We start from the raw sequence: 72089 nt of genomic DNA on the forward strand, positions 1-72089 counted from the left end.
AAAGGAGAGGGTTTGTAAACGAGGGAACCGACATGTGAAAACAGACAAAAAGACGAATAAAAGAAATCTATTGATATTAAGAGTGTAAAAAGTCTTCTTTCTTTACTTTCCTTTTTACATTTTCCCTTTTTCTTTGCTTCCTTGCTTCTGAGAAAGACTGATCAATATTTTGGTTGGATGAGAAATACGTGTATTTAAGACAGAAAAGACAAAATAACGTGTTATATGGGGCAATGGTGTGGATTTTGCCACATCGACACTGGTCTCTGAAATGACCAAATGCTTAATTAAAGTTTAAAACCTATAAAAAGAAAAACTATGAAAGAAAACAACGTGAAACCGGGTTATATGAGACTGTGACAGTGTATAAAATATGATCGAGGAATTTACAGATGTATTCGTTGTATGACAGGAACAGAGAGAGAGAGAGAAAGAAAGAAAAGATGTGTGGGTTAGAATCCTAGCAGAGCCCGGTCGAAATGTCATTAGGTCTTTGCCAAAGGAAAACATTAAAACAAAATAAGTAGATAAAGAGAATGTCTCCATGCAACCTGGGGCAAAGTATTGAATGGCCTGACATAGATATATAAACACGGTGAAATATAAGAGAGAAAGAGGAAGGGAGGAAACGCACGTTGTCGGGTTAAAAAGATTTTACAGCAGAGAAGGTTTTGTTTAACGAAAACAAAATCAGTTCAACTAGAAAAGATGAGGAGGAGAGAGAGAGAGAGAGAGAGAAGAAAAAAGGAGACAAATATAAGAGAATAATAATTAACGGAGAAACCGCTTTTGATTAATGAATAAAGAATATATATATATATGTATGTTATATATATATAATACATACATATATATATATATATATATATATATATTACATACATAAATACATACATATATACATACATACATACATACATACATACATACATACATACATACATACATACATACATACATACATACATACATACATATACACACACACACACATACACACACACATATATATATATATGCATATATGCATGTGAAGATGTAACTTTGGAGCGATAGTTGAAAAGCCGAGTGAATTGTCATTTGTAAAGTGTTCACTTACCATTTAATGTTGTAAACGAGTCAACATGATGATGATTCCGATGTCAGAACAAGTCATGTGATGAGAGAAAAGGGTGGCGGCTTTCGTGGCCATGTGACACGGCTGGGGCGGACCAGGGCGCTGAGCAGGATTTTTCAAAAAGCGACGGTGGTGACACTAGCAATTGTCATACGCACGCATACGATTACAATTAATATTACAAGCTGACAATAGACTTGCAGCTGCTTTCACAAAGCTGTCTAGAGGCTCCCTAGCTCTGCTGCTCTGACAGTCAGCAAATAACTCCCTTAACCAAAGAGATGCTTTTAAACTTTTTATTCAATTTTATTTTTTTTACATCTGCAAAGAATGGAGGGAAAAATTATTCTGTCCCCGATATGTTTATTTTCTTGCAGCAAAATTACATTTAAAATATATTGGAGTCAAAATTTAAAACGAAAGCATTTCAGTTTCACGAAACCCTCGACCATTGGCATGTTGAGAAGCCATACACGCTGACAGGGGTCTGCGGTTGTAAGCTCGTTTATACCCGGCCATCCTACCTTGCATCATCTCAGCTGTGAGGCTCTGTCGTCTCAGATATGATTGAGTGCTATATCATTTGATCGACTGTTATTTTAATATCAACTCTTGATATACTTTTTCGTTTGCTGTGCATACCATGCGGTCGCCTACAACTCATTCCTCTTACCCTCTTTAATTGATGCTATTTCTCGATGAGTTATCTCATACAACCCAAAGTAGTGTGTGTGTGTATGCATGTGTATCTATGTGTGTATATATATACATTCGTGGCACGCTGTCAGTTACGACGACGACGGCGGTTCCAGTTGATCTGATAAACGGAACAGCCTGCTCGAGAAATTAACATGTAAATGACTGAGCACTTCACAGACACGTGTACCCTTAACGTAGCTCTCGGGGAGATTCAGCGTGACACAGTTTGTGACAAGGCTGGTCCTTTTTTGAAATACAGGTACAAGGAGAAACAGGAAGAAAGAGTGAGAGAAAGTTGTGGTGAAAGAGTACAGCAGGGTTGACCATCCACCCCCACTGCCGAAGCGTCGTGGAGCTTTAGATGTTTTCGTTCAATAAACACTCACAACACCCGGTCTGGGAATCTTTATGAAATTGACCATGCATTCTTTTCTTTACCCACCTATTTTCAGTTTCATTCGCTTTCAATTTCTTGTATAGTGCTTTATCTTTGCAATCTTTCATCCTACACAAACCTGACCTTATTACTTCTAAATTATTATTATTATTATTGTTGAGTGAGAGAGCAGTGCATGCCATCAAAGTGACACTGGGGTAAAATATACGAAGCCCAGTATACCCATCATGACTACCCGTCTGATAAGGATACACTAGGCACATGCATCACAACCATATGTGCGCGATATGGTGATCTCATATCAAGATAAACAGTGCATGACCTTGCAGGTGGGGCCCAGTTAGAATTTTCTTCTGGTCGAGTAGCCCATCCCGCTCAAAAGGTCCCTGAATAAGGATTGTTTAAGGATGTTGAACGAACCACCCATGTTTCTAAAGGTGAATTATCCAAACCTCCAAGAATTCCTTTCAACACACGGCTATGATGCTCCCCCACTACTTCTGCTCGTGATCAGAGATGCACATATCATCAGCCACTAAGGGACATGCTCAACTGATTAAGGTCAAACAACTGACAAGCAAATCTGTGGTATTGAGCAGAATATTCGCTGTAGCCCATCTTTTATACCAAGACAAAACAATGTACATGATAACACTTCCAATCAGTTAAGATCAGGAGCCATGAGAGCCACTGTCTGGTACTGCATCAGGGCATTTATTATTATTATTATTATTAAAAAGTGCCCCGATTATTACTGGTATAAATGTAAATTTGTAATCTGGATATAAAGAAGCTGGAGGTTTCAAAGCAGTTGTCCATAATTATACACATCTTTTTGGAAGATAACTTTAGTTCAATATAACTACAAGGAGGACATGAGAAAGCAATCTTCAGTTGTTAGATGAAGGAAAACTGCTTCATCAGTGGCAAATGCCTTCCTTGGGTCTTCTTCATTGACCAAATCGGCTTCCTTTCACATTCAGTCCTTTACTGGCATCATGACTGTGTAAATAACTCGTTTGACTGACAGAAAGATGTTTCTTGCTGATACTTGAAACTGTTTAGTTTCAATTGATTTTATATTCGCATTGAATATGCTGTGCTTGCGAAGACCCGGCAAGCCAAATGAGACCATAACCTGTGGCCCATGCCAGGAGCGTAACCAACCCGCTTATGCGTACCTTTTCCTTCCTTGGACACTAAACTCTGCTTGTGAAGACCTGTTGAGGCAAGTGAAATCAAAATCACATTCGATGACTGGCATCCATACTAGCGGGGTGCAAAGAGAACCATAGGAGCGTAATCGTTGACAGAGCGGCTAACTGGCTTCCGTGCCAGTGGCACATAAAAGGGCACCATTCGAGTGTGATCGTTACCAGCGTCATCTTACTGGCACTTGTGCCCCGTGCTAGTAGGGTGCCAAGAGCACCATCCAAGCGTGATTGTTGCTAGAGCAGCCAACTGGCTTCTTTGCCAGTGGCACATAAAAGGGCACCATTCGGGCGTGATCGTTACCAATGTCGCCTTACTGGCACCTGTGCTGGTGGCATGCGTAAAAGGATTCGAGCGAGGTTGTTGCCAGTACCGCCTGATTGGCCCCGTGCTGGCAGCACGTAAAAAGCACCCACTACACTCTCGGAGTGGTTGGCATTAGGAAGGGCATCAAGCTGTAGAAACTCTGCCAAATCAAGATTGGAGCCTGGTGCAGCCATCTGGTTCGCCAGCCCTCAGTCAAAATCGTCCAACCCATGCTAGCATGGAAAGCAGACGTTAAACGATGATGATGATGATGATGTTTTCCTACTATTACTATTGTTTTTGTTTTTTAATATTGAGCAGATGGCTGGAGTTCTTGTTTATAAACGCTAGTTTCTTGTTCAGGTTTTGTACTACCTAAATCATTATTTGTTATATCAAAATAAATAAATAAAATCTCTCTGGTGATGTTGGTTCTAACATTCAACAAAGCTGCTTTGAATGGATCCAACCAACTCTAAACAGAAGATAAGAACCAATTCCTAAACACCCATTCAGACAATTCCTTTATCAAAGAATATCTTCCCCCAGTGACCAGCAGGATAAAAATGCCACTCGGTACCAAGTACAAGTCTTGACCTTGAGAACTTTAGGAACTTTGCCAGAGAAAAAATACTTTATTTTTGTAAAGTTGGTAAATTAAGATAAGTTCGTTTATAATTAAAAGAAGGTTTCTTTCTAATGAATTTTATTTGAAACATAACGATTGGCATTTCTCCATGTGATGTGAATTTATATGTGTGTGTGTGTGTGTGTGTGTGGTGTGTGTGTGTGTGTTTGTGTGTGTGTGTGTATGTGTGTGTGTTTGTGTGTGTGTGACAGGACACTAATCTACCCTTCTTTATTTGATTGCCATACAAACCAAAAGATGTCTTAGAATGATAAACAAACAACCAGTGATTCGAATAATTTCTACCACAAAGTACAAGAATCATAAAATCTTTATTCGTCTTAAACTTTGTTCCAGGTTGTTTCGTTTGGTTGGCTGCTTGGTTTTTGCACGGGTGGCAAAGGCAGAGCTAAAGAAATTTGACATTATTTGGCCATTTGTTTCCAAAACAAGCCTGACTTGTTTACATTCAAAATTTGCTATGTTGTGTATCTTCCTTCATCAATAGTGTTTTCCAAAAAAGTTGCAAAGCCACCTCCACTTTCGTTTTTTCTTTTTTTAAACTTTATTATGTATTTTAGGTATTGTCATACCTTAAAAAATTCGCATTCCATCAAGTAGAGTGGTTTTCAGTGAAGATTGTGAAATAAAAGATGGTGGATGATTTGCATTTTTATCTACCATTATTTTGAGTTGTTTCCTTCTTCTACTGAATTGAAGAACCTCAAGAGTTACAAGAGAGAGAAAGGAAAAATAAAATCAATAATACAACCGAAGCAGCATGCATCTTCCAATTGTTTTACTTCATTTCTGATTAACATATCACAAAACTATGTAAAGTGAAAACTAAGAATGTAAGGAGAAGACCGGGTAAGCTGCAACACATCTCACAAAATGCCTATTTTCAATAAATATTTAGACTAACAAATAAATGCGTGACATTTATGAATACAAATTATGTTTTATAGGCGGAGGAGTGGCTGTGTGGTAAGTAGCTTGCTAACCAACCACATGGTTCCGGGTTCAGTCCCACTGCGTGGCATCTTGGGCAAGTGTCTTCTGCTATAGCCCCGGGCCGACCAATGCCTTGTGAGTGGATTTGGTAGACGGAAACTGAAAGAAGCCTGTCGTATATATATATATATATATATATATATATATATATATATGTGTGTGTGTGTGTGTGTGTGTGTGTGTGTGGTGTGTGTGTGTTTGTTTGTCTGTGTTTGTCCCCCTAGCATTGCTTGACAACCGATGCTGGTGTGTTTACGTTCCCGTCACTTAGCGGTTCGGCAAAAGAGACCGATAGAATAAGTACTGGGCTTACAAAGAATAAGTCCCGGGGTCGATTTGCTTGACTAAAGGCGGTGCTCCAGCATGGCCGCAGTCAAATGACTGAAACAAGTAAAAGAGTAAAGAGTAAGAGTAAAGAGAGAGTAGAAGTGGGAAACAATCCCACCAAATATTCAGCAGAGCTTAGAAAGATGCTGAGACAATTTTTGAGACCCAAATCTAACCATTTCAACTGTTGGACAGTTCAACAGGAACTGGCAAGTCAGAAGACTGCACTGAGTTCCAGTATCTGTTCTCGCATGGTTTCTACAGCTGGATGTCCTTCCAAACACCAACCGTTTTACAGATTGTGCTTTTTGACATGGCACAGGCAAGCAGTGAAGTCACAAAGTAACTTGCATGACAAGACATCTCCCCTGGAGGTGGGGGGAGGAGTATTGAGGGAAAGTAAAGGTGCCTTGCATAAGGAGAGGAACATGGCTTCCTCAGGGAAAGAGAAAGAGAGAGGAGAAGGAGCAAAGGTGGTGGAGGGGGCTGTGTCCCCAAGTGAAAAGGCAGTGTATAAAATGAAGTGGACCAGGAATTGGAGAGGGTGGGTGGGTAAGTTCATGAGATTAGAATGAGAGACGAAGGAGGAGGGAATATAGGAGGTGGGGGTACTAGGAGAATATGTTGTGGGAGAAGAGATTCGAAAGGGACAAATGATGTGTACAAAAGTCCAATATGACTTCATTATATAAGTCGTCCCCTTAATTAGTAAGTTTATGATAGAAGGCACAAACGAGGTTCATACTGGGTGGGATTGAATAAAAGCCTCAGATTATAAATAAATGGTTGTGTAAAATATGCTCTTGTTTAATTAAAGTAATTAGCTAGAATACTTTTTGTTTCTTAGCCCTTTCATTACCAACCCGGCTCTGGCTCTGAGTACAAATGTCTTGTTTTCATAAGTTTTGAATTAAAACCTTCCACCAATCCTTTGTCACAATTTATGTTCCTAACACTTGCTTAATGATAACTAAGTTATCTTACAAAATTCTTTGTTATATCTAAAATAATTCAGAGAAACACTGAGCATCTCAAAATAAATACAGTAACGAAAGGGTTAACACCATTAAGGAGAAAGAGGACATGAAGCTAGAAAAGGCTACAGAGGATCAAATGGCTTTCTGATCATTGTTTTAATGACTTGTTCAACGTTCGATACCCTTTTACAAACAAAATTATTCAACAAAGAATTGAAGTCGGTACTGTCTTATCTATACAGTCCAGTAAATTTGTGATAATGGAATCCATGGAAAACTCCCACCATGAAAAAATGAAATAAAGAAATCAAAAGGAAATTCATTTTGACAAGGATTTTTGTTGGGAAAATAGCAGTGGCAAGGGAAAGATAAGATCAAAAGAGAAGTTCTATAGATTCTCCTTCAACTCTTCCAGAATTATTCTGGTTATTGCCATGTTAAAAAATGGTTTATATGATAATACATAGAATTTTCCAAACTGGCAACAGACTGTAGATAAATAAAAGCAAATGTTTTTGAGGGACAGAGAGGGAGATTCTCTTCTTTTAGATAATAAGTGGAAAACTTTGTGTTTGTATGTGTGTATGTGTGTGTGGTTAAGGAATTTGCTCTAGCACCACATAACTTCTGGTTCAATCCCAGAGCATGGTTCCTTGGGCAGTACGCGAGTACTGTCCAAATCTCCAACCAATCACATACAGCTAGCTGGCATTCAATTGGCGTATCAAGTTTCAGGCATTTTGATTGGGTTTTGGATAGAAAATTCACAAAAAAGTTACTTCTATTGATTTTTGAATGGCTTTGTGGGATGACTGGGGAAATGTAAAGATGTGCATGACCACCCTTGGACGATTTTGAACAACCATAGAAAGTGCGAGCCCTCTAACTGAAAAATTGTGGATTTGTATAAAGGACATGCACACACACACACACATATTTTGCCGTTTATATATAGAGAGATATGATACAAATCTCTGACCCACATAAGCAATGTTTCAATGAACAAAATCGTAAGATGTTGCAGCAAAAAAAAATATCCTAAATTTTAAGCTTGAATCCTTTTACGCTTGACTTTTATCTCTCTGGTTTCTTCTTTGGGGTTTCTCTTTGGGGTTGGCTGTGATGAATATAAATCTCAAAATTATTTGTACCAAAAAAAAACTTAAGATAATATGGCTGTATTTGTTTTGGAAGATAAGCGAAATGAAGATTGAAATCTGGGTGAAAAGATGCCAAAAGTTAATTATTACATGTTACCTAATTGTAAATTGTTTGTCTTAAGTCAAACATAATCAATTATGATCAAAACAGTTCCAGTTATGACCTTTCCATTTATTTTAGATTTTGTTGTTGTTTTATCCCAAACAGAGCTTCAGCAGCTAATGTATCCTTCTTTTTTAAAGGTGATAAGATGAGGTTTGAATGCAATTTAACTATTGTTTCATTAAGGTGATATAACCATTTGTAGGATAAGATCCAACAAAAAGTTGGTAGTTGAAAGTAGAGAAAGAAATATGAATACCAGATTCCAGTGGTTCTGCAGTTTAGACAAAGATTCCTGAGTGAAGAACCAAAAATTGAAATCTAATCAAAACGGCCATTGAGCCAGACACGTAACACTTCTTGTTCAAAATTGACCGACACAAATATGACACCTTGGCTTCCACATCTGGTTCGATGTTTATTTGCAATAACGACATTGACAAAAATAGCAGAGCAAACAGAAAAAGGATGTAAAAAGTGACAGGGGGGGGGGATGAATAGAAAACTTGTTCAACCATGCAAGAAATAAACATAAAATTAATGGTGTTGGTGATGATGGTGATGGTGATGATAGTGAGTAGGACAAGAACAATAATGATGGTGGTGATGGTGGTGGTGGTGATGGTGGCAGTGCTGGTGGTGGTGGGGGCAGTGATGGCGGTGGTGGTGTTGGTGCTGGTGTAACTGCTGGTAGCAGTGATTTGCATGGAAATCAATAAAGCATCCACTCTGTCTTCTACTTGTAAGAATTTATTTTGGAAAAGCTATTTGGTTTTCTGCTAATAAAATAGAATAAATCTGTATCCATCTGTACACGCCTTGGGTGTAGGCTTACCTACTAAAATCTTTTACACTAGGTACACAGCTAAAGGATATTCTCAGGGTATGTCTATTAAATATTTTGTTGAATTTATCAGCATGGGACAAGTGTTTATCAACTAAACTAAGGAAGATTTTTACCTACTCTGGTCCTAACATTTAAAGAGAAGGGCAGTATGAACCACAGCACTTTCAGCACTCTCTGGTGGTGATTTCGCTTGGTGGGGGTTAGGGTCTGGCATGTAACTAATGCTATCCTTGAACCCACTGGCAGCCAGGGCTTGGATGTAGTAAGGGCTGGCTGCATCAAAGATCTCTTTGCTTGAGGATATGCTGGAGATTCTCCTGTTGACACCCTTAACTATAACTTGTGGGTAGTAAAGAAATAGGTTTGAAGGATCAACGGGAGAGAATGCACAACATTTTGGGACCTTCCTTTTGATGGATTTACTGCACACCAACCCACTCATGGATGTGAGGTCCCTCCCTGTTGGATTCAATGATTTATTTGATCATAAATCCACTCTGGGATCATCATCTCCATTTGAATTGTGAAGTCAAGCAGCTCAGACTTGCCATTTAAGTAAACAGGTCCCGACCTCAAATCTATCCATCACCTGTCTAACAAGGTTTCATTGTTCCTTTCCAGCTATGTGCGATGGTTGGTTCTCTCAACTGTTGCCTGGATCTCCTTCAAGATGATGTTTGCTTGCTGATGTCTCAGTCTGGTTCCAATAAAACCCCTAAATCCATCTTCTAAAGGCAAGTGCATGGCACTCCCACCAACACCCGCACAGTCTTCCAGCAGCATCTCATAACGTTTGTCTTTCCTCACTTCAGCTGCATCTTATTTGTCTTTGAAATTAATTCAGCAAGGTGTTATCTTATATCCTTCATATCATATTGTCATACCTGGCTTCTTCCTTCTTAGTATTGGAAGGGGACATTCACACCCAGAAAGACTCCAGCGCAGTTCTCATCGTTCAAAGCTTTCTTCTTCTGTTTTGGGTGGCCATCTTGTCCTTGACAAATAAATGTGTGAAACCATTCACTGCCATCCTTCTGCAGTTCTTTGCTGTCATTGATCATTTCCATCTGCTTCTCAGTGACACTATGGAAAAATTTGAGGACCTCATTGTGTCTCCATCTAAATCCTTTCCAGCACCATTGCTTTCGTGTGCCGATTTTTCTACATCTACAAGTCATCGTCTGCTATTTTTCATTTCAGCAGATTGTAGAAGCGGGGCACAGTACCTCATGGATGACTCAAAGAAGGAAGCTCGGTTGTGATGTGCTTCACCTCCAGATCTCATTCCAACCTACTTTCCTTTCAATAACCTCTTTAACCCATTTGGCCAACTGACCTTGCTGACGGCATCAAATCAAATGCTATTTGATGACATTTGAACCCACAAACCAACAGGAGTGCCTGGCTAATCTTAAATCTGCCCTGATTGAACATATTTTTTGATCAAAGACATTCCAGTTGTGACCACCCAATCTTTTCATGAGTATCTAGGATCATATTACCAAATGTAATCTTCCTAGTTTGAAGAGTACAGACTGTAATTTGAAGGAGATTTGTTTGCTATTTCTAGCAGATCAACCAAACATGTATTGACAAACAATATAAACTGACATTTATACAGCAAATATCAGAAACAACACCAACAAACAATCAAGTCATGAACTGCTTTAGTTTTCTGCTTCAGAGTTTTGTAAGTTTATATGAGTTGAGTTCAATTTCTTATCAGACGCCATCAGAGATAAACCAGGGATGGTTTCATTCTTTTTTGCAAAGAAACACTGGTCTTTTCTTACCTTTCTTTCTTTTTAGATATTGTATGTGTGTGTGTGTGTTATAGATAGATATAGATAGATAGATAGATCGCTAAGTAGGTAGGTAGATACATAGATCGGTAGGTAGGTAGGTAGATAGATAGATAGATAGATAGATAGATAGATAGATAGATATAGATAGATAGATAGATAGACAGACAGACAGACAGATAGACAGATAGATAGATAGACAAATAGATAGATAGATAGATAGATAGATAGATAGATAGATAGATAGATAGATAGATAGATAGGATAGATAGATAGATAGCTATAGATAGATAGATAGCTATAGATAGATAGATAGATAGATAGATAGATAGATAGATAGATAGATAGATAGATAGATAGATAGATAGATAGATAGATAGACAGATAGATAGATAGATATACACACAGACACATACACTCACATGATAACAGAAAGAGAGAAAGAGGGAGTGATAGAGAGAGAGAGAGAAATAGAGAGAAAGAAACTGAACTGAATCAAAAACTTAAATATCTCTCAATTCTCTACTCCCTCTCACACACACACACACACACACACATGCAACATACACATACTTACATCTCTATTCTCACTCTCTCTCTTACACACACACACACACACATTATATTCCTCATTTAAATGCTTTCTTTTTTTCAAAACCAATTTTTCCATATTTCTATTGGCTAACATCCAATGCCATCTTTGACCTCATAAATAGTTTTAAGAGTTTAGATCACTTCATAGGAGTTGACCATTAGAGTCACAAGTAGCTCAGTCTCACCAAAGTAGTAGAAGCAATTTGAAATAAGAACAAAAATTTGCCAATTATAATCTTGCTGCAGGCCTTTATCCACCCACAAATTAAAATATCAATGATTCTTATGTTTGGTAATGAGGTTCTAAAATGAAATATAGAAATCTTACTTCTTTATTGCCTACAAGGGGATAAACACAGAGGGGACAAACAAACGGATTAAGTCGATTATATCGACCCCAGTGTGTAACTGGTACATAATTTATGTAAGGTGGCGAGTTTACATTGACCCCCAGTGCATAACTGGTACTTAATTTATATAAGGTGGCAAGCTGGCAGAAATGTTAGAATGCCGGGTGAAATGCGCAGCCATATTTCTTCTGCTGTTACAGTCTGAGTTCAAATTCTGCCGAGGTCGACTTTGCCTTTCATCCTTTCGGGTTTGATAAATTAAGTACCAGTTACGCACTGGGGTCGATGTAATCGACTTAATCCATTTGTCTGTCCTTATTTGTCCTCTCTGTGTTTAGTCCCTTGTGGGTAGTAAAGAAATAGGTACTTAATTTATCAACCCCGAAAGGATGAAAAGCAAAGTCGACCTTGAAGCTAAAAGACCCAAATTCAGATGCTACAGCAGCCTGCCAAATTGGATGTTTCTTTTTAGGTTCTTCAATTGAGAGCATTTGCTTTTTCAATTGTTTTACAATAATGGAATACAATTAAAGATTAGTAAACAAACCAAGAGACACTTCTGAAAATAGAACTTTTGTCTCAAAGATTTGCTTGAAGAATTTGCTATAAAGCCACAGATTCATTCTGAAAATATATATAAATTTTATTTGGTGATGATCAATGCAAAAATACAATTTCTGCACTTTTCAGGTTCCACGAGAAAAAAAAATCAATTCTGAGAATTACGTTGCTGAGATGTTAAATGGCCAATTCCTGTTTTGCAGGAATTGCACAGTTAAGTCTTTTGGTTTGTTTTTTTTTACCTTGCACAACTTAGCTATATCAGCAATAAACATCACCCTTAAATTGAAGCAGCAGCAGCAGCAGCAGCAGCAGCAGCAGCAGTAGTAGTAGTAGTAGTAGTAGTAGTAGTAGTAGTAGTAGTAGTGGTGGTGGTGGTGGTGGTGGTGGTGTGGTGGTGGTGGTGGTAGGTGCACACTAATATTTTCATTGGTATCACCACCACAATCATAATCATCATTATCAAGACTGCATAAAAAAAAATCAGAAAAATCAATATTGATTTTTAATCAATTTTCACACATACAAATTTCATATGTAACTTTGCTAGCAGTGGGCAGAATGTGCGAAAAATAATATTGATTGATAAACAGAGAATTTTTCTGTGTATATTCTGGGGAATTTCATGTCAGTAGATCACAGCTCAAACTGTTTGATTGGTTCCTGACAGACAAGTTGTATTTGTTTCGGTCGGGAGAAGATCAAAAGAACTCATTACAGTTTTATGGCTAAACATCTTATATAATCTCACTCTTGTTTGCCTTCAGATCTGAAAACTGCTTGAGATTTGTCTGCTATGATTTTAACCAGATTGAAATAGTTTATTAAACCAGGTCAACTTGACTCAAGGTTAGTCCAATAAGCTCAGACGATATGGAGAGAATCTCAGAAAACCACAGAGCATGAGATTCATCATCATCATCATCGTCGTTTAACGTCCGCTTTCCACGCTGGCATGGGTTGGACGATTTTGACTGAGGGCTGGCGAACCAGATGGCTGCACCAGGCTCCAATCTTGATCTGGCAGAGTTTCAACAGCTGGATGCCCTTCCTAACACCAACCACTCCAAGAGTGCAGTGGGTGCTTTTTACATGCCACCGGCACGGGGGCCAGTCAGGCGGTACTGGCAATGACCTCGCTCAAAACTTTTTACATGTGCCAGTGAAGCGACTTGGTAACAATCAAGGAAAAAACAAAGTCAGGCATTGGGATGGTCGAGTGGTTAAAGAGTTTGCTTCCTAATCAGATGGTTTTAGGTTCATTCCCATTGCATGGCACCTTGGACAAATGTCTTCTATAACCCCAGGCCAACCTTGTGAGTGGATTTGGTAGGTGGAAACTAAAAGGAGACCATAGTATGTATGTATGTGTGCATGTATGTGTGTGTGTAGGTGTTTTCTTTGTATTTCCTTATCTTGAGGCACATGGCTTAGTAGCCAGGGTTTTCAGCTCACAATCATAAGACCATGAGTTCAATTCCCAGGGGCATGTTGCATTCTTGAGCAAGACAATTTACTTCTCATTACTCCAGTCTTCCCTCAGCTGGCAAAAATGAGTTGTACCTGTAATTCACACGGGTCCATCCTCGTCACAACCTGTGTTGCACTGAATCTCCCACAGAACTACATTAAACGTACAGACATGTATGTGGAATACTCAGCCATTTACATATTCATTTCACGAGCAGGCTGTTCCATTGGTCGGAGCAGCTGGAACACTGATCGTTGCAACCAGCCGAGAGCCAGATATCTCGTTTCCTTAGCAGGGGAAATGTTTGTTTAGTTGAGGGTTGGGAACAGGAAGGGCATCTAGCCGCATAAAGGAATTCTACCCCCGACATATTCCATCTGACCCATTGCACAAATGGAAAAGGGAATGTTAAGCAATGGTGATGACGATTTCTAAGAATAAACAATTCTTTGTTACGGAGATGTACTTGCATAGCGAGTGACTTGATCTGAGATCGTGTGCTGGAACGAAAACAATTGCAGCGTGGAAGGTGTTTATAAGCCATTTAAGAAACACACAAAAGCCGTTAGATTCACTTCAATATTTAAATTTAATTTGTCAAAATATTTTCATTGCTTTGAGACCGCGACCTGTTCACTGACAAAACTCCATGCTGCATCTCACGAAGTTTTGTCAGTGAACAGGTCGTGGTCTCAAAGCGACGAAAATATTTTGACAAATTAAAATTAAATGTTGAAATGAATCTAACGGTTTTTGTGTGTTTCTTAAATGGCTTATAAACACCTTCCACGCTGCAACAATTCTTTGTGTTTGCGATGATTTCTTTAACTGTCTTCGAATGAGTTGAGAGTTCTTCACAAACTGATTCATCATTAATCAATGGAATCTAAGAGAAGTCTGGAACTTATCGTTTGTAAGAATATGCTGGACATGATCTTAGTCCATGAGAAGCTTTCCTGAAAATACATTTATCTGATTGAGAATTACAAAGGACAAAGATGATAAAATATTGGACTGATAACTAAGGGATCTTGTAACAAGCACTGCACTCCAGGTCTGCGAGAGAGATGGAAGGTTCAGCAGTTCATTGGCCTGGTCTGAGGGCTTGAGAGTCAAAGTGGAACCTATAACTACCTGCTGGGCATTTCCCTAAGAAAAAAAAAAAAAAAACTCGGTACCCTTGTGTTTTAAGAGGATCTTTAGATCTGAGATAGAAATCCTCTTAAAGCAGTTATGAAAGTAATTGCTTTTGTAAATATTGAACACCGTTCAGCTGTCTTTTAAGTACAACGGTTATCATCGTCATCATCTGAAATTTGAGTGCCTCAGCCAACAATTCTTTACCATTGGTCTTTATTTTCTGCTGTTTTAATTGTTGCATCTCTCTCTCTCTCTCTCTCTTTCTCTCTTCCACTTCTTCCCTCTCTCTTTCTCCCTCACATCTCTATCTTTCCCTCTCTCTAATCACCTTGGCCTTTATTTTTTCCGGAGTTTTCTCAGCATCCAATAATTATGGTAGGCTGTCTACTCTTTAAGAAGCGTTTCAAATATTGAAGCTTCTTGATCAATTCTTTTACAAAACCCATTCAAATTCAAATTTATCCTCTTCTCGGCCATTGTCTCTCCCTCTCTCTGACGTTGTCTCTCCCTCTCTCTGACGTTGTCTCTCCTCTCTCTCTCCTCCTCTCTCCATCATTGTCTCTCCCCCTCTCTCGGTCGTTGTCTCTCCCCCTCTCTCCGTCGTTGTCTCTCCACCTCTCTCTCCGTCGTTGTCTCTCCCCCTCTCTCCATCATTGTCTCTCCCCCTCTCTCCGTCGTTGTCTCTCCCCTCTCTCTCCGTCGTTGTCTCTCCCTCTCTCTCCGTCGTTGTCTCTCCCTCTCTCTCCGTCGTTGCCTCTCCCTCGCTCTCCGTCGTTGTCTCTCCCCTCTCTCCGTATTGTCTCTTCCCCTCTCTCCGTATTGTCTCTCCCCTCTCTCTCCGTCGTTGTCTCTCCCCCTCTCTCCATCATTGTTTCTCCCCCTCTCTTGGTCGTTGTCTCTCCCTCTCTCTCCGTCGTTGTCTCTCCCTCTCTCTCCGTCGTTCTCTCTCGGTCGTGTCTCTCCCTCTCTCTCCGTCGTTCTCTTTCGGTCGTTGTCTCTCCCTCTCTCTCCGTCGTTCTCTCTCGGTCGTTGTCTCTCCCTCTCTCTCCGTCGTTGTCTCTCCCCCTCTCTCTTTCCCACAACACCAAACTTATTGAGAACTCTTTTTTTTTTTTGTCAACTTCATTTTTAGAGCTGCTGATATTCCCACCTCTCCGTTGCCATGGCAATTATCAAATTTACCTTCTGCAATGTTTACCTCCGCCATAAACCATAATTCACTCATTCTTTTACTTGTTCACTAATTTATTCCTTCATGTATAATTCTATGTTATTTATATAGATTCTCTCTCTCTCCTTCTGTATGCATATATATATATATATATATATATATATATATATATATATATATATATATATATATATTATATATATATATATATAATTTTAATGTGTATATGATTGCTCCTAAAGTGACATCTAACACGTGGTTATCGCAACATCAAAGCGAAACCAACTCCACTCTTACGACACGCCATTATTATGCCGTGCACTTATTTACACACACACAGACACACACTCAAACACACAAAGACACTCACTCAAACACACACACACACACAAAGACACTCACTCAAACACACACACACACACTCAAACACACACACTCAAACACACGCACACACACACCCAAATACACTCAAACACACACAGACACACACACACACTCAAACACACACACACACACAGGGTTTCTATTTAAGATAATGTCTATAAAGGTGGGTATTAAATCATTAGGAATTCGAGTGTGTGTGTGTGTATGTGTGTGTATACAGGTGTGTCAGCGGGTGGACGTGTCGATTTCCGTGCAAAAAGTATTGTTATACAATACCTGCACGTTTCGAGGTTAGAGTAAATCTGGCCATTAATATTCGGTTGTGTTAGTGAGAAGGCGAAATATGTGTCTGGTGGGAGAGAGGAGATCAGAGAAAGAAACTGTGAGATCGGAGTTGTAGTAATATTTTTTGCCTTATATGGCTTTGTGATGAAGAAAGCTCCATGAGAGGTGAGCGGCGGCAAGAGAAGCAACATTGTTATACGAGGCAATAACTGTCGTAGAGAAAATCTTCTTCATCAACATATAAACTGCTGCATTACGTCATATCGAATGAACATCCGCGGTTTGTGATGTGAGGACGGATAAAAAAGCAAGAGAGAAGATATTAAACGGAGCTTTAATGTTTGTATCAAGCAGTGGTTGTCAATGGAGAGAAGCGACGACAGGAGACATCGACGACACACAAGGAGTGAAAAAGTGGGACAAGAAGAAATAAAGGACTTCCCTTCGATCTCTGAGAAAGAAACAGAAAATAAAAACCTGAAAAGCATGTTTGTTGTAATCAGCTAGAAATTTAGTTTCAATTTTTTAAAAATTGTATTATATATATATATATATTATTAATAACAATAATAATGATTTCTTTAATTAGCCACAGTGACATAGATGAGGGGGACATCACAAGGATAGTAAACAATTTGTGTGATGCTCTAATTATTACTTAATTGTCATGCCCTGACCAGGTGCCCTAATTATATTCATTTGTCTGAAGCAAAAAAAAAAAAAATTGGTCTTTTCTTTTTCGATAATTTTAAAAATTCTCCAAAGTAGCTATGTGATAGGAAATTAAATTTCTGTCTACAATAAAGGTTAACATATGGTGTAATGTGTTGGTAAATAATGACGACGACGATGATATCGAGGGGTTTGACTGCTCCCTTGTTTTATCGACCCCAGAAGGGTCCACCACCACTCAACCTCCGAATAATATTGTGTTGATCTACTTGTTATAATAAACAGTAACCTAATCTCTCTCTCTCTTTCTCTCAAAATTACACCCTACCTCAAAAAGCCTGAGACGTGTTTGACTGAAGATTAAATTAAACTGCCGTGATTGAATGACAGGCATTTTTTTTTTGCTGTTCACTCAACCGGAGCTGACCTGAACTAAATAACTATAATATTGGTTTCAAATTTTGACCCAAGGCCCCGGCAAGTTCGCAAGAGGGTTTAAGTCGATTACATCAACTCCAGTACTCAACAACTGGTACTTGTTTTATCGATTCCCAAAAGAGGTGGAAAGGCTAAGTCGGCTTCGGTTGTAATATGATACGAGAGCTTAACCTTTTCGTCACCATATTTCTGTTGAAATACACCGCCTTTCCTTGTATCAATTAATTTTGAAAATGAGGATGAATTTATTAAACAATTTTGCTACATTAAGCTGGTGTGTGGAAAAGGGAAGGGTCTTTTCACTTTGACCGGCAGATTTTTAAAATAATTTCTTTGTAACTAAACACTTTTAAACTTCGTATATTAGTAGTGTGTTATATAAAACATCTTTTTGTCTTGGCTTTCTTGAGAAAATTCTGTAGTTTGTAAGCTATTTGTTGTTCAATTTCTTGCATTTCGGCAATTTCAACCAATCAATGACGTCTATTGGGGTGAATACAATATCTGCTGTATTTTGATCAAAGGTTTTGAGATCACTGTAGACGAGAAACTTGTATCATAGAGCCAGAGAGAGTCTCAATCAGCCTGTTATCAAAAAGATTGAAGTTGATTCTGATGTGTTTATACTCTTTAAGTACGGATCTCAAGATATCTTTCGTATAAAATAAGTCTTAGGTTTAAAGGTGAGTTTAATCTGTAAGATGAGTGTGCTTATTCCTAGATCTATATTGCTTAATGTTCTTGGATGCCTCATCAAGAATATTTCTGGGGTCTCAGGGAAGGATTTAAGGTCTTTCGATTTCAGACCACCACCCCACCCTTCTTCGCACACTTGGCCCAACCAGGGTTGATCAAATCCCCATTTGCATTGCAATAGCAGCAGACCATCACTCTACTCTATCCAATTCATGCAATGGGTCAGATGGAATATGTTGGGGTAGAATTCCTTTTTACGGCTAGATGCTGTTTCTGAATCTGTAGAGAAGTGCCAAACCACTAAGTTACAGGGATGTAAACACACCAACACCAGTTGTCAAGTGGTGGTGGTGGACAAATACAGATATTATATATATATATATTTACATATGGCTGTTTATATACACATTGTATTCACACACACAAGTGTATATACACACACACATGCATCATCATCATCATCATTGTTTAGCGTCCGCTTTCCATGCTAGCATGGGTTGGACAGTTCAACTGGGGTCTGAGAAGCCAGTAGGCTGCACCAGGCCCAGTCTGATCTGGCAGTGTTTCTACAGCTGGATGCCCTTCCTAACGCCAACCACTCCGTGAGTGTAGTGGGTGCTTTTTACGTGCCATGTATATACATTTGTGTATGTGTGTGTGAATGTATGTGAATAAATGTGTATGTGAGAGAGAGAGTGTGTGTGTGCATGTGTGTGTTTGGGTTATCCCAGTGCACTCCAGTGAAGGATATAAACAGTATTGGGAATCTAAGAACGAAGGCGAAACAAAACCTTGTCCCTCCCATATCACTGACATCATCAGAAATGTAATGAAACTGTGACCGACCGGCTGCAAACCTGTAATGTTGTTGTTGCTATTGTAATTGTTGTTGTTATGATTGTTGTACACAAAAATGCAATCTAAAATAACTAAAGATACAAACAAGATGGTTAGCTTCTCAAATTTAAATAAGGAGTCACCAATAATCGAATAGCAAATCAAGGTGGATGCCAGTGTAGTATCAGGTGACATTGGTATGTCTACAGACTATTACGTTACAAGTAATAGTTTTAGCCAAGTTATTAGAGCATCCGGCAAAAGATCTGAGGTATTTAGTTATGTTCCGGGATCAAATCTTGCTGGGGTCAGTTATCCCTTTCGCCCTTTGCAAGTCAATAAAATAACCACCAAGGTTTGAAGATGATTTAATATTCCTATAAAACATTAGTTACACAACTGGTCCCTGTGTGAGTGGAATGCAAAAGCACCCATTACGCTATCAGAGTGGAGTGTGTTAGGATGGGCATCCACTCGTAGAAACCATGCCAGTTCAGACTGGGGCCTGGTGCAGCCCCTCACCTCACCAGCCTTGGTCAAACCCATGACAGTATGGACAACAGGTATTAAATGATGATGGTCATCAGCATCATTAACGTGAATGAAATTATATATTTCTTTACTACCCACAAGGGGCTAAACCCAGAGGGGACAAACAAGGACAGACAAAGGGATTAAGTCGATTACATTGACCCCAGTGCATAACTGGTACTTTATTTATTGACCCCGAAAGGATGAAAGGCAAAGTTGACCTCGGCAGAATTTGAACTCAGAATGTAGCGGCAGACGAAATACCTATTTCTTTACTGCCCACAAGGAGCTAAACATAGAGGGGACAAACAAAGGGATTAAGTCAATTACATCGACCCCAGTGCGAAACTGGTACTTTATTTATCGATCCCGAAAGGATGAAAGGCAAAGTTGACCTCAGCGGAATTTGAACTCAGAGCATAACAGCAGACGAAATACGGCTACGCATTTTGCCCGTCGTGCTAACGTTTCTGCCAGCTCACCACCTTCAAAAAGTGAATGAAATTATAATTAAAGACTAACATCTCTAATTGTTGTTGTCAAGTCCCGAGTTAGCCCTGATCGAGCAGACCTTGGGTCAAAAACATTCCAGCAGTGACCCTCCTATCTTACTTTTCAATATTGTATATACAAGGCTACATCATACAGCTGAAAGGATTTGATGAAACATGCTCCAACCATGACCATCTCATCGGACAATGTGTAAATAGGACTACATTATTCAAAATCACCTTGCCTTCTTTTAAGACAATAGGAAGGAGTGATTAGAGGGAGATTTGGTTGTTGTTTCTAGAGGGTTAAGTGACAGTACAGAGGCTTCCACATTGATTGGGGAACCATAATTGCTTGGAATTTACTACAAACCCCCAGTTAGCAGTTTCAATTCCCAGTTGAGATGCTTCACCTCATTTTCTTTTCTCTCCTTAGATCTGCAGTTTTTGGAACTTGTTAATACACTGAAATAGAAATGGACTCTTCCGAGTTTACTTATCCATAATATACCACATAGGAATGAACTCTTCTGTTGCAGCAAGTATCACTGGTCGTTTTCCATGGCAACACCTTTGCAATTACGTCCGCAAAGTGTGACTGAATGCACCATTTGGTCTGGGATGTACGACCCCTTATTCCCTCCATCCCCCATCTTTATTTCCTTTTCTTTGTTTCTTTGGTGAATGTTTTTTTCTTTTCTTCTTGTAAAAATTCCACCGAGGTTGACTTTGCTTTTCATCCATTCAGGGTCAATAAAATAAGTACCAGTTACACACTGGGGTCGATATAATCAAATTATCCCTTCCCTTGAACTTGCTGGACTTGCACCAAAATTTGAAATTATTATTATTATTATTATTATTATTATTATTATTATCATTATTATTATCATTGAGACAAGGTGGCAGAATTGTTAGCATGTCGGACATAATGCTATAGTCTTTAATTGTTTAGAAAGTTCCATTTCAGAATGGAGGTGTTAAAATAAACAAAAATAATGATTTTTATTCCATTTTATCTTTTTATTTAAAAGTGGGTGAACTGACAGAGATGTCAGAGAATCAGAAAAAGGTTTTTCAGTATCTATTCTGGCTCTTTTCTTTCTGTGTTCAAACCCCACCAGGATCAACTTTATCCTTCATTACCCTGGGGTCAATAGAATAAAGTTCCCCCTTCCCTCAAAATTGCTGGCCCAAATAAAAAACCATTATTTTTCATCCTTTTTGAGGGGTGTGGGAAGGGGTCGGGAGGAAGGGGGTTGCTTAGGAGGAAAGAGTTTTGTGTCTATGATTTTCACAGACAGATGAAACTGAAAGGGGTAAAGTTTTCCTTGCACAGTTACAAATTGACAACTGAAGGAAAAACATAGGTAGAGAGGGAATTTCAAGGGGCCAATATTGGGGTGAGGAAAGAATGAGTTTAGAGGTTAGTGTGGAGCCAAGAATGAGAGAAGGAAATAAGAGCGAGTCAGGTGGGTTTAAGTGGAGATTGTCCAAGCTTAATCAACTCCAACAATTAGAGGGTCATTAATTGCAGAAAAAACAGAGAAAGAAGACAGCATGTTTGTAGACCAGTTAATCAGTTGGATAGCCTTCTTTGGAAGGCGTCGAGCTGGCAGAAACGTTAGCACGCCAGGTGAAATGCGTAGCCGTATTTCATCTGCCGTTATGTTCTGAGTTCAAATTCCACCGAGGTCGACTTTGTCTTTCATCCTTTCGGGGTCGATAAATTAAGTACCAGTTACACACTAGGGTCGATATAATGAACTTAATTCGTTTGTCTGTCCTTGTTTGTCCTCTCTGTGTTTAGCCCCTTGTGGGTAGTAAAGAAATAGGATGGCCTTTTTTGGAATGTCGTCTGGATTAGATATTTGCATGTATTGCAGCAACATCAGTGAAAATGGTGAAGCTATATTCTATTGTTGGTCTAAGTTGAGTTTTGCAGAGTCTAAGAGGAGTAAAAGTATCTTTGGTTGCTTCAAGACTGAAAAAAATTGCAAAAGTAAAAAAATGGATCAACTTTTAATACATTTAAAAAATTTTTTTAATTTTTAATCCATTAAAATAATTGCTTTACAAACTATATGTGGCTTAAAATTGAATTTCTGTTATGCAATTATTTTATATCACAACAGAGCCTGGTGCAGCCTCCTGGCTTGCCAGACCCCTGTCGAACCGTCCAACCCATGCTAGCATGGAGAACGGACGTTAAACGATGATGATGATGATGATGATGATGATGATGATGATGATGTTGATGATGATGGTGATGATGATGATGATGATATTTATCTACATGTTATGACAGAGGTTTAGAAAACATAATCTAAGTTTTGACAGATAAATATCTTAACATAATGTTGTTTATAATATATTTACACTGCTGGAAGAAGTCAGTACAACAGTGATTTATTTATACTTACAGGCATGAATACAGTATTAGATATAAACATACACATATACAATTGCATAAACATATATATATATATATATATATATATATATATATATATATACAATATACACATACAACTACATAAATATATAATTATATAAACATATACTGCTGAAACTGAGTAGCAGTGGTCAGGGTAGCAGTTAACTCTGTGACAGATTGCTGTCCTTATAGAAGCTTTATGAAGTAAAGATACTTTAAGTAAGAACTGCCTATGAAGCCATTTTGGCCCCTAAAAAGGATGACACTGAAGCCATCTCTAGAGCCTGGAATGGAGCACACCCTAGACAGGCATAGGAAATGACTGGTTCACACTCTTAATTCCCTGGGATTTAGGCTACCATAGAGACCAACTATATCGTTGTAGGTAAACTTCTTAGATATAACACTCAACACAGCCCTCTATAGTGTTTAAAAACCTTGTAAAGGGTATCAGTAAGAGGATTTCAAACCTCAACTAAAGATGTTTTTGACATAATGGATCCCTATTACAATGAGGCTCTAGTAGCCAGTAGGTTTAAGGATCACATCGCTTGTATGTGTGGCCCTAATACCCACAAGAGAAAGTGCAGCCTCTGGTTTTCCCCACCTTTCTCACTCAACAGGAAAAACTTGTATGGCAAGGGCTTTCCTTAGATTTGTAGATAAACATTTCATACAGTCCCATAGGTATAAGAGATTATTCAATAGGCATAACCTAAAGGTCTTGCTTAGCTGTGTGCCTGGTGTAAAAAAAAAAAATAAATAACAGTAAATGTTCCAAAGCTCTGTGCAGAGACAGGATGTTCATGTAGGGTTAGCAGGTCTATGAAGCAGATTTGTGGGACAAACTCACAGAAATAAGTTGATGCAACGAAGGGCCCCTATTAGGCCAGGTTAAATAATCACAGATTCCCTGTTAGAATTCAAGAGAAATACAATGTTGCAACATTAGCTAGCTATATACGGTGATTCAAAGAGAAAAGAATACCAACAAAAATCAACTGGAAATGGCTGGAACAGCCTGAGCTATGCCTGAATGGAAGTGGATGTTGCAAGTTTTGCTTAATTGACAAAAGAATCATTCTAAAAACTTTACACAATCCAGGTGTCTTCCAGAATTCAAAAATGTAAAACATATTGTTGCTGCATTCATGCTGGATAATTTGTTTTCGCTACATAGTCATCACCTTTCTTTTGGATGAGGGAATGAAAAACATATTTCGTTTTTGGATTTGGTTTGCAAGATTCTTTATATGAGTTCGTGTGTTGAAGCATATTCTGTTGTGTCTGGGGAAAGTCATTTTCTTTTTGTACATTATAATATAACACACTCACCGGTAAAATTTCCATTTTTTTACTTATTTTTATTGTCCTAAAATTTTTGTTGCATTTTGCAACCTTTTCAATAGTTTTGACTCTGTCCATTATTTACACTGCGTTCCCTTTTGTTTGTTTGTGTGCATGTGTGTGTACCTATACATGCATGTACTATGTGTATGCATATGTATGTGCGTGCATCTGTATGTATGTGCGTGCATCAGCATATTTATGTACTTGCCTGTCAGTTGTTTGTGTATTTTCTATGTATGTGTGTGTGAGCATGTGTTTGTATATGTATGCACCTCTGTCTCCTTGTGTGTAAATATGTGTGTGTGTGTTATGCAACTATGGACCATGTTTGTATGTATGGATGTGCATCTTTATATGTGTGGATCCGTGTCTCCATATATGTCTGGTTGCAAGATGCAACGAAAATTTTAGGAAAATAAAAATAAGAAAAGAAAGTGGAAATTTTACAGGTGAGTGTGTTATATTATAAGGCACAAAAAGAAAATGACTCTCCCCAGACACAACAGAATGAAAAGCATGTTCAGCCGATTCCTTTCATGCACAGACGACATTGTACCATGGGACGCAACTCTTCTTTCCTTCAGAAAATATTCTTTTTATTCATTTTTCAGTTCTTATTTCTTTATTGCCCACAAGGGGCTGGGGGCAAACAAGGACAGACAAAGGGACTAAGTCGATTACATCCACCCCAGTGCGTAACTGGTACTTAATTTATCGACCCCGAAAGGATGAAAGGCAAAGTCGACCTCGGCGGAATTTGAACTCAGAACGTAACAGCAGACGACATCCGTTTGTCTGTCCTTGTTTGTCCCCACTGTGTTTAGCCCCTTGTGGGTAGTAAAGAAATAGGTATTTCGTCTGCTGCTATGTTCGGAATTCAAATTCCGCTGAGGTCGACTTTGGCTTTCATCCTTTCGGGGTCGATAAGTAAGTACCTGTCATGCACTGGGGTCGATGTAATCGACTTGATCCGTCTGTCTGTCCTTGTTTGTCCCCCCGTGTAGTAAAGAAATAGGTATATGTATGACAGGCTTCCATACAGTTTCCATCACCAAATTCGTTCGCAAGGCATTGATCAACCCAAGGCTACAGTAGCTCAAAGTGTCATGCAGTTGGATTGAACCCAAGTCACATAGTTTCAAGGCAAGGAAAAATTAGTCAATAGACTATATATTATTCATAGAAAGATAGGGTAAACGTTTTTATTTCTCTTTCCATTTCAGAATTACCACTATTAGTGGTTTGGAGTTTAACTGCTCTTTCTAGTGAATCAGATGTCCTATTATGATCGTCTCTTATGTGTTTAAATGTACACTGTATTTATATATATATATACACACACTCTCATGTGCTATAAACACTAAAACACATGCATATATATATACATACATGCATAAGTATATTTATGTGCATATTATGCAACAACCAACACACGTGCATCTGCATCCGAACCTGTTTTGGTTTTATTGATTTTTCTCTCTGTTTGGCTTTCTTTGATAATTCTATAGAAAACACTGAATTAATAAATTATAATATACTTACTGACTCAACGTAACGTTGGTCGCTTAGCACTGCTTTGTTGACTCATTATGGTTGTCGTGAGTCACAATTAACAGTGGATCAGGAAGAGCTGAATATTGCAAACATCACTGCATGGTTAAGAAGCAGTCACTGCAACAACTGTAGATCTAGGTTCAATCCTTACTCTGTGCTACTTTGGCAGCTGACAGGTAGGCCACACCTGTCAATAGACCAAAAGCCTTTAATGGAATTTGGTAATCGGAAACTGTGAAGAAGCCCATTGTGTATTCCAACCCTCTCTAACTTGAGTTCAAGTTCTGTCGAAGTCAGCTTTGACTTTCAGGGGCTGATAAAATCAATTACAAGTTCAAGGCAATGGACTTGCAGAATTATTCCAACTCTGGGGTTGTATGATCTGAGATAAAACTCTGTCGCATCACCAAAAGGATGGTGAGACTTTTGTTAAGAATTATAACTGTGACACATTATCAATAATTTGAAAACATCAAAGGAAGATTTCTTTGCTTTGGTCAGATCAAATGCCACAGCTGCCACCGTGTGTGTGGTGTGTATTGTATATGTGTGGAGGCGCAATGGCCCAGTGGTTAGGGCAGCGGACTCGTGGTCGTAGGATCGCGGTTTCGATTCCCAGACCGGGCGTTGTGAATGTTTATTGAGCGAAAACACCTAAAGCTCCACGAGGCTCCGGCAGGGGATGGTGGCGATCCCTGCTGTACTCTTTCACCACAACTTTCTCTTACTTCCTGTTTCTGTATTTCAAAGGGCCAGCCTTGTCACTCTCTGTGTCATGCTGAATATCCCCGAGAACTACGTTAAGGGTACACGTATCTGTGGAGTGCTCAGCCACTTACACGTTAATTTCACGAGCAGGCTGTTCGTTGATCAGATCAACCGGAACCCCCGTCGTCGGAACCGACGGAGTGCTTCCATCCATTGTATATGTACATATACAAACAATAACTCTGAGCACCTTTTCAAACTCCACCCATCTAACACCCGTGGACATGTTTACAAAGTCAGAAAACAGCACAGCTCCCATGACTTCAGGAAACATTTTTTCACGCTGAGAGTTGCTGAAGCATGGAACAAACTGCCGGCATGAGTTGTTAGTTGTCGGAGCACTGCATCCTTCAAAACTTCCATGCTTCCGGAGATTCGCCAACACTACACTTGATTTTCTCCACTTCATACACACGCAAGCATGTATCTGACTCATACACTGTTCGCTTTCCAGACATTTGTACATTACTGCATATGCTTTATATGCACTTTTAACAAGTTGTGGTGCACCTGAGCACTGTATACAATAATTTCATTATTATTATATACATATATGTACACATATATGATGTAACTTATTAAATATATAAACAGGGCAAATTTAATTATTTCTCCATAGATTGAAAAATGTAATTTTTAAAGCTTTAAGCATTCAGATTATTCTCTCAAATATAATGCTTAATTATTCACATTGCTTTGAATTAATCTTGTGTTATCTCACAGTTTCGAGATTTCAATGATGCGACTGTTTTATTTTCAAAATGGCATTATAGGATAGGTGTGAGAGGCCATCTGGCTGGTTTGAACCTAAGACAGGAAGAATATTTGGATCGAATACGGCCAGTTTATTGGGCCCTCATTTGATGAGGTTCCATCAATTTAAGCAATCCCAGAGAAACAAGTAACCAGTCTGTTTATATAAAACAAATCCATATATCACCCCCCACCCCTTCATACATCTCTCATTTTCCCCATGCAATTCACCTGCCTCCCCCTTTCTCTTATTCTTCTCCTGTCTACAGCATCCTCTTTACTACTCTGTTCTTCCTCTTCACTATCACTCATCTCCTCCCACCACCTCTACAGTCCTCCCCTACGTTGTTCATGGTTATATCATCGATCAACATCAATGGAAATTGTAGCTGTGATACCAGTGCCGGTGGCACGTAAGCGAACCATCCGAACGTGGCCGTTGCCAGCGCCACCCCAACGGGCCTCCGTGCCAGTGGCACGTAAAAAGCACCATTCGACCGTGGCCGTTTGCCAGCCCCATCTGGCACGTAAAAAGCACCCACTAAACTCACGGAGTGGTTGGCGTTAGGAAGGGCATCCAGCTGTAGAAACATTGCCAGATCAGACTGGGCCTGGTGCAGCCTTCTGGCTTCCCAGACCCCAGTTGAACCGTCCAACCCATGCTAGCATGGAAAGCGGACGCTAAACGATGATGATGATAATGATGTCTGCCTCTACGAAATAATTAACCAGAACTTAAGAGAAAGAAAACTAATTTTCTAACATTTATTCTTTCATTTCATAAATGTGATATAAATCGAGTGAAATGGCAATGAAAACCTTTGTTGTGGATTTTATCCATCATTCAATGCCTACTTTTTTTCCATGCTTGCATGGATCAGATAAAATTGAGGCAGATTTTTTGGCTGCAGCTGGAGGCCCTTCCTGCTAAGAAACCTCATATTTCCAAGCAAGGTAATATTTCCCCACAGCCAGACATGTTTTGGAACTTTGCTTCTATAACAGGGATGCTCTTTCACAACCATCACATGCTGTCTAGACAAGGGTACACACACACACACACACACATACATTTATGACAGGCTTCGTTCAGGTTCCCTCTACCAAATCCAATCACAAGGCAACCTGGGACTATAGTAGAAAGAGCTTGACCAAGGTGCTGTACAGTGGGACTGATCCCAAGACCTCATAATAAGGAAGCAAGCGCCTGGACCTCACAATCACATCTAAACCAGGATTCAGCAAATTAGAAACTTCTTCTTTAAGGTGTAAAGAAGCAAAATTTGAAACATTTTTTAACAATCGTTTAAGCAATTAAAAATAGAAGAAATCAAAACACATTTCCATTTTTATGAAAATAACTCATTTTATTAATTTTTTCATCTCAATAAGACGCGGAATGTTGAGTGGAATAGATATTAAAAGGTAAAGCATTTTATTTATAAAGAAGAAATTACAAAAAAAAAAAATCTCTCTTTGAAAAGATTTCCTCAATTTTGTGCCTGTCTGTTAGTTTTACATTTGAAATATTAAATTATGTTCTTTGGTTCAACAAATGAATTTAACTCATTACAAGAATTAAATCTGGAAAAAACTAATTTACATAAAGATAAAGATAAATATAAATTGTATGTTTTACTGCTTCACTCCAGTTTCCATCAGCTGGTGTTTCGGTCATGAGTTTTGAAACTGGTTTACGGAATGGGTTGCTTAATTAAGGTCACTATAATGAAGTATGTCTTGAATAATTTAGTCGACTATCTACGATAGAGATTGAACCTCTGCTTCATAAGATACGAATCCGGTGTGTTACCAGCTCAGCCCTTGCATATCTATAAAGTGTTCATTCCTGAATTACTTGAGACAACAAATATAAACCACATATATAATATATATAAACGGCCAACTCAATATGATTGAGGTCCAACAGACTTCAGAAGAAATATAAAAATAGTATTTTTTAAAGGTCAATGGAAAGCATTCCTCAGTTATTGAATTGTATTCTTTTTCAAGTAAGTTTGGGATATTTTTCCCAGTTGATGCCAAAGACAAAGTGATAAGCCAACAACCCCTACAATATAAGGAGTCCTACATCAAACTTTGACCAATGTTTCCCAAGCATGTCACCAAAAGTCTGAAATATAAAAATAAGAACAAATATAGGCACAAGGTCTAAGATTTTATGGGAAGGGGCTAACTGATTACATCAACCCCAGTATTCAACTGGTACTTATTTCATCGACCCCCAAAAGGATGAACGCCAAAGTTGATTTTGGTGGAATTTGAACTCATGATGTAAAGACACAGGAAATGCCATTACGTATTTTGTCCATCACACCACCAATTCTGCCGGCTTGCCATCCTGGGAGAAGAAGATGATCAAACCAGATTTGGAACAGTAAAAATTTCTAAAATTTTATTCTGAACAAAAGAAAACATTTATAGAAGAGAACTTAAAATGAGAAACGTTTAGACAGTTTTTGGTACCAGGTGAAGACATATTAAATTAATGACAGGTGCAATTCATTCCCAAACACAAAGGAATGGAAATCACAGACTAATAAACAATTAGTGATAAGGTTCAATAAAAATAATCAACAGCACAGGTCACAACATTCAGTGATGGATTTTGTTCCATCGGTAGTTTTAAACTGTTTAACACTAGTTTCATACTATCCCATAACTCACCAGTACTTTAAACAGAGTCTCTTTTAGTCTAAGGGGTCTTAACAGTCTCAGCTCCTCAGAAAAAGGTCTTTGGTTTGATTTCTTCTCGTCTGGTTAAGCCATAAGAAAAATGGTAGAAATCCTGATGCAGGCTTGATTGAGTCATTAAAGAATTAATTTCCTTGGACACCAACACTTGTCAAATAATAAATTAACATCAATCAACCAACAATAGAGCCTATACGCTGCCACTCAAACTGCAAGAAATAACTGAATCTCCTTCAAGTCATTCTATTGTCTTGCAAAAAGAAGACCATTTGAAATAATGCAGTTGGAGAAACCTTTGTGTTTATCTGAAATATAGGTTAATCAAGACTGGAATATGTCTTTGACTGAGGTTCACCAATTCATAACTAATACAACAAGAAATCTCTGTCAGCAACACATCTATTTGTTTTTAAGCTCAAGTGGACAGTTGGTATTTATTAGGAATTATTCCATGGAAGACTAGATTTGACATTTTCTTCCTTAGAAGTTTCAACTTAAAATCACCAAAAACGTTCATCCTTTGCCTACGTTACATTTTCTTTTTTCATTTCAGTCATGAAAAGTTCACCTGCTGTGCCAACAGTTTATGGTTCTCGAGTTTTGACATTGTACACGTGGAAAAAGTAACATTAAACGGATACTGTAATCACGTCAATTACGAACAGATATAATTTTAAATAGAAAGTCTTCTTAAATTCTTTCACAAATGAAACATATTAAGAAAACTTTCCATGATTTAGATAACTTTATTCTCCATATCAATCACATACCCCTTAACCCTTTTGTTACCAAACCGCCCAAAGCCGCCCAAAAAAATTTTGGTTAATGTGACCAAACCGCCCAAAGCCGCCCGAATTTACCTATTCATATTTAAATGAGAATATCAGAGCAAATCTCTTTAGTACATTCGTGAAAACACGTATTATACTTCGTAAACAGTTCAACTACAGTTTTGTACAATAATCGAAGTATAATTTTAATTCCGTGAATTTTGGGAGATTTTTTTCCGAAATTTGTTCCTATTGTGTTTTCAAAATTTGTAATTCTGACAAAAAATGGATACGAATTTCATTATATCAAGCAGCGAGTCAGAATTCGAAAGATTTTCTACTGAAGACCTTCATAAATCTAACTCTATGACTGAAAAAAAAAAGCACGTGGTATTTGATAATGAATCTGATGTTTCATTTTCCGAAAGTGAAAACAGTGAATCCGAGAGCTCCGACAGCGATAAAGAAAATGAATTGGCACCTGAATGGAGTGAAAATTTAAAAACTGTTTCTTTCGGTGTTTTTTCTGAAGAAACTGGACCAAGCCACAGACTTTCCCAGAAGAGTAAAGCCGTAGACTATTTCTTTTTACTTTTGCGAATGAGCCTATTTGAAATCATTACGGCGGAAACGAACCGTTACGCTAAACGTAAACAAAGCGAAAGAAACGATAGTTAGTGGTTTCCCATAACCTTAAATGAAATTAAGACTATTTTGCCATAAATATTATTATGGGTATCAGAAAGTATTATGGGTATCGTAAAATTTTGTTGTATACCCCATTGAATATTAGCTAATAACCCATTTTCTATAGCGATGTTTGAACAAAATTTTAATAATTTTATATTTTGTTGAATTTACCTGTATCTACCTGCAATTAGAGTCACTTTGTGACAAAAATTATAGTATAGAATTGGTTGAGAACATTTCATTAAATTATCTTCCAAAAATCAGATTAATATATTGATAAATAAAAAAGTTATAGTTGTTTAATGAAACCAGACTAAATTTATGATTATGTTAGAAATTAATTGAAACACATAAGGGGTGTATTTTGGTCAGAAATATAGTAACGAAAGGGTTAAACAATAAAAATTCCGATACCTTTCAGAAATATGAAATTGGTAAAATCAAAACTGAACAACTGAATAACTTGTAGTGTTTAGTTATGTCCCTTTACCTTCTCATGTTTTTGAGTCCTGCTAAGATCAACTCCACCCTCTGTCATTCTAAAGTTGATAAAATAAATTGTTAATTCTTTCCTCACATCAAGTGTGATTTTGTGCTGATGTTAAAAACTGTTATTTGAAATAAATGCCAGACAGACAGGTTGCTAAAGCTAAGAGTCATTCTAGACAATTTCAAGTCAGCTCAAAACTCATCAATGAAATTTAAGGGCCATGGTAGCTCATTAACATTAGATGGGCTGCATTAATTTCAGGTGTGTGTGTGTGTGTAGTATAATAAAGGCTGGCCCTACTTGAATTTACTGCAATGTAACGTGTTGGGTGCTTATCAACCTGTAATGAATTGAGCTTTTTATTACAGCAGATTTAGTCTTTGATATTCATATGTCTATGGGGAGAATATATAAATTTGTGATACCAGTGCCGGTGGCACATAAGAGAACCATCCGAACGTGGCCACTGCCAGCGCCGCCTTGACTGGCCTCCGTGCTGGTGGCACGTAAAAAGCACCAACCGATTGTGGCCGTTGCCAGCCTCGCCTGGCACCTGTGCCAGTGGCATGTAAAAAGCACCCACTACACTCACGGAGTTGTTGGCATTAGGAAGGGCATCAAGCTGTAGACTGGAGTCTGGTGCAGCCTCCTGGCTTCCCAGACCCCAGTCGAACCGTCCGACCCATGCTAGCATGGAAAAAACAGACGTTAAACGAGGATGATGATGATGTATGCATATCTAGCTATAAATATATACACATACAGTGTGTGTATGTGTGTGTGTGTGCATGCAAATACCAATTACTCTTCTATAATCCACCAGCAAATATTTATTGCAGGCTGTTGCAAGATAGACTAATGTGTATCCCTGTCATACAGGCAGCCTTATTATTATTATTCAATACTCATTACTTAACTGATATTATGACCTTAATCAAGGTCATAATACAAGGTTGGTAATTGTATTAAAGCCATACCAAAAACAGAGCAATATAATTATTAAATTTTGAAAAAACCAAAAATTACCTGAAGTAAACACTAGAGTTTCTCATCTTCAAACATCTCTTGCATTTTTTTCTTGTAACTGGAAAATATAAATTACACAAATTAAATGATTAACGATAAAAAAAATAATTCTGGTAACAGATACACATCCCTATTCTACAGAACCTGTTATTAAAGCAATTTTTATTGTTCACTAGTTACATATTCTTAAACCAGAAAAACACCCACATTTCAACAAACAGTTTCTACTTTATTTTGTCTCTACTCCACTCAAATAATCTTTTTTTTAAATGAAATAAAATTTCCTTAAATCTGGCCAGAATGTCTTCAATTTGTCTCTAATTGAACTAAAAACCCACATGTGGGTGGCTGTGTAGTAAGTAGCTTGCTTCCCAACCACATCATTCCTGGTTCAGTCCCACTGTGTGGCACCTTGGGCAAATGTCTTCTACTATAGCCTCAGGCTGACCAAAGCCTTGTGAATGGATTTGGTAGACGGAAACTGAAAGAAGCCTGTCATGTGCCGGTGGCATGTAAAAAGCACCCACTACACTCACGGAGTTGTTGGCATTAGGAAGGGCATCAAGCTGTAGACTGGAGTCTGGTGCAGCCTCCTGGCTTCCCAGACCCCAGTCGAACCGTCCGACCCATGCTAGCATGGAAAAAACAGACGTTAAACGAGGATGATGATGATGTATGCATATCTAGCTATAATATATACACATACAGTGTGTGTATGTGTGTGTGTGTGTGCATGCAAATACCAATTACTCTTCTATAATCCACCAGCAAATATTTATTGCAGGCTGTTGCAAGATAGACTAATGTGTATCCCTGTCATACAGGCAGCCTTATTATTATTATTCAATACTCGTTACTTAACTGATATTATGACCTTAATCAAGGTCATAATACAAGGTTGGTAATTGTATTAAAGCCATACCAAAAACAGAGCAATATAATTATTAAATTTTGAAAAAACCAAAAATTACCTGAAGTAAACACTAGAGTTTCTCATCTTCAAACATCTCTTGCATTTTTTTCTTGTAACTGGAAAATATAAATTACACAAATTAAATGATTAACGATAAAAAAAATAATTCTGGTAACAGATACACATCCCTATTCTACAGAACCTGTTATTAAAGCAATTTTTATTGTTCACTAGTTACATATTCTTAAACCAGAAAAACACCCACATTTCAACAAACAGTTTCTACTTTATTTTGTCTCTACTCCACTCAAATAATCTTTTTTTTAAATGAAATAAAATTTCCTTAAATCTGGCCAGAATGTCTTCAATTTGTCTCTAATTGAACTAAAAACCCACATGTGGGTGGCTGTGTAGTAAGTAGCTTGCTTCCCAACCACATCATTCCTGGTTCAGTCCCACTGTGTGGCACCTTGGGCAAATGTCTTCTACTATAGCCTCAGGCTGACCAAAGCCTTGTGAATGGATTTGGTAGACGGAAACTGAAAGAAGCCTGTCATGTGCCGGTGGCATGTAAAAAGCACCCATTACACTCATGGAGTGGTTGGCGTTAGGAAGGGCATCCAGCTGTAGAAACACTGCCAGATCAGACTGGAGCCTGGTGCAGCCTCCTGGCATCCCAGACCCTGGTCGAACCGTCCAACCCATGCTAGCACGGAAAACGGACGTTAAACGATGATGATGATGATGATGATGAATATTAAATGTCTGAATATTAAAACTAATTTTTGAAACTTCTTTGATGAATTGAAACTAGTTCTCTGATTTCTAACTATTTGGTTTCTTCATTAAAATCTCACAAAGTCACTTTTCCTCAATTCCAATGACTATTTTTTTCTCTACAGAAATGTTTGCATAGATCTCTACTGAACTTTCACCTTTAATCAAAAGATATAACATCAATCACGAAATTTTCACTGAATCTTCAAAAAGCTATAAAACTGCCCAAATATGTTATTTTAATGAACTGATGATAACCGTACACAATAATCCTTTCCACTGTAGGGAGAAGGCCTGAAATTTTGGAGGAGGAGGAGGAAAGTCGATTATATTGACCGCCCCAGCACTCAACTGGTATTTATTTCATTAACCCTGAAAGGATGAAAGGCAAAGCTGACTATGACAGAATTTGAACTCAGAACGGAAAGACAAACGAAATGCTGCTCAGCATTTTGTCCAGCTGTGTGCGTGCGCACATACATGCGAGTACTGTCCAAATCTCTGACCAATCACATACAGCTAGCTGGCATTCAATTGGTGTATCAAGTTTCAGGCATTTTGATTGGGTTTTGGATAGAAAATTCACCAAAAAGTCACTTCTATTGATTTTTTAATGGCTTTGCAGGTTGACTGGGGAAATGTAAAGATGTGCACAACCACCCTTGGACGGTTTTGAATGACCATAGAAAGTGCAAGCCCTCTAACTGAAAAATTGTGGATTTGTATAAAGGACACACACACAGACAGACATTTTGCCGTTTATATATATAGAGATACGCATAAGAGATATGTGTGTGTGTGGTGTGTGTACAACAGGCTTCCACACAGTTTCTATCTACCAAATTCACTCAGAAGGTAATGCTTGGCCCCGGGCTACAGAAGAAGACACTTGCACAAGGTGCCACGCAGTGGAACTGAACCTAAAATCACAGATCAGACATTCAATCAAGTTTTAAACAAAGTTTTGAATCCTTATTAAATTCTTCTTTTACAACAGGTGAGATATTTTGTTTGTTTGTTTTTCTATTGATTGCTGAAATATTTCCTTGTAAACTTACACTTCACTGTCCGGATTGTTTTCCTGGTTACGACATTTTTCCAACTTCTTCTCCAACTGTCGGATGTGTTCCCTCTTCAAGCTGTTTTGATTGTTCACCGTTATTTGAATTACTGAATAATATCACAAAGAGGACATTGGAACTTAAAATAGAGCAACATTTGTTCTATAGAAAACATGAACCAATCTGAGAAAAATGGAGAAATTTCAGTGGAATTGAAAGGGATTGTCTACTGAAACAAAAATACTTTCATAATTTATCCAATATCATTAATTAATTTTGATTTTCCAATATTATACTCCTCCTCCTCCACCTCTTCAACATAACTTTAGAAAAACGAGTTTGTTTTTATAGTTTAGCCTTGAGTTTTAGCAATGTGCCATACCCTAGCGGTTGAGGGAACCTGTGGAAGAGGTAGACCCAGGAAAACCCGGGACGAGGTGGTGAAGCATGACCTTCGAACTTTAGATCTCACCGAGGCAATGACCAGTGACCGAGACCTTTGGAAATATGCTGTGCGTGAGAAGACCCGGCAGGACAAGTGACACCATAACCCGTGGCCTTTACCTGGGATGTAGCCAGTCCACTTATGCATACCTTTCCTTCTTGGAACACAAAACTCTGCTTGCGAAGACCTGTTGAGGCAAGTGAAATCAAAATCGATCAAAAATCAATGGAAATTGTAGTTGTGATACCAGTGCTGGTGGCACGTAAGAGAACCATCCGAACGTGGCCATTGCTAGCGCCAGTTCGACTGGCCTCCATGCCGGTGGCACGTAAAAAGCACCAACCGATCGTGGCCGTTGCCAGCCACGCCTGGCCCCTGTGCCAGTGGCACGTAAAAAGCACCCACTACACTCACGGAGTGGTTGGTGTTAGGAAGGGCATCCAGCTGTAGAAACACTGCCAGATCAGACTGGGCCTGGTGCAGCCTCCTGGCTTCCCAGACCCCGGTTGAACCGTCCAACCCATGCTAGCATGGAAAGCGGACGTTAAACAATGATGATGATTTGAAGTAACAAAATATTTATTAGAAATACTAATAATTAAAAATACAATAAACACAAATATTACAGTCAGTATACTTACATTTAATTTGTTGCATTGCTCGCTTCTTCTGATCTGATTCAGCTCCTTTCATTAAAATTGATGTGACATAACTAGCAAAAGACAGATTTTAAGCAGAAACCAATCAAAAAATAAAGGTTCAATATTTTCTTTTTAAAGAGCAAAATTATTTTGAAAAGAATTGATTTAACTTGAGGATACGAATAGTTCTTGTTTTATTGATTCTGCAGAGAAGAGAAATTCACCCTAAAAAGATTAATATTTTTCTGTTCTTTTTTTATTGCTTAGTTAAAGGAGGGGAAAGTAAAAAGTAAAATAGAAATTTTTTTAAAAAACGTAAAACTTACCTCATAATGTCAATGTTTTTTAAAGAACAACTGTCCAAAATAGCAGCTAATGATATCTGAAAATTAAAAAACATGTCAATAAACAAAATCAATTAGATACAATTCACTAAATAGTATAAAGATTGAAAAAAAAAAATAAAACCCATTTACTCTACTGTCTGCAATGAAATTACAAAAAAATGGAGAATCTAAGAAGACATAGAAACAGGGCAGACGCCTTAGCAGAATTATTGCCCCCAGGGCAAACCAATGCACTGGGCCCCAGGGGGTATTTACTTGTAGTATACGTAGATCAGCTGGCAGAAACGTTAGCACGCTGGGCGAAATGCTTAGCGGTATTTCGTCTGCCGTTACGTTCTGAGTTCAAATTCAGCCGAGGTCGACTTTGCCTTTCATCCTTTCGGGGTCGATTAAATAAGTACCAGTTATGCACTGGGGTCGATGCAGTCGACTTAATCCGTTTGTCTGTCCTCTCTGTGTTTAGCCCCTTGTGGGTAGTAAAGAAATGAGTATACGTAGGTCAGAATTGGGTCCCTAGACTTGTATGACCCCAAGGCACATGTCAAGTGTGTCCATGTCTGACTGCATATAAATGTCCAAATTTGTAGACGATTGGAGCAATTTATGATGAATTTGAAAGTTAAAAAAAAAAAATTCTTAACCATCTTAAGTTGATTAAAAATCTCTAATGTTCAGGTCCAGCCTTTTCAGTTCATCTTAATGGATATATTTTTGGTGAATTAATGAGTACAAAAATTTGTATATGCAGCTAATGAAAGATAAAAACTAATAAGTTTTGTTTTCATTGAAACTCAAAGACATTTTTACACAAAAATCATTGAAATGGAGTTATCAGGTTTATAGTAATTTGCTTAGCTTTCCATACATAAACTTTAAATTAAATGCTTTGGAGAGGAGGAACAGGCTACAAACAACGGCCCTTTACTATTATGCAAATAAATGCAACATTTTAAAGAATTGCTATTAAAGAAATAACTTGATTCCAAATAGACAAATACAATAGTAATATTTATTATACTTAACCTGGGCTGGGGAAACCAACAGACAGATATCAGTTAACATGGATTTTTCTAAAAATTCTTCAGCTTGTTGTCGTAGTATTTCTGGATCACTACAAGTCTGACAGTTTGTCTGTAAGTGAAAAACAAAAAAAAAAAAAGGTCGATTTAAGAAATAAGTGTCTTTTGCTTACAATCCCAGGCCACCCAATGTCTTATTAGTGCATTTAGTAGATGGAAACTGCATGGAAGCCCACCACTAGAACCTCTCTTCTTGAAGAATGCATTACACAACATGAGGAAGATATGGTAAAAGATCCTGCAATTAGGAAGAGATTCAGAGAAATTCTAACCAATACTTCTGACAGCAGGGAAATAGATTTAGATTTTTGTATTATAGATGAAAACGGGATTTCTATGAAATATCTTGTTAAGGGCTATGGAGCAAACATGGAGCAAAGTCCCAAACAAACAAAGTTATTTGGTGGTGGAATGATATAGTTGATAGGACAATAAAGGCTAAGAGACATGGAGGGAAAGTGTAGAAGGATGGTGGCAGTAGGGAGCATTTCCAAATGGCTAGAAAAGAACTAGGGGTCAGATAAATTTGGCTAAGGGTGAGGCAGAAAGATTTGCACCTGTCTTGCAACATGTGGATCAGAGGCATGAGGTGTGTGTGTGTGTATTTAGACTGTTTATATGAGTGTCTGTTTGTTTACATCCCTGTAACTTAACAATCCAGCAAAAAGGGAACGATAGAATAAGTACTGGGGTTGATTTCTTTGACTAACCCATCAAGGTGGTGCTCTAGCATGGCCACAGTCCAATAACTGAAACAAAGAGAAATGATAGTCAAAGATCCCCACAGCACAGAAGGAAATTCTTTTTCTATCTTTTAATCAGGAGGGAAGGCAGTTTTGTTGCCCTTTACAGGGCCTCCATAACTAAGAGAAGAGGAGGGGGCATCCTGAGACTGGAGACGTGTCCCTCAAATACCTGCAATGGAGTAAATTTCTCTAGAGGTAGTCAAGGTGTTGGTGGTGAGTTTCAGGTGATAGATTAACTCTAAAACCAAATAGGCACCAATGGGATTTGAATTCAAACTACAAAGACCCAGACCGAATACCAGAAGGCACCAGCCCTGCCAACCCATCATGTGGAATTTATAATTTTGTTTTTTTTTACATTGACCACCCACAAAAATGTGAAAGGCAAAACTGACCTCAATTATATACAAACAAAACATTTAAAATCATCATCATCATCGTTTAACGTCCGTTTTCCATGCTAGCATGGCTTGGACGGTTCGACCAGGGTCTGGGAAGCCAGGAGGCTGCACCAGGCTCCAGTCTGATCTGGCAGTGTTTCTACAGCTGGATGCCCTTCCTAACACCAACCACTCCGCGAGTGTAGTGGGTGCTTTTTACTTGCCACCGGCACAGGGGTCAGACAAGGCTGGCAAACAGCCACGGTCAATAAAATAAAAAAAATTATAACCACAACTATTTTTTAAGCTGCATTTTAACTTGATACATTAAATGTTAGCAAAATGAAAATCTGTACAGCATGCACGCACACACACACATATGTACATAAGGTATTTGTGTATATATATAATCCATTGTTATAATTGTTAATGTGATATTCCATGATATATGTTAGATGGGTCTATTAAAAGAGCATTTCACATCATCTTAAATACAAGCAGAAAGCAGCCCCCATTTCAGGCACCTTCTGATAGGTTATGTTATATGTATGTGTGTGTATGTATATATATATATATCATCAAACATATATAAATATATAGAGTATAGGATATTAGCAACACTGGCTCTACAAAGGATATAATATGGGTTACAGTTGGCTTCCACCAGCCTATACCTGGTTATATTTGCACCACACCTGGAATATTTTATCATCATCATCATTGCTTAACATCTGTTTTCCATTAAACGATGATGATGGTGCTAAAATGCAAATATAACCAGGTATAGGCTGCAAGAGAGACAACTGTGCTGTTTGGGTCATGTGTTGCATATGGATGAAGACAGTGGTATGAAAAAGTGCCACATCCTAACAGTGGAGGGAACCTGTGGAAGAGGTAGAGCCAGGAAGACCTGGGATGAGGTGGTGAAGCACAACCTTCGAACACTGGGCCTCAGAGGCAATGACAAACAACCGAGATCTCTGGAGATATGCTGTGCTTGAGAAGACCCGGCAAACCAAGTGAGACCATAACCATGGCATTTGCCAGTGTAGCATAACCAGTCCATTTAAGAGTACCTTTCAATCATTGGGCATCATCATGGCTGATGCCAGTACTGCCTGATTGGCCCCCATGAAAAAGCACCCACTACACTCTCTGGAGTTGTTGGCATTAGGAAAGACATCCAGCTGTAGAAACACTGCAGGTCAGATTGAAGCCTGGTGCAGCCTTCTGGCTTGCCAGTCCTCAGTCAAACCATTCAACTCATGCCAGCATGGAAAGTGGAAGTTAAACGATGATGATGATGACATGTATACAAGCAAGAGGGAGGTTTGGTATCTTTTTGTGTAAAGAGCTACATTGTCATCTTATATAAGATGTAGATGTGCTTGGGTCTCCTTGTCCTGACACTGCATAAGAGTTGTAAACAAGTGCCACCATCATGTAAGCAGGGTCCTTAACTTTCAATCTTCCATATAAACATGTCTGGTCATGGAGAAAATATCATCTTGCTGGTAAACAGTTTGGGGTTGGGAGAGGAAGGACATCCAGCCATAAACAATTTGATGATGAGGAGAAGGAGATAAGAAGAAAAAAAATGTATGGCTCAGAGCACCAATCAAACCCCCTTAATATTTAACTTAAAAATGATATTCCTTGAGAATGCAAAAATTCCTTTTAATCTTTCACAAACTCCTAAATGCACAAACCAAAGTGGTGTAAGAAGTTCTGCAAGTCTCACCTTCATATCAATGAGAAAACCTTCAAGAGGACGGAAAGGATTGTGGACAGTCAAATGATAGGACAGCTTCTCCATGAGTAACAATTCAAATCCAAGAATAACGTTAGCAAATTTGTCCCGATCTCCTTTCAGATTCCCAACAAACTGGTTGATAGACACATTGAATTCTTCCACTTTGCTTGCTAAATATACACTCGTTAACCTGGGTGAAGAAAAAAAATGTAAACTCATTTTATTAACAGATTTAACTATTTTAACCATACTTCTCTTGAAAAACACTAGCTTTTGTTTCAGTTAATTTAAAACTAATGAAGAATTTAGTAAAACAAATTGTTATAATGAAACTACTGATTAGAGCATGAATTAAAGTAAAATTTTGATGGAAGCTTTTAATTTCAATCACTTTAAAAGAAGAAGTTTGCTCAGGGAGTGAGGGACAGTCTTTCAATCGCAACAACTTTGGAACCTACCAAATTAAATGATTTCCAACCTCCTGCTGAAGGCAGCATCTCACAGTGCAAGCTATATCATCATCCTTGTACTAACATCCCCTTTCCCATGGGAAAGAGGATGGCTCAGACAATTCATTGAGGCAGATTTTTTATTAGGGCCAGATGCCCTTCTTTTCACCAACCCTCACCTGTTTCAAGCAAGGTAAGCTTTCGTCCATGACTGGACAGAAAAAACTGGAAATGAAGAACACTGTATGACAGTGACACTCATTTACAATTATTGCACAATGTCAAAACAAGGAGACAGTAACACACACACACACACATATATATATATATATACACATGCATGTCCTTTACCCCCCCCCCCTTGTGGCTTCTCTCCCTTCTCACATCGATGAAACCAACCATGCTCTTCGTCTATTCAACTCTTTCTCCTTCCCTCCTGGCCCCTCCAAACTTCTCTTTACACTGGACATCCAGAGCCTCTACACTGTGATACCTCACCACATACATATTTATGCATACACTTTTTACATACAAACGAAGGGTTTCTTTCAGTTTCTATCTCCCAAATCCATTCATGAGGTTTTGATTGATCCTGGGCTATCATCATCATCATCGTTTAACGTCCGTTTTCATTGCTAGCATGGGTTGGCCGGTTCAACTGGGGTCTGGGAAGCCAGGAGGCTGCACCAGGCCCAACCTGATCTGGCAGTGTTTCTACAGCTAGATGCCCTTCCTTACGCCAACCACTCCGTGAGTGTAGTGGGTGCTTTTTACGTGCCACCGGCACAGGCTATAGTATAAACATTTGTCCAAGATGCCATGCTATAGGGCTGCCCTGAAACTATGTGGTTGGGAAGCAAACTTCTTAATCCCTAAATTCTATAAAACCTTTATCAGCAATTTAACCAAAGTGGAAATAAGTTGTTTCTGAGAAGAAACGGTCCGGACAGATTTCTTAAACGTTTTATAATTAAATCCTATTTCTGTAATTTGAGATAAAAAGGTTGCTCATTTATCAACCAAAATGTCCAGAGTTGTATAGCTCTTAAAACCTGCTTCTAAAACATCATTCATGACTTTAACCCTTTTATTACTGTATTTCTTTCAATTAATTTTAAATATAACAAAGAATTTAGTAAAATAACTTAGTTATCATTAAGCTAATGTTAGGAACATAAACTGTGACTAAGGTTTGGTGGAAGATTTTAATTCAAAACTTATGAAAACAAGACATTTGTAACACAGACCCAGAGCCAGTTTCAGCCAGGTTGGTAACGAAAGGGTTAAGCCTCTTCAAAAGAATTACTCTTAAATTAGTGAATGAAAATGTTCAAAAAGTAAAATTACTAACGTGATATCACGAGGATGGAAATCCATAACTGAATTGTAAAGATAAAACCTTTTGAAATATGTCATGGCTGTTCCCTGAGGGAAGAAGAAAACAAATTTAACTTTAGAAACATATAAAACAATTCCAAAGATGCAAAAAGGAAACTAATATTACACATTTCTTCTAGTTTTAAACCAACTGGTCTAAAACAGGCAAATAAAAATAATAAAAGAAAGAGTAAATTTTGTTTTTAAGAAAATGATTTTTTTTTGGACATGATGCCCAAAGATAATGTAATTCAATAACTGACACTTATGGAACAACAGGCAAATGTATACAGGTGTTATACATCAACCTTGATGTCTATTTTATGAAACCTAGAAAAATGAAGAGCATGGTTGAACTCAAAACATAAAAGACCCATAAATACACAAGGCTGTTTTTGAAGACTGCATTTCAATGTGCCGTTCCCATAAAAATTCAATATCCTCCTGCTCAATCTGCAGAGGTCAGGTGGAATTTGTCAAGGTAGATTTTTTTATGGACAGATACCCTTCCTATCACCAACCCTCACCTATTTCTAAGCAATGTAAATCTTTCCCCATAACCAGACATGTTTTTCAAGACTGGAAATGAAGAATCTCGCTTGAATGGCTGCGACAAGCTTATTTAAAAGCATCACCTGATGTAGAAACAAAGTTACAGACACAAACACACACATAATATACGTGTGTGTGTGTGTGTGAATAATGGGCTTCTTTCAGTTTCTGTCAATCAAATCCATTCACAAGCTTTTGGTTGGCTTGGGGCTATAGTAGAAGACACTTGCCTCAAGGTTCCACAATGAAGTCTTTCTCAAAGTGAATTATAGAATCATAACCTGGCACTAATACAGGTTTTTAACTGGACAAACTGGAGCAAACAGAGAAATGCTCTCCACCAAGGAGCAGGCTGAAAGAGCAAAACGACGTCCAACTTTGTGTTGACTTTTAACCATCTTCAATTTCTTAAATACACTGAATTATTTTGTTGATTCTACATGGTTTTAGTCCTCTAGACATAATAATGATCATCATCATTTAATATCCGTTTTCCATGCTGGCATGGGTTGGATGGTTTGACAGGAGTTGGCAAGGCTGGAGAGATGCCCCCCACACCACATGTCTGCTTTGGCATGGTTGCTATGGCTCGATGCCCTTCCCAATGTCAACTACTTTATAGTGTGTACTGGGTGCTTTCACGTGGCACCAGCACCCAGGTGGCATAACATTGTGGACATAATATAAATTGTTTACTTCTCATCCTTTTAACAAAATTCTTATCCCCGCAGACAGACTTTTGCATTTGCACTTGTTGTAGAAAAGTATTTAAATCTCAGCAAATAAAACATTATAAAGTATCAAATGTCAGTAAAATCAGATCTAAATTTGAGTAACACTACTAAATGGCTTACTAACCAAAACATATTTCGGCATTGGTGGCTGGAAACGATTGCAGAATTCTTTCATGATGAACTCATAATGACGGGCAAGTATGTATTCCTCTTCATAAGTAAAGAGAACTGCTTCAAGATCTTCATCCTAAAAGAGATATAGTATAGAATTGACATTATTTACAAGGAATTGGCTCCTGCAGTTTTACTCTTCTTTTTTCACGAGTGACCTTCTAAGATCCTCACCTTTCTATAATATACTATTACCATGGTGTCCGTATTGCTCTTTCATTCTCACCTAAGATAAAATCATTTCAAGACTAAACTTTATTTTGACTGGAAACAGATTTCGATAGTAAATTGCAAACATCTTTAATTTCAGAATGACTTTTTCATTAAGTGAGGAGGAAGAGCTAGAAGAGGATCAAGACTGAAAGTTGGGAGGAAGTCAGCATAATTGTCTGAAACAGGTTTCAGATGAGGTGAGGAGAGGAGAATGTACGAATGGAGAGAATGTAGTCCAGAAAACACATCATCATCATCATTGTTCGACAGTGCTCGAGACAATGGAATTTACTATGTTATGCCAGACTTCACGGTCCATCATAGCATTACGGAGGTCCTGTTGCTGGATGCCTGTATCCCTGGAGATTACATCAGGGTAGGAGAGTGTGCGCTCTCTGGTATCGCGAGCAGATGGCTTCCAGAGGAGAAGAGTAGAAATTACCTCGTTTTCAGCTCTACAACAATGTCCAACAAACTGGACTCTTCTACCTTTCACAAGAGATGATACAGGTGGTAGTTTCCCATATATTTGTACTTTGGTTGGATGACGCTTCTACGAGAGATTTTGAGCTCTCATAAGGAGGCGAGTGTAAGTTCCATCCAACCACCTCTCAAGCTTCTTTGATAACGTCCGGGTTGTTAAATCTGAATGTAATGAGTGTATCAAAAGTATTACTGCTTTTTCTCAAAGCTTCATCCTCATTTATGATTCTAAATTAATTTTTGCTTCTCTCTTTTATTGCCGAGTTAACAGGTTGGCACACGCCTGCAACTGGAATGTCATTAATATTTCTTTCTATTGATACATTCCTCATATTTTCGTTGTATTACTTTAGATGCAGCTTCTTAAGAGTTATTTTTAAGGTGTAATGTTTTACACCGCCGAGAACTTCAATATGAAGAGCAGGGACCTCCGTATAAATCATCCTGGAAGCCCTCGGTAAATTCTGATGTTTAATGATAGCGTGGAAATAGGTGAAGCTTCTTCCCTCTCTCTCTCTCTTCCTCCTTATTCCAGGAATTGCAATTAGGATGTTTTTCAAGTGGACTGAATTTAATTTTTATTGTTCTAGTTCTGAACGTCAGAGTAGCTTCCATTTCGTGTCTCATCACCAGCAAACCCCTTGTAGCGCTTGATAGCAAATAGGTTTAGGAGTCTGGTCAGAACAAGGAAGTTGAGGGGAAATAAAAACTACCATAGCACTAATTAATCGTCGTCGAAGAAGGGATATTGGCAAAAAGCAAATGGTTGTATCTTTCACATAAATATTTTATAACGAGAATACATAATTATGATGGACGCATGATCAATAGTGAGGATTTGGGGCTTTAAAAAGGTCAGCGACCATCGATAGAAATGGTCAAGATTAACATCCTCCCTTTTCATTCTGGTTCTTAAATACGTGTAGACCAATACTAAACTTTACTAACAGCATCATTTACTTTCATACACCAAATTCTTAAAACCCCAAATATACTTCTCTCATTCAAGTTCTACATTTATTGATGGAAAAAATACATTTTAGGTTACTGGTTGCTAAGGTAACGCTAATATTTAATCCATAAATAAAGTTCTGTTCTTTTCCAGATATTTTTCTCATGTAATCTAAAATATTTTTTCACTTTATCCATGTTAATCGACTCTTAAGATCCATGAAATACGTTAACATGGAAATATAAATTCATATGTATTAGAGATATTTCTTAACCAGAATGAGAACTTCTACAAGAATCGAAGAAATAAAGATCTCATGGAATACAATGAAACATTATGTTGTAATGACGAGTAATATTTCATTTACAGTGGTTCTAATATACATTCTATCCTCGCCATTTCTATTGTTCTGTCTCTATTTATTTAAAAGTCATCATCTAAATCTTAGATTGATTAGCGAAAATATTGCAACCTTTCCATGAAAACATTCGATCCCAAAGAATTAGTTCTCTCTGTACTAAATATTATCATAGAGACATTTGAACACATTCCTTGAAAACAACACTTTCATTACTCATATTGTAAATATATAAACCACTTATATTACTTTCTTTATTAGCCACACAAAGTCTAACCACGCAATAAAACTTTTATTATTAAGGTATTATTCGTGCAATCCCAATGAAATAGGAGGTTTAAGTTTCTCAAGAGATATACCTACCGAGATTGACCCTCGATGGCTTTCAACGTAATCATCGTGAGCTTTTCTTCTCAGCCGTGTGAGAGCCGAGTCCGAGTCAAATGTCCAATGTGATTTCTGTGTGCTAATGGCAAACATTATTATTATTATTGCAGAAACAGACGAAACACACAAACCAAATTATAACAAACCCTAAACACAATTAAAACAACAACTCCGTGTTTAAGGCTTCCGATCTAATTGTTTGCTAATTACATAAATAAGTCAAATAGTCTGTATCTTTGCATAGACCGGTCCGGTCCTACGCAACGTTAAATATCCAAGTATATATATATATATATATATATATATGCGACAATTTACGCTATATATACCCCCAGCAACACAATATAAACATCAACGAAGACGACTCGTCCACCATTTTGTACGATCCATGTGGTCATTAACACCGGAAGTCTCCCGACGTCACTTCCGGCCGCATAACCCTCTCCTAACAACAACCCTGACACCGACTCGAGACTTGCCACATGTGAGTAACAAATGCACTTTTATCGCCTATTTTATTGATATTTCGGCTTCAGATCTTTTTAATTTTCAACTCAAGATTTCTTTTTCAGTTTTTTCCTACAGATTTCGAAACTGATGATTTGTGCAAACCGTCAAATTGTTCTATTCTCTCCTTTGTTTAATATAAAATCTTTGCTGATCGAGTCTGGTGTGAAACCAGAAATCCACCGATTTCTCTTCAATTGCTGTAGTTTTTATATATTTGTCTTTTTTTAATAATTAAATCCAAATAATAATTAGATACCAGTAGAACTTGATATTATTTAATTATCCATTCTAAATATTTACGACTGACTTGAATTTAATTAATTTGAATCTGATTAAAAAGTAATCTTTTAACATTTTTAATTAATGTCATAAGTTCTAATTAATCCCATTGACGGTGTTTTATCAGGAATCTTAAAATATTTTTGTTGAGCAAACAACTTTATATTTTATTTGTGATTCTGTCCGGTTTCTGATTTTAGAAAGTGAAAATAAGCAGAATTCAAAATTATCCATTTTTAAACTTGAATTTATAAAACACCAAATGTTTATTTAAAAAAAGAAAAATAAACGCTAAATATTTTAATAACCAAACGTTAAGTGCTTATTTAATAACTGAACAATAACCGTTTATTTAATAATTAAATGTTAAGTATTAATTTAATGACCAAACTCGAAATATTTTCTAAAAGTTTGGAGACAATCACTGCACACACACACATCAATTGCTGTAGTTTTATATATTTATCTGTTTTAATAATTAAATCCAAATAATGATTAGATACCAGTAGAACTTGATGTTACTTAATTATTCATTCTAAATATTTACGACTGACTTAAATTTAACTAATTTGAATCTGATTAAAAAATAATCTTTTAACATTTTTAGTTAAACTTGAATTTATAAACACATCTAATGTTTATTTAAAAAGAAAATAAACGCTAAATATTTCAATAACTAAACGTTGAGTGCCTATTTAATAACTGAACAATAACCGTTTACTTAATGATTAAATGCTAAGTATTAATTTAATGACCAAACTGGAAACATCTTCTCAAAAGTCTGGAGAATCCAATTCGATCGAACAAGACATTGACTCCATATTTGTCACGTGTTCGTTTCTTAGAAATTTCAAATAAATCCAGGCCAAACCCTTCTTCCACCCGACTCTCCACCCGTTCGTTGTTTCTCTTTTATATTATAAACTATCGCTTATATCCTGATCTTTATTGCTTCGGTGATGAACGAACAATTTAAATGTCGCTCTAAACAGTAAATATAAATTCAATGTTCTTCATAAACTAAGGACGCAGATTATCCACCAAATATAATTTCATCTTTCTAGATTAGCAATATTTATTTCCGCAGAGATATGTTAATATCCTCGCCAAATTATACTGAATTATGTTATATTTTTAATTACGAAAACATTAAGATTAACACACTCACCGGTAAAATTTCCACTTTTTTCTTATTTTTATTGTCCTAAAATTTTCGTTGCGTCTTGCAACCTTTTCAATAGAAAAACGTGGAAATTTTACCGGTGAGTGGTGTTAAATAATAAGGCACTAAAAGAGAATGACTCTCCCCAGACACAACAGAATATGCTTCAACACACCGACTCATATAAAGAATCTTGCGAACCAAATCCAGAAACGGAAATATTAAGATTAGCTTTATTTCCCTTCACAAAAGGATTAACTATTTTGTGGGTTTGCATAAAAAGGGACATGCATACATACACACGTGTGCCTCTCTTGGTCTGTTGTTATTTAGGGTATTCCTCACAACAGAGAGGATTAGTGTAAGTTTATCTGCACTTTGTTGGGAATGATGGATCGAAAGGACAAACCCAAACTTGACCTTTTTTTTTTTTTCAAATACAAATAAAAAAAATAATGTCAGAGCAAATAGTAAGAATATTTAGATCAAATAACGATATCTTGTCTTTTGAGTGTTTAAACTGCTTGATTCGTTTTGTATCTGAATTTATTTCATTTGACCTGAGCTAGAAATGTTGCTATTTACGTGTGGAGGGCGAAAGTCAGTTTACAGCACTGCAGTAACTCATCTTAAGCTACGGCCATTGGTACGTGACGAAGTCTCAAACGAGAGAAATCATCTGGAGCCTTACAAAAAGTCTGCACTTGAAATTGGTACTACTTGAGAACAGGGGTCCCGGTGCGCGTACTCGCGCATGCTAGTCATAAATACCGTAACATTGCCAAAAATTATTTATTTTGTGTTTTATTTACTTTGATAGGTAGTCGTTGTAAGATCGACTAGTCACGACTAGCTAGCGCGAGTGCGCGCACCAGGACCGCTGTTCTCAAGTAGTACCCTTGAAATTCGTGCATGGCCTATTTTATCTGATAGGAAATCCATTGGTGTAGTAGATGGGGTTACGAAGACAACATACTGGATTGGGTGCAACGGATCGTGCATCACATGTTGGTGGGGTTCGGGACAGCAAGATAAAAAAAAAATTTAAAAATCATTGGGTCGCTTGTTGAATGGTTAAAAGAATATTCCCAATAAAACGTCAGAGATATTTGTGAACGCATACATCTGTGTCCTGACAAATTATTCAACTCTTGGTGAGAAAACTTTGCCCAGGCTATTCCTATTCTAGTGGTGACACTCTCTGAGCATCCACCTCCACTACTAACTTGGTCACCCAGGTAGCGGAAACTATCAACTACTTCTAGTTTCTTCCCTTGGAGTGTGATGGAATCTGTTTTCTGAGTATCTGTGGTGTCTATTGCTCCTGTGCACACGAAAGGGTCTTTGCTTTTGGCCATCCCAAACTCTTCAAAAACAGTTCCTCTTGAATATTTGCAAGTCTAAAATTGCAGGAAAAGCTTATGGAGTTGGGCAGACTGATTAGAGTATTCAATGCGGGATTTGGTGAAGTGGATACGATTTAGGTGATGAAAGGAGAAGTAAATCAGGTGTGTTAGGGGTCAGCTAACTCTATAGAATAGAGGGAGGATTCCAGTGTTTAGTTATAAAAAAGGCAAATGATGCTGTGGGTTTGGGATGGGGTGCTTGGCAGAAAAATTAAATTCATACAAATTGATTAATGTCATCATCATCATCATTTAGCGTCCGCTTTCCATGCTAGCATGGGTTGGACGGTTCAACTGGGGTCTGTGAAGCCAGAAGGCTGCATCAGGCCCAGTCTGATCTGTCAGTGTTTCTACAGCTGGATGCCTTTCCTAACGCCAACCACTCCGTGAGTGTAGTGGGTGCTTTTTACGTACCACCTGCACAGGCGCCAGACGGTGCTGGCAAACGGCCACGAACGGATGGTGCGTTTACGTGGCACGGGCGCCAGGCGAGGCTGGCAACAGACACGAACGGATGGTGCTTTTACGTGCCACCAGCACGGAGGCCGGTCGAGGCGGCGCTGGCAACGGCCACAATCAGATGGTTCGCTTACTTGTCACCGGCACTGGTATCACAGCCGCAATTTCCATTGATGTTGATCAACTTCGATTTTGGTTCTGCTTTCTGATATCTGATTTGATTTTGATTTTCACTTGCCTCAACGGGTCTTCACAAGTGGAGTTTTGTGTCCCAAGAAGGAAAGGTATGTATAAGTCGACTGGCTACATACCAGGTAGAGGCCACGGGTTATGGCCTCACTAGTCTTGCCGGGTCTTCTCACGCACAGCATGCTTCCATAGGTCTCGGTCTCTAGTCATTTCCTTGGTGAGACCTAAAGTTCGAAGGTCGTGCTTCACCACCTCGTCCCAGGTTTTCCTGGGTCTACCTCTTCCACAGGTTCCCTCAACTGCTAGGGTGTAGCACTTTTGCACACAACTATCTTCAGCCATTCTCGTCACATGACCATACCAGCGCAGACGTCTCTCTTGCACACCACAACTGATGCTTCTTAGGTTCAACTTTTCTCTCAAGGTACTTACACTCTGTCAATTATGAACACTGGCATAACACATCCATCGGAGCATACTGGCTTCATTTCTTGCGAGCTTATGCATATCCTCAGCAGTCACGGCCCATGTAGCATGTACTTTTTAAAAATGCAGGATGCATTGTAATGTGAGAATTGAACCTGTTTAACACTTAGCTCTTACATATTTATGAGTCTATTATAACTAAAACCTATTGGTGAGAATTTAAATGTGTGTGAGTGTGTCTATGTATTTGACCTGTTTTAGGTGTGTTTTATATACTTGGTATGTACTATGGCCTACATCAGTGATCCCAGTTTGGCTGTTCTTTCTACTGAATCCAAGACTCTTAAAAGTTCATTTATTGCAACAACTGTTGATCTTGTTTTTATAATATTTATTACTTTTGGTTGGATCAGGTTTGCAATTCACTCTCTTACACCTGGGAATCCTGTTACCTGTCAGCCTTAAGATCTCAATTTACTACTTGACCCTACCACCTTTTCCTATATTCTGTGTTGTGTCTATTCTACAAATTCATTAAATTGTCAGCTATCTGCAGCACATGTCCAGAGCTTTGCTTTCATCATGTCCCCCCCCCCCTTTCAAAGCTGGCATGAGCTGGACAGGTGAGCCAGGGGGTTGCACTCTGGTCTATGTTTATATTAGCATGATTTCTACAACTGGATGCCAACCACTTTATAGAGTGTGTTGAGTGTTTTTTACGTGGTTACCAGTCAGGTTACCAAGTACCTGCAAGATAAGGCCCCTCTTGTATTTATTGACTCCAAAAACCAGATTACTGTTTAGGTTCTTATCACCCTAATCTCTTCAGGTCTTTTCACTTAAACTGCCTTCCAACAAAACCATTCACCTTGACTAGATGATCACCAATCTGTGGCTGATTACATTGTTACACCATTAAATATGTTACATCTGAACCTGTTTAGTTCATTAAGGTAGGTGCAGGTGTGGCTGTGTTAAGAAATTTTACTGCCCAATCATTAGGTTTCAGTTTCAGTCCTACTGTGTGGCGTCTTGGTAAGATGTGTATGTGTGCTGTGTAATTTTTTTTTTTTTACACTATTTTTATTAAAGGAAGTTGTCAAGTATTTCATTTGCTATTTTTCTCATATTCTATATTGATCTTAGTTGGGATACAAGGTCTGCTCTGGCTGCTTCTATTTCTACATAAACTTGTGGTTACTGTGTGACGTCATCGATTATTTGCACGACTTTTCTTGTAGATTGCATGCCCATTGACTCGTACATGTTTTGTTATTTTTATCTGGATTGGTACAGGGTTAACTCACAACCTTATCCAGCAGATGAGCTGAGAAGTTCATGGTTGCTTATATCAGATATCTTAGTGCACTTGTCAAAGACATCCAATCATAGAAACCATGCCAGCATGGAAAACAGATGTGAAATAATAATGATGACACGTAAAAGCACCAGCCGATCGTGGCCGTTTGCCAGTCTCCTCTGGCCCTTGTGCTGGTGGCACGTAAAAAGCACCCACTACACTCACAGAGTGGTTGGCGTTAGGAAGGGCATCCAGCTGTAGAAACACTGCCAGATCAGACTGGTGCAGCCTCCTGGTTGAACCGTCCAACCCATGCCAGCATGGAAAACGGACGTTAAACAATAATTATGATGATGACCTTTCCTGCAGCTGCCCTTTCTTACCTAGCTGGGTCAGGGTCATTATGTGGACTCAAATAAACGGTAGCTTTCTTTCGTCAGTTCATAGAAAAATGACTTTTTTTTCTTTTTCTTACCTTTATTTCTAACAGTTAATATGTCAACTGACAACTCTGAAGACGAGGTTGTTTCAAGTGACTTTGAAAACGAACTTGAAGAACTCTTTAAATCCCGTTACACAGATGAAGACAAGGAATATCAAGAAGTTGTTGCACAGGAAACTGCACCACCGCCAACGGTAATACCATGGCACACAAAATCCAAGAGAAACTACGATTGGTCAGGGTAAGTTGAAATAAATTGTCGTTTCTTAAGAAGAGTAAACATCATCTGGAACTTGATGGAAATTACATCAAATAAGAGATTTCCTTGTGTTTTGGGAGGGTCATTATACCGGTAATGATAATGAACATATGCTCTGTTTCCACTTTTTTATTGTGAGTCAATTGGTTAAAATATATCACCAACTAAATAACCAATTGTTTGTCAAAGTCCCTTTGTCGCTATTCACAACCTCATCAATGACATGCCCTCACTCTTCAAGGCAGGTATGTGTGTGTGTATACACGCTGCCGGACAGAATCTTACGACCAGTGAAAAAACTGCCAAAATGAACTCCTTGCACAATGATATATTTGACTTTTTCATTATAGATTCATAATTGGCAAATAGAAAAGGATATAGGAAAACCTAAAGAAATGTTTAACATTTAATGCAGAAAATATGCATTGTAATGAAAATGAACAATATTTTGCCTGGTCAGACATTTAAGACCATGAAAAATAAGTTTAACCCTTTAGCATTTAAACCAGCCATATCCGGCCAAAAGTATTCTGCCTGTTTTATGTTCAAACTGGCCAGGTCTGGTCTCTCACACCAAACCTGCAATATCTTTTAAAAAATAACAGCTACCTCATCAAAATCTCATAGCTACAAGATTAATGCCTGATTAGTTCAAAACAATGTGGATAAAAAAGGATTAACTTTGGTAGAATAATGCAAACACTATAGGGTTAAATCTGGTATAAACTGTAAAAATTCTAGTGTTTATGCTTTCTCTGTGTCAACATCTGCCAGTTGCTGTCTATTTCACAAGAACAATGATGAGTAAAGCTAATATGTTGATGAATTTTGAACGTGGTGGAATTGTAGAGTTCCAGCATCAAGGTCTTTCTCAGTGTGCCATCTCCAGTGAAACCACCATTGTGAACTTCTTGCAAGATCCTGAGGCATATGGATTGCAAAAATCAACCAGCCAACCAAAGAAAATATCACCAGCGTTGAGTAGAAGGATTTGATGGGAAGTTAGGGAAGCCACTAGTCAACCATCAAACCAGATTGAGGCACTTGCAAACATGGGATGCAGCTCAAGGATGATAAGACGACATTTGAGAGAGAGAGGAACTTTGAAAGTCTTAACTTTTTCGTTACTATATTTCTGACCGAAATACACCCCTCATGAGTTTCATTTGAATTCTAAAATAATCATGAATTGTGGGGGCAGTCACTCATCTCAAAAGAAACTCATAATTTTCTAAGAGATCAATTATTTTATTTTTCGCATCTTGAGCTGCAATATGTCCGAATGCATGTGTTGGGGTGTTTTTCATTTTTACCATTTCCTTCACAGTACCACAGACTTTTGTTACATTTGATCCAAATTGTTCTTAACTCAGCATTACTAATGTGTGCAAAATATTTTGTTTAGTTGGTCTCTCAAGAACTACACAGTTCTTTTAATGATTTTATTCAACCATTTGTTGCCAAGGCTGAATAAGAAGTGCTATTTGTTGGTAGTTGGTGCTTGGTTTCAGTAAAAGTTCAGAGAAAAAAAAAACATAGCAATTAGCAGAAATAGAAACGTGTTTGGAACAGCAAAAGATTCTCCTGCAATTTTTATTGACTGTTTTCTGTCAGATGTTTTGACATAATCTTATAATCCTGATTAAATGGCTTAAGAAATACCATTGGTTTTTAGCTTCCTTTGTGGGCAGTAAGTTGCATATATTAACCTCTAACACAGAATTAGCTGAAAATATTGTTTGTTTGTTTTTTCGTGAGAGAGAGAGTATAATAAGGGCTTTAGTTTTCCTTTGATCTATTCACCTTCAAACGTGCCAAAGGTTTTTCTGTTGTCAAGTGTTTTACTAAATATTTTCTAATCATTGCTTATTCAGTTATGAACCCCAACAGTCCTGGGTGAAAGTTTTGTTGAGTAGGGAGTGGATGGAACAACTTGAATTTATAAAATATTGTCTATTTGATTCTGTTTAATATTGTACCTAAACTGAAATATTATTTAAACTGGCCAGATCCAGCCTTCTCACCTATCCTACAATGCCATTCTAAAAATAGTCATAATGTAAATAGATAAGCATTACATTGGAGAGAGTAATCTGAATGCTAATGAATTCTATTAATGTGTCCAAAGTTATCATCATCATCGTTTAACGTCCGCTTTCCATGCTAGTATGGGTTGGACGAATGACTGAGGGCTGGCGAACCAGATGGCTGCACCAGGCTTCAATCTTGATCTGGCAGAGTTTCTACAGCTGGATGCCCTTCCTAACGCCAACCACTCCGAGAGTGTAGTGGGTGCTTTTACGTGCCACTAGCACGAGGCCAGTAAGGCACATAAAACTTAAACTCTACAATTTCTATTGATGGAGTCACTGTTATTCTGGAAGCTGAATTATTCAGTTATCAGACATTTAAACCAGCCATATCCAGTCAAAATATTCTACCTGTTATATGTTCAAACTGGCCAGGTGTGGCTTTTTGCACCTACCCTACAATGTCAGTCTATAGACATGCACCCCTTCAAAATCACAAAAGTTTTGAGATAATGCATGATTAATTCAAAACAATTTGAATAGATGTGCAGTAAATTTGACTGACTAATCCAAATGCTAAAGGGTTAATATGGTTTAGACTGTGAGAAACATGAGGTACCTTTACAATTCATACGTGAAATGTTCTTTGAAATATTTTCATTTGTTAGGATTTTTTTTTCTTGAAAATGCATATTATATTTTAATAATTAAGAAAAGTTGAACCTCCAACTTACAAGTTAAGGATTTTATACAATACTAACACTTTGACCCAGCAACGCCGGGTCATAGTGCATGCATATACAGCTGCGTGCGTGCGCACATACACGCGAGTACTGTCCAAATCTCCGACCAATCACATACAGCTAGCTGGCATTCAATTGGCGTATCAAGTTTTGAGCATTTTGATTGGGTTTTGGATGGAAAATTCAGAAAAAAATCACTTCTATTGATTTTTTAATGGCTTTGCGAGGTGACTGCACGACCACCCTTGGACGGTTTTGAATGACCGTAGAAAGCCCTCCAAGTGAAAAATTGTGGATTTGTATAAAGGACACACACGCAGACATTTTGCTGTTTATATATAGGGAGATTGTAGGTTAGATTGATAACAGCATTCACCAACTGAAACGAAAGAGTCACAGTCAATAGTATGACAATGGTAAAATATCTAAACTGTAAATTTGTTGTTGTTGCTGTTGCCTGCTTTAATGACAGCTCTGATCTAGAAGTCTTGTGGCAGACAATTGGTCAGCCAAAATACTGGGGAAGAGGCTCAGATATCTGTTGTGCCAGTTCTATCAGGCTTCTACCTAATTGAAAACCATATTGCACACTGTGACACAGCTGGTGAATAAGAACGGTGCTATAATGGCCAGCAAATAATAAAGTTGGAGATTTTAAAGAGTTTTATTTTTGTTAAACCTTTCAGTTCTCTTGTAATGTAAATATTTACCAATTAGGATGTATCTTGAGAGTTGTGATTAAAATCTAATGTTTTGTACTTTGGTTTTGTTCTATCTGCAGGTATCATGGTCGTGATCGTAGAGGATGGCATGGCGGACGTGGTGGCGGCGGCGGTGGCTACAGAGATCGTGGTTATCATGATCGAGGAGGGAACTATTATGATCGCAACAGTGGGGGTTACCGCAATTACCATAATCGCAATGATGGTTACCATGATCGTGGCGGCAATTATCGTGACCGCAGTGGAGGCTATCACAACTATGGTGGTAGTGGTGGTGGCTACCATGGCGGCGGGGGTGGGGGTGGCTACCATGGTGGAAGGAATCATGGTGGGGGTGGGGGTTATCGGGGTGGCTATCAAAATCATAACCAATACCAGGCACGTCAATATTATAATAGAGACCGATACAATCCATACCAAAGGAATTAACTTTGGATCATTGATATATAGTGGTGCTCCGGTCTAATAAAAGACAGGGCTGAGGGGAAAATATTGTTAAATCCTTTACTTGGTTAACTTTCAAATATAATATGAATGAACTTCTTATTCCAGTCCATTGCAAAAAAAAAAAAAGGGTTAACCACCATTATTCATCTTTTTAAATTTGATCATTATCTTTTTTTTTAAACATTGGTTTTTGGAAAAATAAAATTTAAAAATTACAAAATGTATTTGATTGTAATCTTTTTAAATCTGGTCCTCTTTAATTCCATTTTACTCTCTTTGTGTCCGTGTTACAAATCAGCTGACCATTTTTAGCTGTACTCCCTTCTTTTAGCACTGATGCTGTTCCCTTTATAGGCACAAATGTAGTTCTTTCCCAAATAAATTGTACTTTATATTCGAGGCTCTGATGAAGCTGTCAGCTGTTATTCAGGCATTCAACTACAAGTCCGCTGCATCTTATGGCAGAAACACCTGTGAGCTAATGAAGTTCATAAAATAATCCTTTATTCTTTTGTCATCCTTTCTTATCACTGCTCTAAACTCAGCCAACACTTCCTTCTCAAACATCCGTATATTGAGTTCTACACAAAGTTATTGGTTTCGCAATGCCTAAGTGAAATATATATTATTGGAAGAAAGAAAATCTTGCCTCAATAAATGGAAAAGTGAACATTGAAGAATGATTATTATATATGCATGTGTATGTGTATATATATATACGCACGCACTGGGTGCTTATGCTAAATTTGACAATTTGCATGAAAGGGAAAAGAAAACAATTTCCCATCAAAAAATAAATGTCATCATCATCATTTAACGTCCGCTTTTCATGCTAGCATGGGTTGGACGATTTTGACTGAGGGCTGGTGAACCAGGCTCCAATCTTGATCTGGCAGAGTTTCTACAGCTGGATGCCCTTCCTAATGCCAACCACTCCGTGAGTGTAGTGGGTGCTTTTTACATGCCACTGGCACGGGGGCCAGTCGGGCAGTACTGGCAATGACCTCGCTTGAATCTTTTTACATATGCCAGTAAGGCGACGTTGGTAACGATCACGCTCGAATGGTGCCCTTTTACATGCCACTGGCACAGAAGCCAGTTGGGTGTTCTGGGAGCGATCACGCTCGGATAGTGCTCTTGGCACCCTACTAGCACGGGCACAAGTGCCAGTAAGGTGATGCTGGTGACGATCACGCTCATATGGTGCTCTTTGCACCCTGCTAGCATGGACACCAATTTTTAAAAATTAAAACATTCTCAACTGGATGGCTGGGAGATATCAGTTTCCTCAAAGTAGCTGCCCTCGGCTTCCTCCACAGCCTCAAGACGGCTCTGGAATCTGTCAACACCTTGGTGTTGTTGGCAGACTGGTCAGTGTCTTGACCATACCCAAGACATAATAATCCATAGGATTACAATTGAGGGAAATTAGGTGCGCAGAAATTGAAGTTGTGTAAATTCTCCAACAACTATTGGGTCATCCCATTAATGCAGTTTTTTTATTCTTCATTTATTTTTCAAAATTAAAACTTCTTTTTTAATCTAAAATAGACGCTCCTTCATTTTCTACAATGCTCTTCTATCTATCTGATAAATTTGCAAGGCTCCTCTTGCAAAATTCACTTGTCCATGACGAAAAATACTCCTTCAGTGCTGTTCTAACCACATCTACACAATTCATATTTTTTCCATCCAAATGATTTTGATGACTGGAATATGGTGGGTGGGGCATCATTTCCCATTCAAACTGCTCCAGCCTTTGGAATGTCATCCTCGCTGTATGTGGCCAAGCATTATGCTGATGGAAGAACACCTTTCGTCTTGAAACTAAGTTATTAAACCTGCATAACCATGTGTCTGAATGGTAAGAAACTATTCATAGCTCTTATTTTAATACAGTCTGCATCATCATTTGACGTCTGTTTTCCATGCTAGCATGGGCTGGACAGTTTGACCAGGGTCTGGGAAGCCAGGAGGCTGCACTAGGCTCCAGTCTAATCTGGCAATGTTTCTACAGCTGGATGCCCTTCCTAATGCCAACCGCTCCTTGAGTGTAGTGGGTGCTTTCTATGTGCTACCGGCACAGGTGCCAGGGGAGGCTGGCAGCAGTCATGATCAGTTGGTGCTTTTTACGTGCCACCAGCACAGAAGCCAGTCAAGGCGGCGCTGGCATCGGCCACGTTCGGATGGTACATTTTACGTGCCACCGGCAAAGGTGCCTTACTTACAATCTCCATTTGATATTTATTTTGATGTTGATTTTCTCACTGGATGGAGTAATTTCTTTGTTGATCTACCTAAACAAAATAATAAGCTACATATATATAATATATGTATATACAGGGTGTCCAATAAAACACTCCCAACAGCATTGTTCTGGGGTGGTGGCCATCTTGGATTTCCTTGTGTTCACGTCAAAGATGATAGGTCACCTGAAAGTAAGAGAAAATTGTTAGGGAATCTGTGGACACTATAATTATAAATATTGAATTGATTTAGATATAGCATCGTGAAATCGGAGTGTTTTTATTGGCACCTTATATATGTGTGTGGAGGTGCAATGGCCCAGTGGTTAGGGCAGCGGTTTCGATTCCCAGACCGGGCGTTGTGAGTGTTTATTGAGCAAAAACACATAAAGCTCCATGAGGATCTGGCAGGGAGTGGTGACGATCCCTGCTGTACTCTTTCGCCACAACTTTCTCTCTTTCTTCTGTTGGCCTGCTCGCTTAGCCAGCGGAGTGGCGTCATTTGAAGGCTAAAACAATGCAAAGTGCGATGTGTAGTAACATCTAATAGCCTGGTCAATGACGGTGATATATATATCTGTAAAACAATATGTGACAATTATTCGGTAGCCAAGATAAAACTCTCGGATGCCGAGGTGGAAATCCACACCACCATCTCTTTGGTTATCTGGCCAGATAACCAAAGAGATGGTGGTGTGGATTTCCACCTCAGCATCCGAAACTCAAAATTTTATCTTGGCTACCGAATAACTGTCACATATTATATTTACAGATAAATTCCTCTGTTTACATAATATTGAAGTCTCTTTCTTTCTTTTGTTATCTTACCGTTTTTACCAATATATATATATGTGTGTGTGTGTGTATATATATATATATTTGTACATATATACACACATATATAAATACAAATGTCTATATATTGAAAACACTAAATGATATAAATCTTTTGAGATATGCCTTCATACACATATTTTGATTATTTGTTTTATAATATACAAATAATAATATAAATTATACAGACTGAAAGTTTGAAGTATTGTTTTTGCTGGTGGTGGTGATAATGGTGTTGTTTAGCACCAGATTTTCCATTGTTTTTCAGACTCTAAAACCAATCAACCCCATTCCATTCTAGCCCTGACCATCCTATCTATCATCTTCTCAGGCATTGTTTATCTAGGATTACACCATGCAATGTGTCCTTTTCAAGATGATAGTGTATATAATTTGAACAAAATACCTGCTATTTCTAGCAGGTCGACTAACCACACAGACTCCCAAATTTTTTTTAAAGTCTGATATATATATATACATATATATTTTTGTCATGATGGCAGTTGTCTTTCTGAAGACTCCTCAACAGCGATGATTGATGGAGGAGACACTGAAATAGCAGCTGTGACTGCTGCCAGCTCTGCTCATAAAATGGCATTTTTATTCATTACTCAACGGTTAATTTTTAATGACAAAATAGAGTTTAAGAATTAATCATTAAAAGAAGTCGAAAGTTTCAAGAGAGAGAAAGAAAGCCACCATAAAGAATGGTTTTCTTCTTCAAATTTTAATTGGTATCTGGTGTCTCTGACGTTTCCAATGAACTTGCCTTCAAATAAATAAAATAATTAAAAGATAAAAAAAAAAAAATTAATATTACACATATCTGATGTCGCTAATGTATATATGCTGCTGTGTGTGTGTGTGTGATGATTTAATATGCTTATGTTTCTTTGTTATCAATTATTCACTTTATTGTATAAACATGCTTCCCCACACTTAAATACACAATAAATTACATTCACAACAGAGGTTTATGTGTGTGTGTGTGTGTGTGTGCATGTACGAGTGTGAGTATAAAAACAACAGTCAGTCACTAAACACACTCATTCCGGAAGGAGAGATTAATTCTGTGCATGAATGTGACTATAAGTGTGTGTGTGTGTGTACGGGGGGGGAGTGTTTCACAATAACAGTCTCCATGTATTTGTGGAATCTCAAAGATATTTAAATTATATATTTATATAGGCGCAGGAGTGGTAAGTAGCTTGCTTACCAACCACATGGTTCCGGGTTCAGTCCCACTGCGTGGCACCTTGGGCGAGTGTCTTCTACTATAGCCTCGGGCCGACCGAAGCCTTGTCAGTGGATTTGGTAGATGGAAACTGAAAGAAGCCCGTCGTATATATAAATATGTGTTTGTGTGTCTGTGTTTGTCCTCCCCCCACCAACATCGCTTGACAACCGATGCTGGTGTGTTTATGTCACCGTAACTTAGCAGTTCAGCAAAAGAGACCGATAGAATAAGTACTAGGCTTACAAAGAATAGGTCTTGGGGTCGATTTGCTCGACTAAAGGCGGTGCTCCAGCATGGCCGCAGTCAAATGACTGAAACAAGTAAAAGAGTATATACATGTGCAGCTTATAAATTATCTGCTTTTAAATATACAGGTATGTTTTCATATGTGCATGTATGTATGTGTGTGAGTGTATATACATGTATATAAAATATTTAAGCATTAGTTTGGCAAAATATTTTTGCTGGACTTAACAAATATGGATTATGTCTTTTATTTTATTCACCCTCACACTTATCTTTGAGTACTTTGTTCATCAAGTTTGTCTTTGATGCCAGCATGGGTTGGATGGTTTGACGAAGGCGGCGAGCTGGCAGAAACGTTAGCATGCTGGGTGAAATGCTTTGCGGTATTTCGTCTGCCGCTACGTTCTGAGTTCAAATTCCGCCAAGGTCGACTTTGCCTTTCATCCTTTCGGGGTCGATAAATTAAGTACCAGTTACGCACTGGGATCGATATAATCAACTTAATCCGTTTGTCTGTCCTGGTTTGTCCCCTCTGTGTTTAGCTCCTTGTAGGTAGTGAAGAAATAGGTTTGACAGCTTAAACATGCTGGTGACACAAAGCAGAGGGGCCGGGAGAGATGGACGAGGTAGGTTGGGAAACTGACCAACACAACCAAAGAGTGGACTGGTGTTTGTAAGGGGATGGCTTAATCACTGAGCCTAGAATGGCAACTTGAGTCATTTTTGCTTGACCTTACAAGAGGGGAAGGTTGACAGAGAAGATAGCAGACTGGCCACATCCACTGAAGAGACACAATACATCGAAATCATGGGAGCAGGCCATTCTGGATCCCATAGCAGATGATACTCATCTGCCAATGTTATAAATATGTGTGCTTTTATGGTGTATGAGAACTCCTCCTTATGGAGATATTAGTCAATATTGCAATATTCAGCATTCTAACGAAACATCCAGATTAAATTGGATGCAAAGATTGTCTGGTGGTATTAATACTGCATCTGTCGTTAGTAATTATATATATACACACACACACATATATATATAGATGCATATAATATATACATACACACACACACACATATACACAGACATATATATATATATATACATATATATATATATATATATATATATATATATACATACATATATACACACACACATCAAGCGAGGCTGGCAGCGGCCACGATCGGTTGGTGCTTTTTACGTGCCACCAGCACAGAAGCCAGCACCACCTTGACTGGCTATTTCCATGAGAGATGCAAAAAAAAAAAAGTCACTAAACATTTTTGAAGTGTTTGTAATTTATTTATTTCAAATTTGATGATTCACTCCACGTTTACTTTCCTTTTCTTGTTCTGTGTGTGTGTGTTCAGGAGACAGAGATCAGTGTACAGGCAATTATTGAAATAAATTGGTTAATTCTAAATACTTCAGCAATTACTTGACCACAAATAAATGTCAAGTAATTCTATTCACTTAACAAACTTTCAATTACCTTCCATTGCTACAACAACACAAAAAATGGCAAATACTTTAAATACACACAGTTTTCTTTTAGTTTTCACCTGGCTCAAATGATCAGCTTTAAACTTTTTATTGGATTTTATCCAATACAAACACAATTATTTTCTCAGGAAACTACTTACTTGTACTTGTGGCGACATTCACCCTGGGCGGGTGGAGTCGGCTTCTTCTACAACCCTCAAGGCATCTTGAACCATGGCAGCCCACGCACAACGGTCCTGCGCCAGTTCACTAGAGATAGCGAGCCAGTCACGGTTCCATCGGCGCAGGCCGACCACCTGCGGTCCCGTGAACACGGAGAGGTCCTCCTTGATCGTCGTAACCCAGGTCTTCAGCTGCCCGCCTGTGTGTTTCCGCCAGTTGGGAGAAGGACATCACGGCTCAGTTCACTCACCGGACGCCTACATGCATGGCCAAACCACCGCAAGCGCCGTTGCAGAAGGACAGATGGAAGGGGCCGCAGAGACATAATAGTTTCTCAGGAAACTATTATGCTTTCATTAAAAAACATCCATTATTGCCACTATTTCTCAATTCAGTATCTTTTAGTCTGGCACCAACCAATCTCAAAACCTTGTAATCTTCTTCATTTTGCAATTTTTTATATCTTTGTTGGTCTGATCCCTCAAAAATTCATTGAGGTTCTTTTCTATCAAATTCACAAGTTTTATCATTGAAAGTTTAAAGAATTTCTTTACAAAATGACTTCAAAAATTTCCTGCTCAGCCTATGTTCATCTTCCTAATGACATATTTCATATCTTTACAAACTGGAATAAATTGGGATCGAGTGTATCCCATTTTAGGGGACAGGCAAAATTCCCTTTGATAACTAAGTAAGACTGACGTTAATTTTGTTACACAATGTTTCTTTATTTTCTTTGGTGTTTCTAAATCAGTGTGACCGACTTCATCCCTTTTCATCCAGTCTTTGAATAGAAGAATCTGGATTTCACCATATTTCTGCCTTGTATTATTTATGAACTAGATGCAACTCTTGGACCCATTGGGCCCTGTCAAAACAGTCCAACCTATGCCAGCACAGACATTAAATGATGGTGGTGGTGTTGAAGAAGATGATGATGATGAGGAGGAGGATGATGGTGATGATGATGATGATAAAAGTCCCTCTATCACTTTTATATTTATTATCTTTGAAATAGTTGTTTCTCTACAACATTTGCACCCCTCATATTGAACTTAACCCAACTAGAAACATTTTAATAGTCATCATTATCATTGTTCGACCATGGTTGAGACAATGGAATTTACTATGTTATGCCAGACTTCACAGTCCATCATAGCATTACGGAGGTCCTGTTGCTGGATGTCTGTATCCCTGGAGATTACATCATGGTAGGAGAGTGTGCACCCTCTGGTATCGTGAGCAGATGTTTTCCAGAGGAGAAGAGTAGAAATTACCTCATTTTCAGCTCTACAACAATGTCTAGCAAATTGGACTCTTCTACCTTTCACAAGAGATGATACAGGTGGTAATTTCCCATATATTTGTACTTTGGTTGGATGATGCTTCCACGAGAGATTTTGAGCTCTCATAAGGAGGCGAGAGTAAGTTCCATCCAACCACCTCTCTAGCTTCTTCGAGCCATATAGCAGAATTCTAATAGTAAGCGCAGTATATATTGAGAAACTGTATTTTCTACATCACATATTTGATATGCCAATAGCATATTATCTTATTCCTTGTGTTTAGATGATAGGAGGTTGATTAAAGCTTGCAAATTGTTGATAAAGATACAGGGAAGAACACCAAGGCTAAAATGGATGTTTTACAGATACAGATACAGACAAATACATATTCACATTCATATCTGTAAGCGTAAGCAAACAAGGCGTTAGGAAGGGCATCCAGCTGTAGAAACACTGCTTGATCAGACTGGGCTTGGTGCAGCCTCCTGGCTTCCCAGACCCCGGTCAAACCATCTAACCCATGCTAGCATGGAAAGCGGATGTTAAACGATGATGATGATGATGATAATGAATTAATAGGTAAAAGTTGCTGCATTCTGATGTTGTTCAAACATTTATCATACTCAGCCAACGATAACCTCATTCTTTACTAAATACCAACAGTAAGAATAATCCATCAAGCGATGAATGATATTGAAAGGGACAAAAATATTTATACAACTCTTTATACATCAAAAACACATTTTGACTTCAATACCAATAGCCACTTCTATTGATTGGGGCTGCCTTCTTCCAAAGCATCTAAGCCACAGATTTTGATAAAATCACGGCCTGCTTCACTGCAAGGATGGAGCCATATCACTTCAACCATGTCACTAGTTAATATTGTAGAGGAATTCCTGAAAGTCTTGAATATTCATTCGACATCCTCTATAATTATTTATAATGAAGAGATTCTCTGTGAGAAATCAATACTATACAAGTTGTTTTTCTCTGGATAAAAACATGTTTACACTTGTTCCAGTGATCAATCATAGATGTAAATCCAAACCATTGATGACAAAAATTACAATCAAGAAATAAAACAAAAACCAGTGTCATAGTATACATGTGTTTTCAATGGCTCAGTTCACTCTCTGATGTTGTACTTGCTTAAAACATTGTATAACTAGGAACAAAACAATACAACTCTCTCTCTCAAAATAACTACTAAAATACCAACAGTAATTTGAGCCAACAGAAAACAAATTTCTGACGTCAGTATTGATTACTAGTTTCATAATATATTGTTGATTTTGAACTTATCAAATTTTTCTGACGAGATTGTTACTGCAGCTGGTGAATTTTCAAATTTGCTTTAGAGAAAGTGTGAAAGCGTTTTGTGATGTAATCAATATATTTACTAAGCTGATGGTTTATAAAGCAGTTGTTCACATGAATCTTTTTGTATGGATGTGAAACCTGGATATTCCATTGCAAAGACAGAAATACTTCCATTAGACAAAAACTACAAACCATCATGTGCATATATTGGCAAGACTATATTACGAATATTGGCAGTGAGCTGGCAGAAACGTTAGCAGGCCAGGCGAAATGCTTAGCGGTATTTCGTCTGCCGTTACGTTCCGAGTTCAAATTCCGCCGAGGTCGACTTTGCCTTTCAGGGTCGATAAATTAAGTACCAGTTACGCACTGGCGTCGATCTAATCGACTTAGGCCCTTTGTCTGTTCTTGTTTGTCCTCTCTATGTTTAGCCCCTTGTGGGCAATAAAGAAATATATATTACAAATAACAAAATTCTTCATCAGACAAGATTCAACAGCATTGTTGCTGTAGTGGTGTAGCACCAGCCATGGGGGGTTGGTCACTTTCAATGAATTCTGTTGTGTTGACTACTGCAAATGCTTAGGAACAAAGAATTATTAGAAAGAGAATACTAAGAGAAGTCCATGGCAGTTACACAAAAATCAAAGGAACATTCAAAAACTTTGATACGGATGTTGTTCTGTGATGGGTTGTTGTTGATGTCTTTGAATGTTTCACTGAAAATGGAAATACATGATGTTGTTTGTTTCCAGTCTTTCATGGAAAATATGCCATGAAGAAATATTGCCTTGGAAACAAGGTGAGGGTTGATTACAAGAAGGACATCCAACTAGAAAAGATCTGCATCAACAAATTCTGTCTGATCCACGTGATCTTAGAAATTATCATCAACATCATTTAACATCTGCTTTCCATGCTGGCATGGGTTGGATGGTTCTGAGAACCAGCAAGCCAGAAGGCTGCAACAGGCTCCAATTTGATTTGGCAAGGTTTCTACAGCTAGATGTCCTTCTTAATACCAACAACTCCAAGAGTTTTGTGGGTGCTTTTCACGTGCCACCAGCATGGTGCTGGCCAGGCAGCACTGGCATTGGTCATGCTTGAATGGGGCTTTTTAAGTGCCACTGCCATGGCTGTCAGTCAGGTGTCACTGCCATTGGCCACACTCAAATGGTGTCTTTTATGTACTACTGGCATGGGTGCCAATCAGGTGCAGCCATGTCTGCAATTTCACTTGGCTCAACAAGTCTTCATAAACATGCCATATCACCCAACGATTGAAGGGTGCTTTAAACGAGCCAGTTATATGATAGTGGCATTGGCCACAACTACGATCTCACTTGACTTGCTGAGTCTTCTCAATCATGGCTTATCTCCAAAGGTCTGTGAGGCCCAACGTTCGAAGGTTGTGCTTCACCACCTCATCCCATGTCTTCTTGGGTCTACCTCTTCCACAGGTTCCCTCTACCGTTAGGGTGTGACACTTCTTCACACACCTGTCCTCATCCATATGCATCATGACCATACCAGTGCAGTCGTCTCTCTTGCACTCTCCATCTGATGCTTCTTATGTCCAGCTTTTCTCCCAGGGCACTTACACTCTGTCGTCTATGCACACTGACATTACACATCCAGTGGAGCATACTGGTTTCATTTCTTTTAACCCAACGCAGCATACTAGCTTCATTTCTTAAATCATGATGGCACGTAAAAAGCACCCACTACACTCTTGGAGTGGTTGGCGTTAGAAAGGGCATCCAGCTGTAGAAACTCTGCCAAATCAAGATTGGAGCCTGGTGCAGCCATCTGGTTCGCCAGCCCTCTGTCAAAATCGTCCAACCCATGCTAGCATGGAAAGCGGACGTTAAACGATGACGATGATGATAATAATGAATGCAGGACTTAATGTTCAATGTCTAAGGAATAATTTGAGGGAAATTTGGTTGCTATTTCTAGAAAGTGAGTGACCTCATAGAAGTTCTCCCATTGGTGAGGCATCAGGAGTTGTTATTGTTCCTGTTTTGGCACTGAGCAGTTCTAAGAGCCAAGTCATTCCATCCATGCCCACCATTCAGGATAATAATGAATGCAGGACTATAATGTTCAATGTCTAAGGAATAATTTGAGGGAAATTTGTTGCTGGGTGAGGGCAAGTACACCAGCAGTTTCCCCTGCCATATGCTTCACTACAAACCTGCCAAAGTGTGGCTGATACTTTGAGTTTGCCCTTCTCGGCCTGATGTGCAGTGGAGCCTGGGCTGACAGTCGAACAACTAGGTTGCCACTAGAGAATGCCAGATGAGGAAACAGAAAAATTGTCATGCCAAATCCTATAAAATATTATATTATCTCAGAACCCTATTAAATATCATATTATTAAATTATCAACTAATTTATGATGAATCTACAGGCAATCCTTTATATTTCTTAAATTTGGGGCTGATCTTTTCGCTTTGACCGGCAGATTTTTAAAATAATTTCTTTGTAACTAAAAAACTTTAAACTTTCTATACTGGTAGAATGTGTTACATAAAACATCTTTTTCTCTTGGCTTTCTTGAGAAAATTCTGTAGTTTTGTAAGATATTTGTTGTTTAATTTCTTGCATTTCGGTAATTTCGACCAATCAAAGCCAAGAGAAAAAGATGTTTTATGTAACACATTCTACCAGTATACGAAGTTTAAGTGTTTAGTTACAAAGAAATTATTTTAAAAATATGCCGGTCAAAGCGAAAAGATCCTTAGGGGCCACTTTCTAATGCACTGTATTTGTTGAAATTTTTTAGCTTCATACTATATTACATATCCAGGTCTGCGTCATCTAATGTCTCCCCACTAAAACAGTTGAGAGATTTGGTTGCTCTTTCTAGTAAGTCGAGTGACCCGTAAAGTATCCCACATTGCTTTACAGTGCCAAGAATTGATGAGGAAGAATATGATATTGTTAACAATGGTTCTTTGTTACCTCGGTGGAGTCGGGGTTAAGGTTTGAATCGAACAAGGATGAAAAGAAATTAAATGAAAAACTGAGGAAGTTGACAAAAGGAAAAATAAGAGAGAGAAGGGGAGGAGGAGGAAAGAAAGCAAAAAAAGAGGAGAAAAATTCGAAAGAGAGAGATACATAAACTAACGAGAGGGAAGGGAAGTGTGATAGTCGTAGTGTACTGCGAGAGAGAGAGAGAGAAAGAAAGAAGGACGAGGGGGAGGTAATACGCAAGAGAAATAGACAATGACAGAGGGAAGGGGGGGAGTAAAATGAAATCTCTTGTGTTAAGAGAAGCAGGAAGAAAGCCATGTTTAAGTCCTCTTATTTTGTGTTTGACCGCCAAAACGAGCTTAACGAGCTTCTTTGTTTTGGCGGCGATTTTCTACATAAACCAGTGGCAGCTGGTGTGGAAATTAGTTGAAAAGGGATTCTGGCTTTGAAAAGAGGATTCCCCCTCAAGCTCTGTGTGTGTGTGTGTGTGTGTATGTATGTATGTATGTACGTGTGTGTGTGTGTGTGTGGTGTATGTATGTACGTATGCACGTATGTATGTGTGTGTATGTATGTATGTACGTATGCACGTGTGTATGTATGTGTGTGTGTATGTATGTACGTATGTATGTGTGTGTGTATGTATGTATATTAGGTTCATTATTCATTCGGCGAAAGTGTACACACTGAAGAAATTGCATCCAATTAAAAAGCAAAAATATATATTGAAATGTTTTTTTGTCGAATAGAAATTTTTTTATGGAGATAAAGAAAGGAAAAAGTGACAGAAACTGCAGATTTTGGTACGACTAGCGAACAGTGGTCCCTGTGCTCACACACGCGCATCCGCACTAGCTAGTCGTAAGTAGTCGATCCTACAACGACTACCTAGCAAAGTAAATAAAACAAAATAAATAATTTTTTTTGCACAAAGTAAATAATTTTTGTTAAACAAAGTAAATAAAACACAAAAACACAAAGTAAATAATTTTTTAAACAAAGTAAATAACACAAAAACACAAAGTAAGGATCAACTAGTCATGACATGCTGGCACGGATGCGAGAGTACGCAAGAGCGCGCACCACTGTTCTCAAGTAGTACCCAGATTTTTATATTATGTATCAGTACAATTGAGTTTGGCCTCCGCTGAGTTTGGGTTCAAATCCTATCCAGTTTCCCTCACTCTTTCTTGCGATTAAAATCAATAAATAAGTATCAATATTCAATTAATCGATTATTCTCCACTTTTTGTTCCACACAAAAAGGGGTCTTTTTTTTCATTTCTTTTCTTTTTTGAGAAGCAATCCTCTGTAATTTGAGTCTGATGATCTCATCTGGTTTTAACATTGCATTTCAATTTCGCTGTTGATGTGTGTGTGTGTGTGTGTAACAAGAGGAAGTTGGAAAACTTTTGGGTATTCACCATTACATGTCTTTCATTTGCTAATAGGAATTACATAGTTTTACATGTTAGATAAACAGCAGATGTGCTACAACAGGACACTACATCTACACAATGTGTGTATGCGCGCATGTAGGTATAAGTGAAACAAATATACTGATCATTTAGTGCCGCTCTCTGTTCTAATAAACCTAGTAGAAACCCTTCTCCATAGTCTTGGATATTCAACCAAAGGTATTAGTCTCCATGTCAACTTAGAGACAAAATGGAACAATCAAAACATAATGTGGCACACCTCTCAGCTGTGTTGAAGAATTTACTTATCTTGGTTGTAAAATCTCTAGGTGGAAGGTGGGAAGATAATGAGTGGAGAGGGGTAAGCAGCAGGAGTATGGGAGAAGAGGGCAAAAAAAGGGGAACTGAGTAGCACAAGAAGAGACAGGCCTCATGCATGGGAGATGAAGATGACTCATTACATAGGTAAAAATACATATATGCATATACATATTAGAGGGAAACCACTATGTGGACACCCTTATGCTAGAAATAGATCCGCTGTGGTCTTACCACTAAGAAATATTCTCAAGAAAAATTTAGCAAAACAACCAAAACGTAATCGAGCAAGACAAAAGAAAAAGCAATAAAAATATGGATTATTCGCATACATGTTTCACTATTAACATATTACGTAATTTTACTTACATAAATGTCCGTAGATCATTGGTGCGACCGTCCAGATGAATATAATTTGCAGGACTGCATACTAGGACGTCCGCACAAAGTCAGACCTGTAAACAGTTCTACCCATTACACTCGTGGTTACTATTTCAAATGTCCTCGTTTTGGTGCGCTAAATTACCAGAAAAACTGATGCTGCAGATAATACTTTACTGCAGTGGCCTTTGCCGGTTAGAGAACATATTAATTTAATTTTAAAATGAGGGTTAATTAAATTAATATATAATTTCTCACCCTCATTTTAAATTTAAATTTTTATATATATATATATATATATATATATATATGAAGCTTTAACTAGAATGACAAATAACACAAATATGAGTATGTGAAACAAAACAACAACAATCCACATTTCCATTCCACAAGCATCATGCTTGATCTCTGCACAAAGGCTGGCCACCTTGGAAAAAATAATGTCAGCATCAGTTTTTGGAGACAATCTGATATCACAATCAATTCAGTAGGGATCAATTCATATACTGGAACATAGAATGAATATATCCAAGAAGAATTACATAATGGAAACGACTGTTGGCTTTCTGTATGATGTAATCCTGTTCTTGCGTCAGTCATTAGACTGTGGCCACGCTGGGGCAGCACTGCCTTGAAGAATTTTAGTCAAAGAAATCAATGCCAGGACTTCTTTTAAAACCTGGTACTTATTCTATTGGTCTCTTTTGCTGATTTGCTATGGTTCTGATGTGGAAGTCGGGAACACATACACACACATAGGCGCAGGAGTGGCTGAGTGGTAAGTAGCTTGCTTACCAACCACATGGCTTTGGGTTCAGTCCCACTGCATGGCACCTTGGACAAGTGTCTTCTACTATAACCTCAGGCCGACCAAAGCCTTGTGAGTAGATTTGGTAGACGGAAACTGAAAGAAGTCCATCGTATATATTTGTGTGTGTGTGTTTGTCCCCACCACCATTGTTTGACAACCGATGTTGGTGTGTTTATGTCCCTGTAACCTAGTGGTTCAGCAAAAGAGACCGATAGAATAAGTACAGTACTAGGCTTACAAAGAATAAGTCCTAGGGTCGACTCGTTTGACTAAAGGCAGTGCTCAAGCATGGCCACCATCAAATGACTGAAACGAGTAAAAGAATGAAAATATATACGATGGCAGCAAGATTTTGTTTGCATGCAGTGAATGGATGCTTGATA

At 38.2% G+C, this 72089-nt stretch overlaps 3 protein-coding genes across 7 annotated transcripts in view; 1 reads left to right on the plus strand and 2 right to left on the minus strand.

Annotated features, from left to right (window-relative positions):
* Positions 1-1266, minus strand: part of LOC115219788 (coronin-2B) — a 128978-nt gene extending 127712 nt beyond the window's left edge. The window contains exon 1 of one of the 2 annotated variants that reach the window (XM_036509767.1): positions 1100-1266. Coding sequence is in view for 1 of the 2 variants with exons in the window: in XM_036509769.1 (XP_036365662.1) it covers positions 1100-1102 (3 nt within the window). In the remaining variant the exon portion in view is untranslated. The remainder of the gene's footprint in view (positions 1-1099) is intronic. The other variant, XM_036509769.1, reaches the window with a different exon arrangement.
* Positions 1267-29039: 27773 nt separating this feature from the next.
* LOC115219779 (cyclin-H) lies at positions 29040-46978 on the minus strand. Of its 4 annotated transcripts, none has more exons than XM_029790034.2 (10): positions 46558-46975; positions 44142-44264; positions 42706-42779; positions 40894-41095; positions 37971-38078; positions 36927-36982; positions 36601-36671; positions 35512-35623; positions 32764-32821; positions 29040-29206 (listed from the first exon to the last, which is right to left on the minus strand). In XM_029790034.2, the coding sequence occupies exons 1-9, from the start codon at positions 46672-46674 to the stop codon at positions 32776-32778; spliced, it is 909 nt and encodes a 302-aa protein (XP_029645894.1). In that variant the 5' UTR covers positions 46675-46975; the 3' UTR covers positions 29040-29206; positions 32764-32775. The 4 variants fall into 4 exon arrangements, with proteins under 4 accessions (XP_029645894.1, XP_029645893.1, XP_036365672.1 ...); XM_029790033.2 differs by lacking the exon at positions 32764-32821 and adding an exon at positions 33735-33792 and having other exon boundaries at positions 46558-46974; XM_036509779.1 differs by lacking the exons at positions 32764-32821; positions 44142-44264 and adding an exon at positions 33735-33792 and having other exon boundaries at positions 46558-46976.
* Positions 46928-57077, plus strand: LOC115219825 (TATA-binding protein-associated factor 2N). The gene is made up of 3 exons (XM_029790106.2): positions 46928-47065; positions 52803-52995; positions 56568-57077. The coding sequence occupies exons 2-3, from the start codon at positions 52808-52810 to the stop codon at positions 56935-56937; spliced, it is 558 nt and encodes a 185-aa protein (XP_029645966.1). The 5' UTR covers positions 46928-47065; positions 52803-52807; the 3' UTR covers positions 56938-57077.
* The last annotated feature ends 15012 nt before the right edge of the window (positions 57078-72089 follow it).

Source organism: Octopus sinensis, linkage group LG15, assembly GCF_006345805.1.
Source record: "Octopus sinensis linkage group LG15, ASM634580v1, whole genome shotgun sequence".
Classification (NCBI taxonomy): Eukaryota; Metazoa; Mollusca; class Cephalopoda; order Octopoda; family Octopodidae; genus Octopus; species Octopus sinensis.

Excerpts from the sequence above, each read along its gene's own strand:
- LOC115219779 (XM_029790034.2), bottom strand. The coding sequence starts at position 46,674 with ATGTTTGCCATTAGCACACAGAAATCACATTGGACATTTGACTCGGAC. Across the intron at positions 44,265-46,557 it reads GCCATCGAGGGTCAATCTCG|GATGAAGATCTTGAAGCAGT; the intron begins GTAGGTATATCT and ends TATCTCTTTTAG. Across the intron at positions 32,822-35,511 it reads AACAATCCGGACAGTGAAGT|TTACAAGAAAAAAATGCAAG; the intron begins GTAAGTTTACAA and ends TATATTTTCCAG.
- LOC115219825 (XM_029790106.2), top strand. The coding sequence starts at position 52,808 with ATGTCAACTGACAACTCTGAAGACGAGGTTGTTTCAAGTGACTTTGAA. Across the intron at positions 52,996-56,567 it reads AGAAACTACGATTGGTCAGG|GTATCATGGTCGTGATCGTA; the intron begins GTAAGTTGAAAT and ends TTCTATCTGCAG.